We start from the raw sequence: 72,089 nt of genomic DNA, 5'->3' as shown, positions 1-72,089 counted from the left end.
AGGTCCAAACGATTAAATGAATTCCCCTGAGGTCATAGAGATTGGAGAAACTTGGATTTAAACTCACTGCTTCCTCCAACTTGTCCAAACAGGCTGAAGGTCCATATGGTAGGGCTCTGAGAGGGTGGATAGGGCATGATGTAAAACCTTGACCGCATGGTTATATGCATAAGTCAGGTGTAGAGTGTTGGACTTCTCTGTACTAGCTGTTAATGTGGTTTCCCTGAAGGCTGAATGCACACGTTAAGGTTTTTAGATTTCCTAGGATGGTTCCAATTTCAAATGTTCTGCCCTGTTTCCCCAGGACAAGCAAAATATGACTCCCCTTTCTTTTTTCACTAAGAAAATATGGTCCCCTTGTCTGTAGAATTCGGCGTACCTATGTTTTGCACACACATTCCCTCTTTGAGATCACCACCAGGACCTTCCCTAGAGAGCTGTGAGGTCAGGGCAAACACACTCATGATATTGAACTTGGAAAGTGACTAGTGTAAGAGGATGGATACCTGGAAGACAAAAAACGGACAAACATGGTTTTGTTTAAAAAGAGTCATTTCCACCAAATCAGTTTGTGAATATCAATGTTCCAGTATGAGAATGCATGACCATAAGGAATGTTACAAAAGTAACCCCTTGCTCCCCAGTTTCATGAGCCACAGAGGCAAATCCTAGAACTGAGACCCGTGCCTCTCAAAGTGGGAAGGAACACCAGAGGTCAGCCTAGCTGGCCTCAGACACTCTGCAGGAAGGGAGAAGGAAGGAGAGCGAGACCTCCTTATCAATGGGCAGCCACTCTTCTGAATACTTTCACTTGACAAGTTCAGAAGGTTGCATGCCAGAAGGGCTTCTTGGAGAAGGTCTTCTGTATCAGAGTGATAGCCTAAGTGTGTTGTGACAGCACCGTTGCTGGGCATCATGCATTTCCTTGTGAAATCACACAGTCTGCATGTGACCCATCTTCATTAAATGTCATGCATACAACAAAGAAAAAAAGAAACTTGAAGCCACGAATAATTTTTGGACTTAGGTAATGTTGGAACAGCAAATCTATTTATGGAATCAAACTTCTGGTTTCTAAAGGAAAAGAGAGGATCACTTTTGCCTTAAAAGGCTTTGTTACCCCCCAAGAAAATGTCTTTTCGTTATTTCCCTTCAATGGAAAAAGGTCAGGTTACAGAGTCAAGTTCCAATCTAATCATATGATGTCATAAGACAGCAATTCTGTTTAAACAATCTTTAAAAAGCAATGCAAATATATGACTGGAAAAATGACAAAGTGAATTTTAGATAAGTACCTTCAATGAAGCATGTTCTGGTACAATTTACTTTGTGTGGAAGTCCAGGAGACCAAAGCCATTGATATGGTTGTTCGCATGCTATCCAAAATTATTATTTGAACTATGTATCAAGGCTTTGTGTTTCAGACTTGTTGGTTAATTACCTCTGGGGATTTTGTGCAGTTGGGATTGATAACAGCATCTTAAAGGAATTCTAGTGAAGGATAACAACAGAATTCTTTAAATAACCAACCAGGCAGCTAAATGGAGTTTGGCTAGCTGAATAACAGAAAATTGTAGGACTTTTTAAAGGAGATTTCTGCAGTCACCTGATTCTGATACTCTTACCACACAGCAACCATGAGCTTAGCTAACATGAAACACTGGAGTAATAAAGCCAAGTGACCAAATTTGTGATTAAAAAAGATTCCAAAATATGCAGACCCACACTGTTATTCCAGGCACAAGAATGGTCATTCTCTGTTGCATGGTTAACATACTTGTGGGTTCTATCAGCTTCCCTGAGATAAGGTTAGAATGCCTGTCTTCTTGAATACCACAGACAACTTGAGGGCAGAGGCTGTATTCCATTCATTTATCCTTGGAACCTAGCATGAAGCTTGGCACATAGTACCTGCTCAATGAAATCAATGAACAAAAGAGTGCGTTTCTGGTATGATGCCATTCCATACTTATCCTCTTGTACCTTATGTACTACTGTACAGTGAATTAAGCTGAAAGATGTTCAAAGGACTCCACATTTAAATTAAAGCTACCAACCTCCCTAAATGTCTCAGTATTCCTCAACTCTGTGGATGCATGCTAACCCCTAAAAGCACTTATATCTCTTGCCTCTTGCCGTCCGTCTTCTGTCCTGACCCTACTACTCTCCTATCGCTACCTACTTCCCTTTCTCAGGGGTCTCCTTTGAAAATATTGAGGTTCTCTTCTTGACCATTTCTTTATAGATTGAGTGTGTTAGTCATACTGGCCAGGGTTCGACTCATGAGAATTCTGGTCCTCCAAGTGGCGGATGAGACCAGAGGGTCTGGGCATCCTCTAATTAGGAGGGCACATCCTTCCCAACCCCTGACTCCCTTCCCTAGGTCTTCAAGATGAAGGTCTCTGGACCCCTTCTTGTTCTTAATGTGTTTTCTATATAGTCCTTTTTCTTCTCCGGTGGATTGGACTGTGATCCAAAGGGAGACAAAGAGACTGTTTCAGCCCCATAAGCTTTGAACCTGCATATAGCCAGAGAAAAGGTATTCCTCTGCTTGGTCCAGTCCAACTCTCTGGGAGACTGCATTAGGTTGGGGACAAAATCCTCGCGGAAATAAAATGATTTTGGTTGGAGCATCCCCCTGCTCCATAAATGTTGCTCTCTGGAACTTGCGGTGGTGACATCAGGCAGCTCTCTGAGGAGTCAGGAATCTTGAGCCCCAGCCAGAGGCAACTTATCATGGCTAATAATTCATCATTCACCACCAGCACTAGAACAAATGTTTATTAAGCACCTACACTGTGTAATGCACAGTGGCATGAGGCTGGCAAGGAAAGGCACCGTGCTGGCCACACTGACAGACATATCAAGAACAATAAAAGGCTGCTATTTATTTAGGTCTTTCTCTGTGCCTGGCTCTGAGTCCCACGCTTTATGCCCATTCTCTCATCCAATTGTTCTCCCAACCCTATGATCAAGGTGCTATCATCATCTCCACTTTACAGATGAAGAGTCTGGTCGGAGGGCCAGGAAGAGGAAGATCTAAGATGGACACCAGCTGTGTTCAGTCGCAAAGCCCATGCCTTCCCTTCAACACTGCATCCCCCAAGAGGGGGCCGCTGGATGGAGGGAGGCAGGTGGCAAAGACAGCCCAGCCGGGAGAAGGAGGAGAAGTCATAGAGAACAGAACAGTGTCTATGACGGAGGGAAAGAGGAAAAGATGGAGGGAGCTGTGGCCACATGTGAGGTGGTAGAAGTTAGGGAATTTCATCCCTAATGTCCTCCATTTCCTCTGGGAAGTGAGAGGCAATGTCATCTGGTGAGTAAGATGAGTTGCAAGGACAGGGCAGGGGTGACGATGGTGATGATGAGAAAAATAGTAAACAATAATAGCAAATATGGAGTCCACCATGCGTCTGACAATACTCTAATTTCTTTATGTGAGCGATTCTTTTTCATTCTCACAATTCCAAAAGCCAGGCACCATTTTGCATTCCAGGAAACCGAGGCTCAAAGAGATGATATACTAGACCTACTGTGGAACACGTACCAAGTGATGGAACTGGGACTTGAACCCAGACAGTCTGCCTCCAGAGCCCAAGCCACTGAGGGGAAAGTGAGAAGCTTCGTGGGGACACGTGGAAAGATGACCCCTAACTTATTTTTCACTTTAAGATAAAAATCGGAAAAGTAGTGGTCTGAGAGGTGGCGTGGGGGGCAATTTTTCTCGTAGCACACTTGAACTGAAAACGGGACAGCTAGGCTACCATGTCAAGGAGGTAGCTGAAACTGAAGTTCAAGAGAGAATTGAGTTGCAAAGTTTCCACAGGGATACCACGTCATATATGTATGATGCATTGTAGGTTCCAAAATTTTGACTTAGTGAGTGACACAATTCAACACATACATAAATCCCAACCCTTACGAACATCACTAAAACATATCATTTCCCTTCATCAAATACAGTAAAATATAACATAAATTTTAAGCAACCTCTTTAGAATCTTAACCAGTCCATACAAGTAGGACCAGAGCTATTTCCATACTTACTAAAGCCAACCCTGCTTTGAATTTCAGTCATGCTGTAAACTTCAGGAGTGAAGTGGGCCTGCAGAACCACAGGGATGACAGCAAATATTGTGGGCCGCTCTGAGACGGTGTTATGTCCTCACCTCAGGGCACAAGGCAGCCCTCAGGGGAAATAGCCAGTGTTCAACCCTGAGAAGTGGATGGGGGAGGGCCGCTGGGAGGGAGGATGGCAAGGGCCAGAGGCCTGGAGAGAAGGCCTTCTCCGGGGAGGAGATAAAGATGGGCTCCTGCTTTATTTCCTTGACGACTTGCTCTTCTTTACTTGGTACGGAGCCAATGAGAGGTTAATTTCCCAATAGAAAGTTCTTCTTTCGGTGCTGAATTATTGCAGATCACTCAAGTGTTGTATTAATTAAATTAATGAACACCTCAGGTAAGAATTGGTAAAACACTTTAACACGACCTTCACTTTTCTTTTTCTTCTTCTTCTTTTTTTTTTTTTAACTCGTATTGCTGCTGTTTCTCAGACTGTTTCCGTGTGTTCCTCCCCACCCCCTTCAGCCAATGTCCCACAGCTCCCACCCAAGGCCACAGATCCCATGCTCTGCGTACACGTCGCACACTGCTTTCTGTGCTCCCAGGAAGGAAACTTCTGCAGGGCCTCACGCCCTCTGTGGGGTGCTCAACAGGAACGTGGCTTTCGAGCCTTCTCCCCTGGCACGTCTTTACTCTTCCTGATGCTGACTATGTGGTGGTATTCCCATGTCAGCTGTTAGTTGAATCTGTAAATTTCTACTTTTTTATTCCTAGGAAATCCCTCTGAAACTGTGAAGATTTTATTTTCACCTTTGTGACTGGAAAACACAATTTAAAATGTATTGCCCAGAGTCAGACACAATTTAGCCTAGGACTTCCTGCTGTTTCCAGTGTAACCCTGTGCTCAGAAAACCTTGATCCTTGCTCTGATTAGGCAATTTTCTTAACGTCTCAAAACCTTACTTTTGTCATCAATACATAAGGGGAAATAATAAGGCTTGGTTCTAATCATTGTTATTATGAATGTAGAGATCAATTCAGCTCCACCATTTGAAACTATTCTCCCCTTTTAGGTAAAATCTTGTTTTAAAATGTAGTATCTTCTCTATCTTTTATCATGTCCTAAGTTATGAATCAAATCCTTTTGAAAACTCAGAAATTATTCTAAATGTTTAAATGAATACACAGTTAACTCTCATTTAATGAGAAGGTGTCATTCATTGCAATGGCCCATTTCATTTATGCCGGCTAACGTAGCCCTTAGAATATTCCACACAAGAGAAGCTCAAACCCTGAACTCCAACCAAGTCTCCGTTTTGTATCTGAAGCAGGAAAAAAGTGAGTGAAATGTGCAGTCTGCACCCCCAGGAGAAATGCGGAGTGTCTGTCGGCCGGTCCTCTCGTGGCCGTGTGGGTGTGAATGATACAACCAGAGTCGACAGAGGTGAGCTGAAGGAGTCAGGGTATGAGAAATGCACAGCCTTTACCGTATGGGCTTCGGAGTAACTTATGTGCTGTGTCCTCTCCCTCCTTCCTTCTTTCCTTCCTCCCTTTTCCTTCTATCTTCCCTCCCTTCCTTCCTAAATATATGCTTTGAGTGTTTTAGGTTGTTCAATTTTTAAATACATATATATTAAGGAAGGAAAATTTGCCTAGTACAGTACTCCCTGTCCATTTCCATGTCATTGGACCCTCAGAGACACCCTGTGGAATAAGTAGGGCAGGCAAAAATCATCTTTCTTTTTTTTTTTAATTTTTATTGTTATGTTAATCACCATACATTACATCATTAGTTTTTGATAGTTTTGTGCATAACACCCAGTGCTCCATGCAGAACGTGCCCTCCTTAATACCCATCACCAGGCTAACCCATCCCCCCACTCCCCAAAAATCATCCTCTTTCTATAAACGGGGAAACCAAGATGCCAAAAGATGAAATGACTCTTCCCAGATAAAACCCTCGTCAAAGACCTCCTATAATGATCATGAAAGTCAGGGGTGAGGGCTCACAGTTACACGAGGTCTAAACTAAGGTGAACAAGGAACTAGGCAGGGTTTGTTTGTTTGTTTGTTTGTTTGTTTTTGGTAAGGAAAAAAACTGGGCTGGGCAGCATCAGAACAATAAATGTAGTAGGTTGGTTAACGGTTTTAATAATTTCAGACACTTGATATAGGTTTCAGTATTCTATAGAATGTTTGCTGACAATATTTTAACAATTGGAATCAATAATTCAGGCAAAACTGGGCACGACATCCAATCTCCCTTATATATAATGACACCTGACTTTCCTCTATATTAATCTACAAATATTTCTCACATAATATATCTCACGTAAGCCCAAATATAAGATAGTCCCTCTGTTTTTCCAATGAAAGATGAAAAAAAAATAGACTGGAGGGGGAGGTATCTTGAATACATATCTTTTAAGAATATGATGAAACAGTCAAATCCTAACTTGTTATTTCATTTAATAATTTTAATGCACATACGGTTAAATGTTATAGAAAATACATTGTGAGTTTAGAATTGTTTCCATTTTCACATTTTTCAAAATTGCATTCAAACTCTCCACAGGAATCTTCAACATCAGTGTCATCATGTGGGCCATTGGGAGTCATTTAACACAACTTTGAGACCACCCCATGTCCCCTGAGACCCTGCAACATCAGCCTGCCACTAGAAAACTGATCCCAAATATGAATTTGGAGAACACTGGCTCTTAGTTTTTTCAGTTTTCCTATGGTGTATGTCTATGAGCTACCTAAGTAACCACTTATTTTATTGTTTTTTAAGCAGATCTTTAAAAGGTTTCTTTTTTTTTTTTCCTTCTAACATTCAATGGTTGCATTTGGGAAGCACACTTCCAGGAATAATGACAAAATTTGGGTTAAATTTCTTTGCCTCTTTTTTTTAAAAATTAATTCAAATAAACTGCCCTCGATAAATACCCATCTGAGGTCGTTACACTGTCCAAGCAGTATTTCATGGGTAAAAGAGAGTGACTGAGACAGTCATTGTAGCACGAGGCTTTGTAAGGGCTCAGGGTTTTGGTCACCTTTTCAGAGCAGCTGACATTTAAACCTCTGAATCAGGATTAGTTCAGAATGGACCATGTATGGGGAAAAACGTGGATAATGACAGTCATTCCAGAGAAGGCAGAAATGAGGATCTCAGATTGGAAACTAATTTTAGTTATCCTGCACATGCTCAAGCCCCTGTCACACTCCTCTGTATCTCTCCTCTCCCTGAATGGTTCGCTCATGTAGCAGGCAGTGCCTGATAGCATTTATGGACATCTTCGCGATGCTCTTCCCAGCATGCTTTGCAAGAACTCAGCATTGCCCTTTGGTACCAATGACTTACGAGAACGACCTGTAGCATTCCATTGCCCAAAGAGCATTGATAGATGTCAGAATTCTGAAATAGCTGCAGGAGCAGTTGCCAGCACGCATCTTGCGAGCAAAACTTAGAGAGTGGTGGATTACAATGCCAGAACTTCGGGAAAGTGTATTCATCACAAGATGGAGTCAAGTGGTTCACACATTGGCGTTTTATCAGTTGTTGACCGTTGTTAGTAAACGCAGAGGTATCCTACCGAGCAGATCGCCTCTGCCCAAAGACTGCCTGAATCATTGATGCAGATTTTTTTTTTTTTTAAGTAGGGGCTTGAACTCACAACCCTGAGATCAAGACAGGAGCCGAGATCAAGAGTTGGACGCTTAATGGACTGAGCCACCCAGGTGCCCTGATGCAGTAGAATTCTGACTAGAATGTATTAGTCAAGATGGGACCCATTCACAGTCCACATATCTCTTCTACTGATGTTTCATACTGCTACTTAAATCCATGAGCATATATCTCATCCCTTAACTAGTTTATGGTTGGATCCTGGGACTGCCTAAGACCTGTTGGAAAGAGAAGAGCTTACTATGGAAACAAGATTCTGGTCCAACAGGTTGAAGATTCTTGGTAGCGATCAGAGGTTACTCACTAAAGGGGAACTGAGTGGAGTGTTTTTCAGAACCTCCGGAAACAAAATCAGATGGAGAGGGTGCCCAGTGGGAGATGTTGCAGTGTGAGGGGACAATGATCTGTACCCTTTGGAATATAAAAGAAAGATAAGGAAGGGTTTTCATACTTGGGCATTTTTTATTAGCATTCGTCATTCCTTTCTCCACCCTCCAATTTTACTAAGCACACACTATATTCCAGACACTTGGATAAGAATTTCTCTATTACTTAGCCATTACTTTGTCTCCAATTCCTTTACTGTTTGCTTTAGTACAATATTTAAGAGCATGGTCTTTTTGTGTCACACAGAGTTTTTTGTGTATCATGCAATAAGACCTTATTGACCCTATGAACTTGAGCTGATTACTGAATCTTTCTGAGACTCTGTTTTCCCATCTATAAAATGGAGGTCAAGGGGCGCCTCGCCTGCTCAATCAGTGGAGGGTGCAACTCTTAATCTTGGGGTTGTGAGTTCAAGCCCCATGTTGGGTGAAGAGATTACTTAAAAATAAAATCTTTAAAATAATAAACAAACAAACAAACAAATAAATAAATAAATAAATAAATAAAATGGAGATCAAAATATTCCCTACCTCGTGGGGTTGTTCTAAGACTAAACGAGATTATGCCTATAAAACAGTTTAAGCTCAATGTGGGTAAATGGTAAGCATTTGCTATCACTATTTACTGCAGTTTTTCATTTTTCTATTAGATTGAGCCATTTGAAACTGTCATTTTGTATGTCAAAGATTAGAATTTTGGTGACTTTATGGTTCAACTTCATGTTTGTTGTGTTACCTAGAAGGACTTACGTTGGTTGTCATTATAGTTGAGGAGACTGATCTCCTAAATAGTGTAAATAACGAAAGGAATATGTTATCCAAAGACTGGAGGTCTTCATTAAATGGCTGCATAAGTTCGTTTCAAATTGTAAGTTTATTTCATTCAGGATTACATTTCTTTGTACAACTGAGCACTTAACTCAGGGCTCTCTACATAGGAAATGATTAATAAATATTAGAGCAATGGATTCATACATATGAAATACCTGAACTTTAGGAAACAGGCAACTACTTTTTAAAAAAATCACCCACTGGGTGGCTCAGTGGGTTAAGCATCAGACTCTTGATCTCAGCTCAGGTCATGATCTCAGGGTTGTGAGATCAAGCCCCTGTTAAGATTTTCTCTCCCTCTGCCCCTCCCTGCCCCTTACCTGCTCTCTCTAAATACATACATACATACATACATACATACATAAATTTTAAAAGCCTTAAAAAAAATCACCCTATTTCCTTGGTTATAAAACTCCATTTCTGATACCTAAGATCAAGGTGACACAATCATTTCAAAAACACGAATAAAGCGAGTATTTCTGATTTGAGTTGACCCAGTTGAGTTTGGGAATTAGACCTATCATATAGAAACCATTTCACTTCAATCCAGTGATTCCTGATGAAAAATAAGGCTGTGCAAGCCACAGCATGGAAATGGGTGTTAGGTTAAAAGTGAGGGTTGCAGTCATATCTCTGTTCTTCTCCAAAAAAAGAAAAAAGAAAAAAAAGAAAGAAAGAAAGAAAAGAAAAGAGATCCCAGATAAAAAATAAAAGAAGCTAGAAGTTACAAAGCTCTGTTTCCAGCCAGGGATGAGAGCACCATACAAATCAAAGGAAGCTTAGGTTCTTCATGCCTCAACCCACAGGCTAAGCAGCTTTACTGTCAGGTCTAAAACCACCCATAAGAAATGCAACTTTGGTCCATGGTTTTGGTCCAGAGGAAACAGTTAACTAATGAATGGTTGCTTTGAAACTTGATCACTGAATGTACTCTCATGTGAGTTCCAGTGAAAGGCGAAATTAATATATAAATGTGAATTGAGAATATAAATTAGGAGGGTGTTTGCGAACCTATAAAGACAGAAAGTAGATTAGTGGTTACAAGGGGATGGGTGGAGGTGAGGACAGCTAAAGGATGTGAGGTTGTTTTTTGTGGTGTTGGAAAGGTTCTAAAGTTGCACAGCTTTATGACTTTCCTAAAAAGCACCGGATTATACACTTTAAATGGCTGAGTGATGTCGTATGTGAATTATATCTCAATGAAATTCTTTCAAAAAGCAAAGGAAAAAGTGAAAGAGAAATTTCTTTTACAAACCTTTACCCCTACCATGAAGATATATAACCTTGGTAAGCATTTTGGTGTGTAAGTCTCCTGGACATTTTTGCATGCTATAAGACCTGTTTAGTAACCTGTCTTTTTAAACTTAACAATGTAATATGCATATTTTGTATGCCAATGTACATCATCTTCATTAAATGGCTGCATAAGACTCCATTTATTTACATATACCTACATTTGCTTAGCCAGTATCTTATGATTAATTATTTAGATTGTTCCCTCTTCTTTTCTTTACCATTTACATACTTCTTTGTACCTAAAAAAATTAACAAGGAGAATCTCTGATAAACAGACTGACGAACCCTTAACACATCAGTGGCACAAGCAGAAAAGTTGACTTTTTTCTTGCTTTTAATGCAGCTCACAGTCTCTATGATATATAAACACTTCACTGTGCGCCGGGCACATTGCTTTGTGCTGTGGATGCTACAAATCACACTAATTATCTGTCCTCAGTTCAGCCTCGAATTACCACTTCATGGGCAATATTTCTAATTCCTTTTAGGTAATAATTCAAGATAATAGCATATCTTATACCAGACAGTAGTTCATTTCCTACTATGATAGCATATTTTGCTATCATAGCCTATACCATAGAATCCAAGAATGTTATGCCCACAGATCATCTACGGAAACCCTACATCATTATATTGTAGATGCCCCCGCACCTGCCCAGCTCTAGACCCCCTTTTCCCCATCAACTGGTGGTGTGAGAGTAGAAGCTGGATCTGAAACAACATTCTCTTTTTTCCACTACTAATTACAGTTAGAAATCGGGAGAAGGCTATCACTATTGGCTAACGCAATTAACACTAAGATGTGAATGATAATAGGTTTAATCTTCCAGGAGCATGCATATTTTAAAAGAGAAGTCACCAATGATAATACTTTCTGCATACTTATAGCCCTTGGCCATTTACAAAGCACTTTCATATTGAACCACATAATAGTAGGATATTTATTGTACAGATGGACTGATCAGAGACTCAGGGGCAGGTCTTCCTTTGTCAGGACGGAAATGGTAGATGGCAAAACTGAAGCAGACACCAGATCTTCCCTCACTTAACCCAAAGCTCTTTCCACTCACAAATCATCCAAATAAATCGGTGGGATGCATGTCAGGGTATTTTTGAGCAATCTACACTTTCCCCTCCTCCAGCAAGAATAGGAGTCAACCACCTGGCTCTTTACTTCTGAAAATGTGCTCCCCCCCACCCCACAGCTAACTGGAGAAATCTGGGCTCCTTTGACAGCTGTCTTAACAGACTTAGATGATAGACCATTTCGGCATCTCGGCAGGGCCAGTGCTCTTTACAAAGTTCACCAATAAGCACGAGACACATTGCTAGCTATGCTTATTTACAACTCAGTTTTAGTGGAGGCCAGGTTGAAAGATTAGAGGGAAACGGATATGAAATGTTTAAAAAAAAAAAAAAAGATGGATTTTGTATTTCTTCAAAACAATTATGCCCAGGGAAGCAAGAGCTCCTCCTAATCCTCTCTGCATTCTTCCCCACGACCCCGGCCGCCACTTGTTGCCCGCATGAGGATCACGCCCTTTCCGTCACGGGGAGTCATCCGCCCTGACACGTCCTGGGCTCTGCTTCTCCTCCCAGCCTTTCAGCACCAAGTATTGGACACACATTCCTTGAGAGGCTGCGGGAGGCGGCCCCCGTGCGACAAGCGGCCGCGCAGTGCGGATGTACAGCACAGTCCAGCACGAGTGGCGGAACGGGTTATCACAGATCAAATTCCTGCAGCAGTCACTTCCTCTCCTTATCGGGGAATCGGGGCTTTTTATGAGGAATGGGCTGGACGGACGCCCTTGCTGTGCACTAGCAGTCCTAAGAAGCGTGACTTCCCGGCAATGCGATCTGGGCAGGAGCGCTCGGCGGGGCGAACAGTGGATGCTTCCAAAGAGGGAGACCCGGCCAGCCTGGGGCCCTTCGCCTGTGCACTCACTCACCCACAAAGGCCAACGGGACGCCTGCATTTGCCAGACCCGGCTGGGCACAGTGGAGATGACAGTGAGGCTTGGTCCTTGCCCCTGAGGCGGGTGGGTGGACAGTGTGATAAATATACTGCCTGCGGGAATCCTGGGCTGCCTCACTGTAAGGAGATCTAGAGATGATCAGGTGTTTCTCACAAGACTGACACTCAGCAGTTCACAATCTGTCTCCCCACCTCCCTGAATGGACTGTGCAATCAGGATTAGAACCCAGAGCCCAATCCCGCTAAGCACACTTCCCACCGACCACGCAGACACCCCTCCCCACCAAGCCTGAAGGACAAATCACAGAGACATCCTCACAGGGTCTTTATTCACAAATTGCTTTTATCATTTCTGGTTTAGGTCATCACAGCTTGTTGAGGTTGTCTTTGAACAAAGATGATCTCCTTGGGAACAGTTTTTTTGGTGTAAAATTATCAGGGTGTCATTCCCAGATTGATTCCCTTCAACTCTAAGCCAGTTCAAGTACTCACCATTACAAATATTCAAATAATACAGTGTTAAGGTGGAAGAGCTCCCCTCTCCTTTATCTTGCAAAAAAATAAGTAAGTGCTATTTCTAGTGTCTTTCCTTCCCTTCCTGAACAATTTCTTCCTAAATCCATTAGGTAGGATCCAGCAAAGCAGGTGTCCACGCCAGGGAGGATGGAGAGAGGAGGGAAGCATGGTAACCCAGAGCAGGGAATCTGGGTCTAAGTGGGGCGAGGGGGGCATCCCACCAGAAAAGGGGTGCTGGTGGCTATGGGGAAACTGGTTACTGCAGGATGATTGAGCAAATAAGTAACTATATTAAGGACAACAGGAGTCAGGTCCCTCACTGTCAGAGAAGGGAGTTACAAATATGGAAAGTAAAAAGCTATTAAAATGAACTCTGTGGTATTAAATTTAAAATGGAGGTATTGTTATGAACTATTTTTTTTCCCCAATAGGTTAGATACAGATAAGAATGACATAGGATTGATATGGATGATTAATAAATTATCAGTATTTACAGAACCAAAATGTGACACATTTACATCTGTCTATGTCTCCATCTATTCCTACATATGTATGAATATTTCTTTTTTTTAATATTTCTAAGTATGTATAGACATACATATACTTCCTACTCTGACCACTCAGAAGAGTGAATGAGCACATCTAGAGCTCAGAGCCAACCTTCAGAATACCATCCTCCAGTAAAAGGACCCAGTGGTCCTTGAAGAAATGCTCAAGAATGAGCCTGCTCAAACGACAATAAACAAGTGCTCAAGGAAATGGAAACCAGTGTGTGGCACTCCCTCTGGCCAAATTGGGGAGAATTTGAGCATCCAATAAGTCATGATTGTGATGGATTACAACCCATTGAATAAAATAGGAAACAGAGAGTCCATACAATAGAAACAAACGAATAAGTGAATAGATTATTCAATGAAAAGTGGAATATTTACATAGTTCCCAAGTGTTTCTCAACAGTATCCTCATTAAGTATAAAGGGAGACAGAGTAACTACAGGGGAAGAGCTTGGTTAATCGGAGACCATGGTGAGCATGGTGAGCACAGAATCAAGCACCACCTGATGGGATGCAATGAGGAGAATAGAGCATCACTTCGGTGATGCTCCCACCAGTGATGTATACCCTGGATCTAACCATAAGGAAACATCAAATAAATGTAAACTGAGAGATGCTCTACAAAATAACTGATCTATAACCTTCAAACATGTCAAAGTCATTGAAGTGAAGGAAAGACTGAGGAATTGTTCCAAATGACAAAAAAACTTAAAGACGCATGACAACGAAATATAATTTTCTAAAAAGAACCTAAATGAGACAGTTGGCAAAAGGCGATTGAGGGCTGGGGGTTAGATGGTAACAATGTACCAATGTTCATTTCCTGATTTTGATGGTTGTATTGTGTTTATGTAAAAACATATCCTGGTTTGTAGGAAATGCAAATAAGGTTTCACTGCTAATGGGCATCAGAGTGGCGATTTACACTCAAATCGGTCAGGAAAATAAAGGTCGTTTTTCTCTGCTTTCAACTTTTGTATAACTTTTTAATTGCGTCAAGATAAAAATAAATAAATGACGTGAAAGTGGTACTCATCTGAGAACAACATGAAGGAAGCATTCTGCACTGCCTATTTTTTTCTTATTTACATTGTCGTGTGAACACCATTATTCCCACCAAATGAGACCATCAAAATGGGATGTTAACTTATTCGATCAATCTTGTGGTTATTACGTTGAACAATAAAAGCCCCTAAGTGGTGAGTATTACTGCATTTACCTTTTTAACAAAGATGTGAGAGGGAAGAACATTGTAGTTGGCCAGCCACTATTTACTTTTTAAAAGCAGACATCTCAACCGAAGCTAACTGGCTCTGGTTCTCAGGTTTTGTCTCACTACAGGTGAATAAATCTGAATAGAGTCTACCTCTTTCTTAGTCAGGAGGTAATGATCAGCATGGGAACAGGGTGGAGCTCTATTGGCTCCCTGAGTTTCTTTTTTTCTATGGCAGATGGCAGTGAAAATCTGTGCTCTGTGTGTGTGCGCATGCACACTTGGCGTCGTGATATTGGGGTGATGGGGAGGCCCCGCAATGGCCTGCATTTGATCCTGCCTTCTAGCTCTGACATTCTGACATTCTCAAATCTCTTTTTGGTTGTGTAGGATCTGAATTCCCACATGCAAGGTACAGAGCAGACCCCAGACTCAATTTCTGAGTTTTATAACACAGTATTGTAATTTTATGATACTAAATTTTATAATACGACTGTATAGAATGGGTCATAGGATCAATTATGGAATCAGATTTCAAGCAAGCTATAAAAATTCTCTGAGTCTCAGTTTCCTCATCCTTAAATTAATAATACTAAGACTCACGTCACATAGCTGGCATAAGAATTAAACAAGATACTATGTGGCAAGAAGTTAGCATAGGGTTGGACCCATAGGAATCATGCAATGAATTGTCACAGTTATTATTATTTAGTTTGAAAGGAGGCACAGAAACAATAGGTGTGTGACCTTCAACGAGTCACATGACCTCTCTAGTTCTCATTTTTTGACATGAAACATATATTTAATGCTAGTGAAAGCTATTGTCTTCTCCCAGTGGAACAACCTGCACCAATAGCTTCGGTAGCTTGGTGTCATGAGTGGTCTATTACCACCACCCTTCAGTCTTCCTGAGTTAGTTCCTCAGAGGGAGGGAAGTGTTATTGCTGAGTGAGGTAGACGACATGAATGCATTTTTCTAACTGAATGGACCTGGGCCAAGAGGTGTAGACCAGAGGTGCATTCCAGGATTTCTTCAACCATAGACTGAGTCCCTATTTTGAGTCACTGAGGCAGTTTGCTGAGGGATGTCATGGAAAGTCAGAGAAACGATGACCTCTGAGTTTTCACGCATCACAAGCAGAAGCCCTATGATCCCCTGCATGGGCAGGTCCTTCTCTCCTGTAGTCAGGATACTAACAGCTTCCTCACATCATCTTTGGCTTGCCAGGCTGTGCCCTCTAGTGTTTCTGGATGGCCCACAGATCCCCCAGGAACAGCTTTGGGGACGTCACTGAAACTATATGATAAGATGAGGGAATAGAGTGGGACCACATAAATGCTGTATATTGGAGTCTTAGGGGCCAAATATACAATACCACTGTTTCTTAGTTCAAATTTGAGAGTTAGACACAGGACCACATACATAGAGGTTAAAATATCATCTTTTCATTAATAAAAGCTGGGCTGGTTTAGGTGTTTTCCCACAAGACTTCTTAATATTTTGCCAGCCAACTCGCTGGCACCACTGGACACCACAGGACCACAGGCCAACTCCACAAGGCCTGTCCCTGGGAGTCACCACACAGCTGCGTGCAGATGCCAATTCCCTATAGACAGACAGATCCTGACAGGAGCCTGGAAAGAGCGAGCTACCTATGCCAGCCCCTCTCCCCCATAACCAATCAGATAAGGCATATCTCCTCCTCCAGGAATGAGGCTGGAGGGTCCTTACTACAATGTTTCACTCCCACAGAATGGAAGAAGCGGCCTCCCCTCTCTGCAAACATGAGGAGGGGAGTTAGTCCTTTTGCCTACCACCATGCTGCAGGAATAAACCACCCCAAAACCTTACAACAAAAGTGTATTTCTTACTCATAATACACAACGTCCGTTATATGTCGGCTGCACATCTGCTTGTTATCATCATTCTGGGACTCAGAGGGACAGAGTAGCCTCTGTTTGGAATGTCACTACCGCTTGTGGCAGAAGGAAAGGGAATGTGCTAGAACAAATGCTGGCTCCTAGTACTACTGCCTAGGAGGGATACATCCTCTTCCCATTCACATACACTGGCTAAAACAAGTAAGCGGGGCAAGTCTGACATCAATGGGGCAAGGAGAGAGAATGCTTCCTTCCGTCCCAGGGAAGGGCAGCCGACATTTGGAACAATAATACGGTCTCCTATCCTACCTGACACTGAGATAAGGGGAGATCTGGCTGGGCAAGCACAAGATGGCATCAATAAATTCTGCTGTGATAAGGAAAGTAGAACAGTTCTACAGTGACAGGTAAATAGCTGGTGACCTGCCATGGAAGTGTATCTGCTACTCTATGAACAATTAGTCTGTAGGTCATGGCAACGGATTGGTAATTGTGAAGGGCCTTGAACAGTACTTTCCAAAACCAGGACAGAAACTAGGGACAAAGGATGGATATCACATAATGTGGGAATCCTGGGGGTAGAAGAAAGGGGTGGAGGAATATCACACTAACAAGATGGAGTTGCAATGGGGGATTTGGGAAAGGAGATAAGACGGACCTTCCTTATAAGGACAGTTATGGGAGAGTATTGAATATTGAGTGGCTATGTTGGATCTGTGATATGAAGTACAGGTATCTCAGGACGATGGAGATGGGCAAGGCATACAGCTGTTGTCCAGGGCCTCCTTGACCCTTGAGTAGGGACACAGGGGGAGGTGCACAGGCCACAGCCACCAAAAATGTCCATAGCCCACAACCAGGGGTTTGAATGGAGAACAGTTGCCATGCAGGGAGGTGACTTGACCCAGGATAAACACCTGGGTTTGGGTCTCCTGCCCTAATAGTTCCGAACTTCCTTTTCCTTCTCTCCAGGGGCCAGACCATTCCCCAATTCACTCAATAGATTATCCAGCACCTACTGCTGCCAGGCCACAGGGTAACCTGGAGCCCAGAAGAGAGGGGGGAAGGCCTTTGTTTGATTCCACTTGCCTACAGTACTTGCTAAGTGACACTAAGATTTTGAACACAGGGCTGATGGCCCTGCATGCATTCTTCGGCTATTGCTTTGGATTTTAGTTTCCATGCATTTTGTATTCCGTTCAGACACCGTGGAAAAAGGAAATCTGAAATTTGCAGCGGGATGCGATGGAAAGAGCAGTCGGCTTGCTGTGGGAGAATGTGGGCTCTGCGTGAGACCGTCCTGGTTGCAGAGCCTTGAGAAACCATTTCACTTCTCTGGGTTTCATTTTTCATCTATAAAATGGGGAAATATCACTGTTCCAAGGGAAATCATAGAAGTGAAATTTTTGAAAGCTAAACAAAGTATAAGATATTCCTTATAGATAATTCCAACCTCCTTCCATCCAGCGCACTCACCCTCCTCTCTGAGTCTCTTACCAGGCGTCTCAAGATGGAACTGAGCTTCACCTTCTTTGCCCCTATACCCACCTTGTGGCTGCTTTGTAAATGGCATGCTCCAGTGAGGGGATGGGAAGCAGGAGAAAGAAGAAAATGACAAATTTAGCAAATAGAATATTATTTGTTCAGTCTCCCCAAATTAGTTATTAAATTCAATGCATTGCTAATCAAAAGCTCTTGAGAAGTTGATTCCAAGTTCATAGGGAAGACTGAACAGGAAAGAACAGCCAAGACAAATTTGAAGAACAGCAATAAGGAGAAGGAGAAAAATAAATTAGAAAGCTATAGTTCTAAAAACTGGTATCGTCACAAGAGCAAGCAAATAGATCAGTGTAACACAATGAAAAGTCTGGAAGTATATCTGCATATATAGGAATTCAGCATGCAGTCAGGATACTATTTCAAATCAGTGGGGAAAGAATTCAATAAATGGGATTGGAACAACTGTCCATTAAAACCTAAGTCACACATTCATAAAACTAAATCCTAAATGAATTATAGATCAAAACTTACAAAAGTATTAGTATTAAAGGGGAATATGTTAGAGGTACAAAAGGCTTTTAAACAAAAATTTTGAAAACATGCAAAACTAAACCTTAAACTAAACAATTGATAAAATTGATTACATCAAAATAAGAAAATTCTGTGCAATAAAATACCGTAAACAAAGTTAAAAAGATGAGTGAAAGCTGAGAGAAGAATTTTGCAACAAAGGAATAGTAGTATATCAAGAAACTCCTGTAAATTAATGTTTAAATGACCCAATTGAAGAGAGCAAAGTATATCTTTTTAAAAAGTGTAAGCAATTTACATAAGAAAAGCAAATGGCCCATAAACTTATGAAAAGAAATAAATATTTCTCTGGTAATCAGAGAAATGCAAAGTAAAACAATCATCATGTCCTTTTTACCAATCTGACTGGCAAAAATTGAAACCATTGTTTGTAACTGTCAGAGAGAACCTGAAAAAGGACATACTTATTCTCTGCTGGCAACTAAGGGAATTATTCAATAAATTATGTTCTATCTATACTATCCACTGATGCAAAAGGGTAGAATAGATCTCAGTGTAGGACATAATGTCATCTCTAGACATATTGAGTGAAAAACATGTTGAAAGGAAATACATACAGTATGATACTATTTATGTGAAACATAGAAACACACTACAGACTTCCCCTGGATGTGGATGGGTGTGTGTGTATGCATACCCAAACGACATCCACGAAACAAATGATGATGGTCACCTTTGGAAGGAAATTGGCATTGAATGCTTGTCAAAAGGGACTTTAGTTTCAACTTTCATGTTTTAATAGGCTGCATAGTTTGTGTAATTAGAGTCTTCGTTAAAGATGAAAATGATAATGTGCCAGATGGTATTTTCCAAAGATGGCGACAACAAATAACTCCAAGTCCCCTCACTCTTGACAATGACCCCCGGTCAGCTTCCAAATGTCAGAGCCAGGCTGATGACATCCAAGCTAAGCTTGCAACCACTATCAAATCCTGCTTGATTATTTAACCCTCACAAAAATCCTACAAGGTAATACTACTGCTGGTGTCCCCATTTTACAGAAGAGCAAGCTAAAGCTCATTCAGGAGCCACAGAGAGCAAGCAACTAATAAAAAAAGAAACAGAAAAAAATCATATGGAAAAATATTCTATTATCTCATCAATAATCAAGGAAATAAAAGCAAAACAAACACATATTGTCATACTTATTAACCCATAAAACTAAAAAAAAGATAATATTTATCGCTCTGAGATTTATATACATAAACATTATAGGTGGAAGTGCAAATTAACACAATACTTTGGGAAATAATTTGGTACTGTGTATGAAAAATCATAACGCATTCAAATATTTCAATTTTGATCTACTTCTGGGAGTTTATCTTATGGAAATAATACAAAAGAACAAAAATGTTTTGCACAAAGATGTTCATTGCAATATTATGCATATAATTAGGGGAAAAAAGCCCTCTTTGTCCTGGGGTTTGTATATTCCCCTCCTTCTTTGTTAACCTCTTTGAATGATTAATTGAAATATATAATTATAAAAATTCAGAGCACACATTTTTTTTTACATCATTAGTTTTTGATGTAGTGTTCCATGATTCATTGTTTGTGTATAACACCCAGTGCTCCATGCAATACATGCCCTCCTTAATACCCATCACCGGGCTAACACAACCCCCACCCCCCTCCCCTCTAGAACCTTCAGTTTGTTTCTCAGAGTCCATAATCTCGCATGGTTCATCTCCCCCTCCGATTTCCACCCCTTCATTTTTCCCTTCTTACTATCTTTTTTTTTTGTAACATATAATGTATTATTTGTTTCAGAGGTACAGGTCTGTGATTCAACAGTCTTACACAATTCACAGCGCTCACCATAGCACATACCCTCCCCAATGTCTATCACCCAGCCACCCCATCCCTCCCACCCCCCCCACTCCAGCAATCCTCAGTTTGTTTCCTGAGATTAAGAGTCTCTTATGGTTTGTCTCCCTTTCTGGTTTCATCTTGTTTCATTTTTTCCTCCCTTCCCCTATGATCCTCTGACTTGTTTCTCGAATTCCTCATATCAGTGAGATCATATGATACTTGTCTTTCTCTGATTGACTTATTTCGCTTAGCATAATACCCTCTAGTTCCATCCACGTGGTTGCAAATGGCAAGATTTCATTTTTTTGATGGCTGCATAATATTCCATTGTATATATACACCACGTCTTCTTTATCCATTCATCTGTCGATGGACATCTGGGCTCTTTCCATAGTTTGGCTATTGTGGACATTGCTGCTATAAACACTGGGGTACAGGTGTCCCTTCGGATCACTACATTTGTATCTTTGGGGTAAATACCCAGTAGTGCAGTTGCTGGGTTGTAGGGTAGCTCTATTTTCAACTGTTTGAGGAACCTCCATACTGTTTTCCAGAGTGGCTGCACCAGCTTGCATTCCCACCAACAGTGTAGGACGGTTCCCCTTTCTCCGCATCCTTGCTAACATCTGTCGTTTCCTGACTTGTTAATTTTAGCCATCCTGACCGATGTGAGGTGGTACCTCACCGAGGTTTTGATTTGGATTTCCCTGATGCCAAGTGACGTTGAACACTTTTTCATGTGTCTGTTGGCCATTTGGATGTCTTCTTTCCAGAAATGTCTGTTCATGTCTTCTGCCCATTTCTTGATTGGATCATTTGTTCTTTGGGTGTTGAGTTTGATAAGTTCTTTACAGATTTTGGATACTAGCCCTTTATCTGATATGTCATTTGCAAATATCTTCTCCCATTCTGTTGGTTGTCTTTTGGTTTTGTTGACTGTTTCCTTTGCTGTGCAGAAGCTTTTATCTTGATGAGAGCACACATTTTTTTATAGAAATTATGTTAATAGATAAATTCCCATAGGAAAATACCAGGAGGGATTATACAAGAATAATCAAACTTTATGAGAGTGTTAGGGTTAACTTTATTTCCAAGAAGCTTATTAATGTTCTCATCCTGTTTAAAAATTTATTTTTAAAAGGACAAAACTATGTGGATGATGCTTTTCTGTCTGCCAGTCTCTCTTCCTCGATCATAGCTTATGTCTGAAAGAGTCCAGACCAGGAGATTTCGCCCTACAATCGGGCGCAGAGTGGGTTTCTTCCAGCCCCTGGTGTACGATAATCACAGCAGGCGGTGAGGTCCCTGGGGCCATCCAGCAGTTCAAGGCACTGCCCCTGTGCCCACGGCGGAGAGTCAGGACTGCAACGTCCACAGTCTTGCCATGAGAGTCTGGCCTTCTTCATCATCCAGGCCTGTCCGTTGGCTGCTGAGGTCCTTGACAGTTCGTTAATCTGCAGTGGGGTTTAAAGCCAAAGTCTGCAATTGAATTATTCTGTTATCTAGATTGAGGATTAACACCTCTATTGATTTGATGTAGAAAGTGGCTCAGAAATCCCCCTTGACAGGCTCTCTCTTTATCAAGAAACCACTCCGATCTCACCCACTTAGCAAGTCACAGTAAGTGCCTATATTAACTGAAATTAGGTAGGTCCCAATCTGCCCACTCTGTCCAACCCCAAGAGACAAGGTAGCAATAAGGTAAGCCTGCCACCTCCCACCCCACCCACCCCACCCGCCGCCCCGCAAGAGCCTGGACTGACTCTGACTTGAAGTTCATAAAACCCAGACCCCTTTTCATAACCCTTATTACCAGAAGATAACAAGCCTCCACATTGCACTTTTACTGGACTTCCAGCTCATTCTCCCAGGAGAGCTAGAAAGGATTTTTTAAAAGACCCTCTGGTGGCTTCCCATTACATAGACAATAGAAACCATGTCCTGGCCCCGCCTACAATGCCTGCCCAGCCTGGCCTCCGGGGCCTCCCCAGAAGGCATTTCCACTTGTCCCAACTTGTGCTCAGGACACTCTTCCTTCTCCTCTAGAGTGACCAACGTGTCCTGGTTTGCCTGGCACTTTCCTTTTACCACTGAGGAAACCTCTTAGTCCCTGGCAAATCAAAATAGTTGAACAGGCTACTTCCCCCACTCCCAACCCACACTCCTAACTGGCCATGCTCATGCTTCTGGAAGGTGTTAGCCCAAAAGCCACTTCTCAGAGACGCTAGACTCCTACCTACCATTCCCCCTGCATCTAGATTTGTTTCTCATTGTGATTCTCTCTGGACACTCTTTTCTTTTGCTTGAGGGCACTTATGCTAATGATTCACAGTCATTTATTGAGGACCTCATAGATGCTATGCACTGTGTTATGAACTGTAGATAAAGCAGTAAACTGCAGAAAAGTCCCTAACTTCACAGACCTTACATTCTAGTAGAAGAAGCAGGTCTGATTACATAGGTAAACTACATAGTAAGTTAGGGTGTAATCAGTGTGAAAGAGAAAAATAAAGCAGAGAAGAGGATGGAGGGTGCTGGGGATGGAGTTTGTGGTTTTATTTTTTAACTTTTTTAAAGATTTTATTTATTTATTTGACAGAGAGAGACAAAGCAAGAGAAGGAACAAAAGCAGAGGGAGTGGGAGACGGAGAAGCAGGCTTCCCACTGAGCAGGGAGCCAGATGTGGGGCTCGATCCCAGGACCCTGGGATCATGACCTGAGCCGAAGGCAGATGCTTAACGACTTAGCCACCCAGGTGGCTTTCAAGTTTGCGGTTTTAAATAGGGTGCCCAGGGAAGGCCTAACTGAGCTTACATCTTGATCCTAAAAGATAAGGGAGCAAAACAAGGATCCCTGGGGGAAATGTTCCAGACAGATGGAACAGAACATGCAAAGGCCCTGAGCAAAGAGCAACAAAGAAGCCAGAGTGGCTGGAGCAGAGGGGTGAGAAGAGCAGTGGGAGGGGAAGGCAGAGAGGTAATGGAGGTCTGACCCGGTAGGGCTTGGTAGGTCCTCATAACTCATGTGACTTTTACACGGAATGAGACAGGAAGCTATGGCTGGGTTTTGATCAGCAGAGTAACACGATCTGCCTTAGGATTTAACAGGGGGGCACTTGGGCAAACACCTGTTAGGAGGCTTTCAAAATATTCTGGTGACAAATGGGGGTGGATTAAACAAGAGTAGTAGTAATAGAGTTGAATTTATGTAACTCTTTGTATATTTTTAAGGTAGAGGTGAAAAGATTTCCTGATAGATTGGACAGGGGTGGGAAAGAGGAGTCAAGAAGACCCCAGTGGCATTGACTTTAGGGAGTAGAGGGCGCTTCCATTTACTGAGATGAACAGGAAAGGCTGTGGGCTACAGGTTGGTCAAGGACGGAACAACAGGAGCATGTTGATCTTTCAGTGACTAGAGATCAGGGGGAAAATTAGACAAAAGAGACTGCAGGTCAAAAGAAAGATGGGCTGAATGTGGACACTTGGGGGTTGTCAGCATATAGCCTCTATTTAAAGCCATAACACAGTGGATGAAATGGCTAAATGAGTTAAATGTAGACGGAAAAAAAGGAAAAGTCCAAAGACTAAGGTCCAGGACACAACCACATTTTGAGGTTGGGGAAATGAGAGGGAGAAGAGATGGCCAGAATGGTGGGAACAGCGGTGTCCTGGAGGCCCCCTGAGGGAAGAGAGGGGCTCCAGGTGTCTGATGCTGCTGCTTTGTCAAAGAAGAGAAGAGCTAAGAATTAACCCTTGCATTTAGTGGTTGTGGAAGTCATTAGCTTTGTTAAGGGCATTTTTACAGACTATTTGGGGCTAAGCCTCATGGGAATAGGCTGAGGGAAGTAGGGAAGAGACAGTGTAGACCTCTCTTTCAAGGAATTTTGCTTTAAATGGAAGGAGAGAAAAGGAATGGTATCTGGAGGGAGAAGTGCTGTCAGGAGAGGAATTTCCTTTTTGTCTTATTTCTGCCATTGTTTTATTTCCTTTGAATGTGGGAGACACGGCAGCATGTATTTCTGCTTATGGGAATAATAGAGAAGAGAAGCAACAATGGATGACGCATGGCAGAGAAATTGATGAGAGGGAAGATACAAGACCTAGATCAGAAGCAGAGATGGGACTTAGATGGGACTATGCAGAGTCAGTCCTTAGAAATAGGAGAGAAGTCAGAGTACACACACACACACACACACACACACACACACACATACACACGGTGGTGGACGAGCAGCCATGGTGTTGGGAACACAGGGAAGTCCTTTCCAGATCACTCCCATGTTCTTAATGAAGAAGGAGCAAGGTTTATTAGTCAGTGTCCAACTGGAAAACAGGAAACATTCTCAAGCAGAGAGAAATGTAATGCAAGGACTTGGAAAAGCTGAAGATGTCAATGGGAGAGGTGGCACCTGTAAGGGGATTGCTGATTGGCTAGCAAAGCCACTGCTAAGGTTGAGCAGAAGCCACCCTCTCATTGGCACCAGAAATGCTGATTGTTGGAGCCTGCACCTGTAAGCAGCGGGTTTGCAGGAGCCAAAACCAGAATGACATCTCCCCATCTCTTGCCTTCCAACCTAGGGTCAACGCCTCCTCTTGGCAGAACCTTATGATAAAGCAGCTAGCAAGAGGGTCTGGGAAATGTAGTTTTGAATCATCCTGCCTCCTGCAATCCAGGAAAGATCTTGGAAGACGAGGAATGGAGCTAAGTACCACAAACCACGCAAGATCTTTGTCAGAGAATGAAGATGGAGAAGAGATTGGATGGTTAGGGAGAGAAACAGGGCATGCAGTAGTTGCCTAGCAAAGAGAGGGTATGACTGGACTTAAGAAATACAGTACAATCACTTGTCAGTTTTAAGGGCACACTATGGGCCAGCGAACAAGCTTTTAAAGATAGAACACTCAGCGTGGCTATGTGTTTTTCTCCAGCTTTGCCCTACTCAGTGGAGTAGGCAAAGATGTGGTTAATCAAGAGGTTCATTGAAACAAGAGAAGCACAAGGGAATTGAGGGTGTATTTAAGGTAGTGATTATAATACCTGGCCACAGAATTTAAGCTGAGTAAGGGAGGAAGTGAAGACACAGGGAGGGGCAGATGATGGACATGTTTATGCACTAAGTTCCTATCTCCTCCATAACCAAGTTCCTTGTCATCAAAGACCATTTAGCTCACCACTGTGTTCCCTACACCTAGAATGCTGCCTACTACCCAATAAGAATAAACATTTGTTGGATAAATAACCAATGGAACAAATGGATGAATGTGTTCAATGCTATATCCCATTTTAGCGTGTCAACTCTGTGAAGCCAGAGACCATGTCGGACTTAATTAATTTCTGTCTCCTCAGTACGATCATAGTGCCTTGCCCATTATAGGCATTCAAATGTATTTGTTAAGATGAAATGAATCATCTTGAAAGGCAAGAAAAGGAAACCCAGCAAGCAGAAGCAGATTATGGCATAAAATATATAGGCGAGCTGTACAGGACCTATAGACTCCAGCCAGGGGGAGAGGGGACAAATGGAGGCCTGGTAGTGATCAGTATAAGCCAGTCAAATGCCAAGTTTAAGTTCAGTGTAAGCACACCTTACAATTCCTAATCTGTCTAAGCTAAAGGAATGAGCAGGAATATGGCAGCATCAGAATAGGAGGGGGCCATTCTTTGTGTAAGACTGTGTTGATGGCAGGGGTTAGTTGAATGAAGCCTGATCCAAAGCCGAAGCTCAGGGTTTGGAACTGGGAGCTGATGAGCGAAAAAGACAACTCTCTCTCCCACTGACAGCCCCAACTCTAAAGCTAAGCAGGTGTATCGTCAACTGAGCTGTCTTCTAACACAGGGAAAGCCAAGTCCAGCCCTGGTGAACCTGAACATGGACAACACTGGACAAAATTGTGAATTTGGCGATGTTGTCTCATGAACTTTTAGAATCATGGCTCCTGGCTCCCCCCCCCAACCCCCACACCCCCGCCAAGTCCTGTATCTGTGTGAGGTTAAGTCTGCCAACACTTCCTCACGTCTCCTTCACAACTGCTTACAGCCAGAAGAAATTCGAAATTCATGCAAAGTTAAACATCTCATTTCTCCAGTGGCCTGCAAGCTCTTTGGGGGCACAGACCTTGTCTTACTGACCTCCGAGATCTCTGCAGCACCTGGGGCCTATTCTATAGAAGATGCACAAAGAGTGTTTGTTCAAGGAGCAAGTGAATTAATGAGCTCATGACTGGGCCACCTCAATGTGGCATTCCTCCTAAGGCCCAAATTCACACTTTGATAGCTGACATTTTGAATAATATTCTTTTCTTAGGGAAATGCAAATAAAAATCACAAGGAGATAGCACCTCGTAGCCTCTAGGATGGCTATAATCAAAAAATCACAAAATCACAAGTGTCTGTGAGGATAAGGAGAAAGTGGAACCCTCATGCTTTGGTGGGAATGTAAAATTGTTCAGCTGCTGTGGAAAACAGTCTGATGGCTCCTCAAAAAGTTAGACAGAAAATGACCACATGACTGCAATTCCTTTCCCAGGTGTACACCCAAAAGAATTGAAAACAAGGACTCAAACAAGGTCATGGACACACAGATTCATAGCAACCCAAAGGTAAAAACAGCCAAACATTCGCATTGAATGCCTATAATGGGCAAGGCACTATGATCGTACTGAGGAGACAGAAATTAAAACAAACAGCCAAAACAGCCAAAACCAGCCAAATCAATAAATGAGTAAGTAAACAAAATGTGCTATATCCACACGATGGAGTATTATTATCCAGTCATGAAAGGAATGAAGTGCTGGTAGATATTACAACGTGGATGAAACTTGAAAAGTTTATGCTTCATGGAAGAATCCAGACACAAAAGGATACATATTGTATGATTTCATCCACTTAAAATATGCAGAATAAGTAAATCTGTAGAGACAGAAAGCAGATTGGTAGTTGCCAGGAGCTGAGGGGAGGGAAGGTGGGGAGTAACTGTTTAATGGGTGTGGGTTTTCCTTTGAGTGATGAAAATCTTTTGGAACCAGCTAGAAGTGGTAGTTGTGCAACTCTGCAAAGTACTAACTGCAAGTGAATTCTTCACTTCAAATTGGATAATTTTATGTTATATGAATTTCACCTCAATAAACAAATACTGGCTCTCACTAACTGCATAATAGATTATCCCAAATGTAAACACAATAAACATTTATTACATTACACAGTTTTTGGGGTCAGGAATCCAAGAGGGCTTAGCTCTGTGATTCTGGCTCAGGATCTCTTATTAGGTTTCAGTCAAGATGTTGGTAGGGGCTGCAATCCTCTGAGGGCTTGACTGGGGCTGACAGGTCCTCTTCCAAGGTGGTGCCCTCACAAGATGGCTGTTGACAGGAAGCCTCAGTTTCTTGCCACACAGACCTCTCCGTAACGCTGCTTGAATGTCCTCACAGCATAGCAGCTGACTGCCCCCAGAGTCAGTGATCAGTGAGAGCATAAGGCATAAGTTACAATGTCTTTTATGAACTAGCCTACAAAGTCCCACACCATTATTTCCACAACATGGCATTGGTCAGGCACAGGTCAGCCTTATTCAGTGTGGGAGGGACTTATACAAAAGCATGAATATCAAGAAGTGAAGATTGTTGTGGCCATCTGGAAGGCTGGTTACCACGCCCCTTCCCTCATACATAAAGGGTAGTAATGAATTAATGCATCACCCACTCAGCCTGAACTTGACCACCAAAAATGGATAACAGAAGGCAGCTTTGGGAAAACGTGGGAAATACTGCATGTGAATAACATATATGTGGCAAACTGTATAGATCATGCCTGAGTATGTTCACAAATTACATCATGTACGTATGTTATGATGAAAAATTTCACCTTGCAACATTTTTCTGGGAACCCAACATTTTTTGAGGGAAGTCTCTCCTAAGTAATTGGACTTGATCTCTGGTAATGAGATACTGACTCATTATAGCATAGTGAGGATGTTGTAAGGGAACCAAGAATGAGTGTCTTGCCCCTTCCCTTTGTCTCCCAGTTTCCTTTCATTACATGTGAGCACACAGACTCCCCAGTCCCTCCTAGGCCTGCCCCACTGCCCAAGACCGAGGCCGCTCCCCTCTTTTCTCAAAAATGACAACTTTGCCAAAGTTATAACTCTTAGAGCCCAAAAGACACTCCAAGAGGTCAATAGGCTTGGTTCTGTCATCTCATAAGTCAGATCTTCCAAGATCCTGCCCCAATCAGACTGCTGATTGGTACGTTCCTGAAAGTTAGCCAGATCAATACAATTGTACCAAAATCTTGACTTAGGTGTGATATTCTTCGGACATATTCACAAAGCCAAGTGATCCAAATGTTGGTCACTTGCCATTTGGGAAGAAAAAATGGTCAGGCTGTTTGAGGCTTTTACTTGAATAAAGAATTTAGTAATAAGAGCAGTCAATTAGTTCAGTCTTGCACAGCATTTTGACCTCTGCTAGTCTCTTGCTCAAGCTTGCGATAGACCATAAAAAGCAAGCGTGACATATATAAGTGCATGCACTCGCACAGAGTGTCAGCAGATTAACTCCTCTTACCTGCTCTGCCCCAAGATAAAATAAATATATTTCCAAAAGGGCTCCCCCACTATTGGTTGGTTGATGAAAAGTTAGTAGATACTGATAAAATTGGTTCTTATTGTCCAAGTGTGGACTGTGGAAGTTGGGGCTGAGACTAAAACCTTGGACTTTTGGTTTGGTGCTTTTCCCAATACTCTGTGTCATCTTCTGAAAAGTTCAAGATTAAAAGGCAAAGTTAGATGTACAATAACAATACAAAAGAATATTCTAGAGAATAAGGGGGTTGAGGTTGCTTTGAATAGATTTAATTTTCTATTCCTCTAACAGTTCCTTTTCAAGCCAATGCACATGACAACAGTACGGTTATCATCTGTGTATCATGAGGGTGTCCAGGTCCCGATTTCATGCCTTCCCCAAAACTCACTCTCCTCTCTTCTCTTTCTGTTTCCTCTCCCCTCCTCCTTCTCGTTCTCCTGTCTCTCTCAAATAAATAAATAAAATCTTTAAAAAAAGGAAGAAGAGGGCGCCTGGGTGGCTCAGTTGGTTAAGCGACTGCCTTCGGCTCAGGTCATGATCCTGGGGTCCCGGGATCGAGTCCCGCGTCGGGCTCCCTGCTCAGCGGGGAGTCTGCTTCTCCCTCTGACCCTCTTCCCTCTCGTGCTCTCTCTCATTCTCTCTCTCTCTCTCAAATAAATAAATAAAATCTTAAAAAAAAAATAAAAATAAAAAAATAAAAAAAATAAAAAAAGGAAGAAGAAGGAAAGAAAGAAAGAAAGAAAAGAAAGAAAGAAAGAAAGAAAGAAAGAAAGAAAGAAAGAAAGAAAGAAAGAAAGAAAGAAAGAAAGAAAGAAAGAAAAAGAAAGAAAGGAGGGAGGGAGGGAGGGAGGAAGACCAAGAGGAACCACAATGAGGCCCAGAGAAGTCACAGATGAAGGGCTCTAGGCTGCTAATCCAGGGACGGCTGGCCTTCTGCATTCTTTGGTTTGTTTTTCTAAAGCTCAAGGCCCTAGATTTGAGATGCTTGAAAAGAGTGACTTTGGCCCAGGAATCTGCAAGAAGATGAGCCATTGTTGGTCTGGTATGGGCCCGGGGTGAAAGAGAAGGGAAATTCGCACCTGGGGTAATACAGAGCCTGGAAGGAGGATGGGAGGTCTCTGCAAAGGGCCTGGGGCCAGCAGCAAATTGGACAGGTCCCTACGCTGTCACTAATTTGCTGTATGACCCTAGATCTGGCATTCACTTTATGTCTCTGGGTCTTATTTCCAAATCTGTGAAATGGGTGAACCCATACTATACTTCCCCAAAATGGTTTTGCCACCTAAAATCATTCTTCCTTACTATTCTCCCCTTCTGAAGTTTTCCCAAGTGAAGTTAAGTAGGAGACCAGAAAATAAATTAAAAAAGAAAAGATAAATATCTATTTTCTGTAGGGAAAAGAGGATCTTAGAGGCAGTGGTTCTTAAACTTTTTAAGATAAGACCCTTGAAAAATTTTGATGGTAAGTATGGCTCTTCTCCCTGGGGAGAAACAAGCCTCATCCACAAATAAAGTTTTACATGAAATTTCAGGAGGCCATTTTAGAACAATCCACAAATCATGGGCCTAGATAAAAAGCCTTGCTTTAAGAAAAGATCAGTTGTAAAAATTAACTTTGTAAAAGATTCAGCCGCCTATCAAGAGAGGGTGAACTGGGATCCTGGCTGCCTATGGGCCTGGAATGAATTTTAGGAAGAAGTAGGAGCAATCAAGCCATCACAAGTTGAGTAGACTTGGGTAGAGAGAAGCTCAGGATGGATACAAGAGGTAGCAAGATAATGTTTGCTAGAAGATTGTATCTGCTTAGGAAATGTTGGCCCAGAGGTGCCTGCTTTGGAGAAAATATTTGGGTCTGGGGTCCAGGGAAAACAAAAGAAAGGACAGAGGCAAACGCCAGGGAAACTGAGGCAGCCAGGGATGACATAACAGGAGCAGGGTGGGGCCTGGGCAGTCAATGTCATAAAAGGGCAGATCCCAGATTCCGGGATGAATGGAGGGATACCCTCATCCTCACGACAGACCTGTGGGAGAGGGCCCCAAATTCCCGCTTTACATTTGGGGAAACTGAGGCTCGTGGAAACGGCTGAGGACCGTGAAGGTTGCTCAGTGGCAGAACAGGTGCTGACCAGCCCCCCCCTCCAGTCCCACCAGTCCTGCAGCAGGTGGACAAGGCCACGGGTCCCAGGAGCAGCAGGGTTCTGTGTGTTCCGCGGATCCTGCTGCTGGCCCTGTGCTGGGGGGCGCGGGGCCGCACTCTGCCCGGGACTCTGTCACAGTCTAGAGAACATCTACATACCAGCGCTGATGGCGAGTACGAGTCCACTAGTACTGTGACTGAGCCAATGACATGGATCTGCTGTTTTGCTTTAAGGCCCTGTTGACGGCTCTGCTGTTTGGCAGGACGGCCTGTGTCCTGACCAAGATGGACCAGGCTGCCTTCCCAACTTTGGCCGACGAGGCTCTGAACCATCAGCTCACTGTGGTGCCCTCTGTGTTTGGTGCCCTCCAACGCAGCATCCCGACCTGCTAGCGGGATGCTGGACCCATGGGGGGAAGTCAGTGTATGCTTGCTTCTTAATGCCCATGAAATCCTCACCATCACGCAAAGGCCCTTGATTCATTTAAGTCAGACCATAATTGGATCGATGAGAATTCCATGCGATGACATAATTTTGATGTACCCCAAAAGGGTGTGAGCCACCTGTTAGTGAGCCTCAGTTGTTAAATATAAATACTGGAGGGAACTAATAGCGTCTTTGCACCCCCGTGCCATCTCTCCTCCCCTGCACACTGTCCAAACACATACACACATTTTATCACTGGTTGAAAATAAGCCCAGGAGTGCTGAAACTCTCTCTCCCTCTCAGCCTCTTAAATGGCAAGGGTAGTCAAATGACTTAAACACCAATAGGAAGTTCTTGGCAAGTCTTTGAACTCTGCTGTCATTTGCTTAAGTAACCTGGCCAGCATATTTGGGCAGCACAAATGTCTGAATGTCTGTAGCAGGAGGGTCACTGATTCTTGAGGAAAAAAAAATGCGCTTCGGGTCACATTTAAAAAATCTTTTTTAGAATTGTTTTGTCATTTCTAAAATGGTGGTTTTATAATGAAGTGTTTAAGGTTACCAAAAAAAAAAAGGCAAATTTTTAAAGAAACTATTCCACTCATCTGATTTATAGCAAGTAAAACCATAATATAAAAGCAAAAACAATTCAAGCCCATTCTACGCTATCATTAGAGATGAGAAAAGAGTTGGAGGCTAGAAAAGTTGAGAAATTAAGGGTAAAAGGAACATAGCCCGAGTCACAAGGACGGGCACATTTTTTTTCTTGAGTAAGGTCGTCACCTTGTGGCCAGATTGGGTATTGCTGCTAGAGACAAAACGAGGGCCAGGTTTGAGTTCACAGCTATTTTTGGAAACTGCATCCTCTGGGTGCCCTGGAATATGTTTCTCTCTCTTCCTCCTTGCTGTACCACCTCTATATACTGTCTCACCATTTTGAAATGCCACTTCTTCCAGTCTTTAAAAAGTATTATGCCTCCAGTTGCGGTCTGACCTACACTGTATTCACTATTAAGCCAAGTCAAGAACTTAGCCCAGTGTGGAAAGCCCATCAAGGACTACGTGCCAAGAGATCCCCACCAACTTTCCCCAGCAGTGGAAAGAAGGTGTGTTAATAATTTGACTAGGAAGTCAAGTCCATGGATGAGACAAAAAAATGCAGTATGATTTTTAGGTCATTGACAAATTCTAATGACCATTTTCCGGTCTGTTCCACCTCTTTGCTACTGGCTATAAAAATAATGTAGCTTGGGGGTATTTACCCCAAAGATACAAATGTAGGGATCCGAAGGGGTACGGGCACCCCGATGTTTATAGCAGCAATGTCCACAATAGCCAAACTGTGGAAAGAGCCAAGATGTCCATCGACAGATGAATGGATAAAGAAGAGGTGGTATATATACAATGGAATATTATGCAGCCATCAAAAGGAATGAGATCTTGCCATTTGCAACGACGTGGATGGAACTGGAGGGTATTATGCTGAGCGAAATAAGTCAATCAGAGAAAGACATGTATCATATGATCTCACTGATATGAGGAATTCTTAATCTCAGGAAACAAACTGAGGGTTGCTGGAGTGGTGGGGGGCGGGAGGGATGGGGTGGCTGGGTGGTAGACATTGGGGAGGGTATGTGCTATGGTGAGCGCTGTGAATTGTGCAAGACTGTTGAATCACAGATCTGTACTTCTGAAACAAATAATACATTATATGTTAAAAAAAAAAAGGAAGATAGTAAGAAGGGAAAAATGAAGGGGGGTGGGAATCAGAGGGGGAGATGAACCATGAGAGACTGTGGACTCTGAGAAACAAACTGAGGGTTCTAGAGGGGAGGGGCGTGGGAGGATGGGTTAGCCTGGTGATGGGTATTAAAGAGGGCACATTCTGCGTGGAGCACTGGGTGTTATGCAGAAACAATGAATCATGGAACACTACATCAAAAACTAATGATGTAATATATGGTGATTAACATAACATAGTAAAAAAAATAATGTAGCTTGGGATTATTTCTCTCTGGTGGCAGAAATGACTTCCTGACACCAGGGCTCACTGAGAACAAGAGTCAGAATTAATTTAGCTTGCCTGGAAGGTCAAGGACATCCCTCTCCTTGGTGGATAGCCTCACCTGACCCAAAGCTTCATCACCATCCCACCATTAGAGGCCCATTGCTTTGGGGTTTTCGGTCCTCCTCTTTCTCATGCTGCCCAGGCCCCTAATCGTAGATCACACTGGGGAAGGAACATCTCAGTGCCTGCCGCTCCTGCTGGGATGGTGGTGGGAGATCAGGGATGACTAACTTGGGAAGCTACCAGATAAGGTTTCAACAGCCACTTGCTATTCTAGAGATAGACGGTTACCTCTTCCCATTGGGCCGCTGCCCAGCGCTTACATCTTAGTATACATTAACCCAATGAACAAGTCTTCTTCGTAACAGGAGGATCCAGCAGGAGAACAGGGAGAACTTGAGGGGCTGAGGTGAGGGGGGTCAAAGAGGATAATAAAGGTCAGCAAAAGAAATAGAAAGAGGGGATGTGAGGCCATTTATTGCAACAGGGGAGTTCTTCCATTTTAGTCCCACAGTCTCTTGATAGTAGGGCTGTTCTGATGACCTCATCTAATTTAGGAACAACTCAAAATATCTCCATGCTACTGTGGGGTCTTAAAGTGATTAAAAGATCTTTTTTTGTAAAATGCTTCTCTTTCTTCTTAAAGGAACTGCATTGGTTGGACGCCTAGGTGGCTCAGTCAGTTAAGCGTCTGCCTTTGGCTCAGGTCATGATCCCAGGGTCGTGGGATCGAGCCCCACATCAGGCTCCCTGCTCAGCAAGGAGTCTGCTTCTCCCTCTCTCTCTCCTCCATACTCATGCTTTCTGTCACCATCTCTGTCCCTCTCTCTCTCAAATAAATAAATAAAATCCTAAAAAAAAAAAACAACACAAAGGTACTGCACTGGCAGTGGACCCCGCTTCCTGTTTCATAGTCCAACATCTGTCCTTTATGGGAGTCTCCGTCTGTGGTGAGATCCCTGGGCTCTGAGCCTCCAGGGTGGCCGCGTGAGTCTGACCCACCCGGTGGGGGCCACTGACCTGAAACCAGCGCTCAGGGGCCCAGCCCCAACTCTGCCAATGGGAAGCTGCTCATTTCATCCTCTACCTTCTTCCTTTCAACCCCAGATCCAGCCTCGTCATCTGGAAAATTGGGTACGCTTTCTCCCTCCAGGTTGGAACTATAGTTTCTTGCCTCACTGGTCCAACCAGTGGATGAGCTGCCCCCAGTTGCACTGCTCTCTCTGGAGTGTCCGGCCTTCCCAAACATGCAGGGTCCATCCACAGCGTGCAAGCTAGGACGGTGTGAGGAAGGAGGTGCCCCCCCCCCCCGCAGACTGGCTCCTTTCTAAGGGCCTCTCTCTGGGGTGTCCTTTGAGGAGTCCCTTGAGAATTCAGAAAGACAGAAGCACAGTGCAGCCTTAAGCCCTTAGGTCTGGGACCACATCTCTGTCTCTGGGCCTGAGATTCTGTGGAAGCCTATTCGCTGTGGTGGCCCAGCCCCCACCATGAAAACCCCCGGGGGGGAGATCCAGGTGAAGTGAGGCCTCCCAGAGCTCTCTTTGGAACTGGTCTAACCCCCTTAGTGGTAATCCCCAGGCATTTCTGTTACAGATGAATAAGGGACCTGATCCCTTAGCACTGGTGTTTTAACAATCCATTCCTACGGCTGGGAGGGACAGAGCCAGCCCCACCCACACACACAACATCCCTGGCTCCTTTCATTTCAGAAACAAGAATAAACAAGCAAGGAGTATTGGGGATACAGACGATGTCCACAGAAGATCGTGTCAGAGTTTGGAGCACCTAGCACCTTTTTTTTTTTTTTTTTAAGAGGGGAGGGGAGGGGCAGAGGGAAAGGGAGAGAGCGGATCTCAAGCAGGCTCCACGCCCAGTGCAGGGCCCGAGGAGGGGCTCAATCTCACGACCCTGAGATCATGACTGGAGCTGAAATCAAGATCACACTAACATTAGTCTGTTACTTCAGTCCACTTGTGATCGAAGAACTCAACCTTCTTGCTAAATCCATTGTACTAGTTTCTGAGCCTCTCTGGAAGCACCTAAGAAGTGGTTAAGAATTGGCCCATTGATCTTCCAAGCAGGGAAATCTATTTCCTTTCTCTTTTTTTTCCCCCTCTCTTGGGGTGCCTGCAGTCACTGACCTCTGAGGACCAGGAGAAGGGGTCTGGAAACCCACAGCCCCCAGTGTCCTCAGCTGAGCCGTCTCCACAATCGGCTATGTGGTGTCTGGGGCAGACCCTGGCATGTCTGCCACTTGTTGGGGAGCCTTTGGGATTCAGAGGAGCACGGGCCTTGTAGGCTCCACGCAGAGATGGGGAGAATGCGTCTCCCCCAAGCTTTGGTGCCATTGTTCCCCACTGGCAACTCTGAGACCTCCAGTATGAGCCCCTGGGGACAACTGGGGACAAATCTGAGTGTGAGACCTCACCATGCATTTAGCATTGCTATCCCCATCCAGGGTTTGTGGTTGGGTTGGACCACAGCCCAACTCCCGCTTTCCTGAGCTTGAGCTCTCCCTGGGCTTTGTCCTCAGCTTCCTGCAGACAGTCACTGGGACGGATCACCAGAAGTTCTCTGTCATGACTAAATCCCAGCTGGGACCACACAAAATGCTCCCTCCAGGAAATCACCGAGATTCTTGCAAAACTTCCACGCTTGCCCGCGAGGTGCTTCTCAGAGAGAAGAGAACCAAGACTGAGGTCAGGTGCCTGGCCTCCTGGTTTGGGAGTGACACTCCTCTGGCAGACTTCTCTTTAGGGGGCAGTCTTGTCCCTTTGCTGCCCTTCCACCCTGGCCAGCTGTGCTCCTAACTCTTGCCATTCTTCTTCTTCTCTGCAGCCTAGGGAAGAACCAGCTATTCCTGAGCCTCAGGTCTGGGGGTATGGGAGCCAGCTCACCAGCCAAGGGCAGTAGCTGCTCCGTGTTTATTCTCTGGTTCCCTGCTTGCTCTGTGCCTCAGTTTCCCAAGGGATCAGGATGCGGGCCCTTTATCCTTCCTGGAATGTGCTGCTTCACCTCATCCTGCAGCCTGCCTGGAGCAGAGAGACCAGCCCCACCGTTTCACACAGACCTCTGGACAACTATTCCTATGGAGTCTCTTCATTGGCCTGCTTCACTTTTGATGGTGCATTTCCCCCAGGCTGTCCCCCTGAGCTTGTCCCCTGGGCTGTCCCTTGAGCACAGTTGTTGCTGTCCATGGGCCCACAAATCCCCACCACACCCAGCCCTCTGTCCTGGCTCCAGCATGAGCAGGAGCCTTCCAGTGCTGCTGGGGGCCGCCTACAGCCCATGGTCAACTTGTGGTGTCTCCTAAGATGGCCACACACTGGGTGGGCCTTCTCTGTATTCAATTGCATTACAAATTTTATAAAAATCTATAGGCATTTTTGGTGGGGCACAACATACAGTAGAGTGCGGGATTTTCAGCATACGGCTCCATGAATATCTACATGAAGAGACCCTTGTAGCCATGACCTAGATGAAGATGTAGAAGGTTCCCAACACCTCCAGAAATTTCCTTTGAGCTATTCTCTGGCAATGCCCACCCACACCCTGGTCCCAGGGGAGTGGAAGTCCAGTAGTAGAGTATTCTGAGGATCTCCTGGCAAAAATCAAACACACTCTGGGCAGGACCCTTGGAGTGGAGACCGACGTCAGCCTGTTACAGGCCAGCAATTACCCCAGGAACCTCCCTACCATGGCAACTGAATCGGGTCAAACAGGAGGAAAGTGAGGGTGCCAGAGGTCATTAAGGAGAGAACGGTTGGCCGTTGTACTATGTGCCTAAGCCGCGATCTTATGGAGGTGGCAAAGGCAACTTTTCAGAGAAAGGTCAAAAGGGGGGCTGTGTCATTAGAAACATGAGGGATGAATTCTCAGGGGATGGCTTCACTAGGTCACATGCTACAGCATGAGCAGGGGGACCCCTGCTATAGCCAGAGAGTCCTCCCCTGCAGTTAGAAGCATGCTGAGGGAATGTCCACAATAGCCAAACTGTGGAAAGAGCCAAGATGTCCATCGACAGATGAATGGATAAAGAAGAGGTGGTATATATATATATACAGTGGAATATTATGCAGCCATCAAAAGGAATGAGATCTTGCCATTTGCAATGACGTGGATGGAACTGGAGGGTATTATGCTGAGTGAAATAAGTCAATCAGAGAAAGACATGTATCATATGACCTCACTGATATGAGGAATTCTTAATCTCAGGAAACAAACTGAGGGTTGCTGGAGTGGTGGGGGGTGGGAGGGATGGGGTGGCTGGGTGATAGACATTGGGGAGGGTATGTGCTATGGTGAGTGTTGTGAATTGTGCAAGACTGATGAATCACAGACCTGTACCTCTGAAACAAACAATGCAATATATGTTAAGAAAAAAAAAGGAAGAAGAAGATAGCAGGAGGGGAAGAATGAAGGGGGAGAAATCGGAGGGGGAGATGAACCATGAGAGACTATGGACTCTGAAAAACAAACTGAGGGTTCTAGAGGGGAGGGGGGTGGGGGGATGGGTTAGCCTGGTGATGGGTATTAAAGAGGGCACGTTCTGCGTGGAGCACTGGGTGTTATGCACAAACAATGAATCCTGGAACACTACATCAAAAACTAATGATGTAATGTATGGTGATTAACATAACAATAAAAATTTAAAGAAAAAAAAAGAAGCATGCTGAGGAAATGGGCTCACCTCCTTACATGGGGTAGACCCAGACCCCAGAACCCAAGAAACACTTGCTTCGGTTCCTGGGTGTGTCCTGAGTCCTTTCAAAAGAGTTGCTACAGCCTCACACAGTTGCTTCGGAGCTGAGGGAGCAACTGCGGACGGGGTCTGGACTAAAAGAAGGAAAAGCAGGCAGGGAGAGCTAGATGGTGGGCTCCCAGTAACAGTTTTTTCTCAGTCATTCTTTGAAAAGTGCATGGCATCAGGTGTCTGCAGTGTGAGTGCAGGAATGTGGTGAACCTGGAATTTCCGAAGGAATCGTGGCGGGGAGCAGAGTGCAGGCACTGGTGCCGGGGTGGGCCCAGAGCCTGGGCCATGTGTGCCCAGAGGATTGATTCTGCCTTTTCAGGTGTGTAAGGAATGCTTTTAGCTGCAAATAAAGATAACACAGTCACAGCAACTCCAACAAACAGACATTGCTCTGTGTCAGATGAATCCCCGGAATGATGGTCCCAGGTGGAACTGCTCTAGAATGATGCCATCCAGCACTCTAGCTCACTCTTTCCTGAACCTTTCCTCTCCAGGATTATTGCCTGATGGTCCCCAAATAGCAGATGCATCTCCCGGCATCCGCGTCATGTCCAAGCTGAAGGAAGAATAACAGGAGAGAGCAGAGGGCAGACTTGCATGCCAGCTGGGTCTGTGCTTCTTTATCAGGAAAGAAAGACCCTTCCTGAAAGTCTCATTTAGCAAATTCCCACTTAGGTCTCCTTGACCAGAACTGAGTTCATACGGCCACCCATAGACCAATCACAAGACTCAGGAAGCCGGTGCTACGTTATCTTCTTAAGGGAAACAAGACAGAGGTAGCCCAGGCCTTCCCAACCTTGGCCCTCCTGGCTGCCATTTAGCGCCACTTGAACAAAGAGGTTGTGTCAGCAGGAAAGGGGGGCTGGGGAATAAGGACTAAGTGGGGAATGAGTCCTCAGTGGATTTTTTTGTCATGTAATATTGGAAAACTCTGATCAACAATAGATGATATACATTTCTTTCAAAGGTCTTGCCTCTCTTTAGTTTCGGCCTGCTTTGGGTCACTCTCCAGTGCCTTCAGACACTTATTTTTTTAATGTTTTGTCCAGGTTTGTAGTTGTTCTGTCAGCAAGGTTAGTCTGATATAGGCTAATTCATCATTATCAGAAGCTAGAAGTCTCAGTATTTCTGTTAGCTCATCAATTGATATTTATTATGTTTGGGTTAACTGATGCTTAGACTCATTCAAACAGCTGTCCAAGCAAAGAATTTGCATAATAAAGTGCTTGGGCTCACATACTCAAATCCTGGGAGCTTTGAATGAACAGATTACATTTAGTTCTACCTCAAAATGACCAAATGAGTCTATATGACATATCACTTACTGTGAAGAACAAATCCCCCACTGCAAGCCTTACCACATTTCCTACAAAACCCCTTTTGGCACATTCGTGTCCCTCAGGCCAGCTTTAGTAGCCAGATCAGCTCTGCTAGCATCCTTGGTGCTTTGTTTTGTTTGATCCAGACTTGCCCCTCCTCCGTGGTGGCCTAAAGCAGGTTGATGCTTGGGCGTACAGTGAATTAACAGAGTTGATATCCCAATAAAAAAAAAAAAAATACAGGGTAGATAAGTGGATCCAAAAAAAAATCCAACTGTATGTTGTCCAAAAGAGACTCGCTTTAGATTTAAGGGCACACATAAGCTGAAAATGTAGGGGTGGACAAAAATATTCCATGCAAATTGCACCTAAAATAGATTGAGGTGGCTGTATTTATTTACATCAGACAAAGTAGACTTTTCGTCAAAAACTGTCACAAGAGAAAAGAAGGTCATTACATAATGATAAAAGGGTCAATTCACCAGGAGGATATAGCAATTATAAATATATGTGCACTCAACATCAGAGAACCTAAATATAAAATATAAACCAGGGGAGATCTGAAGAGAGAAATGGACAGCAGCACAAAAATAGCAGGAAACTTTGATAACCCCACTTTCAATAATGGCTAGATCATCCAGACAGAAAATCAATAAGATGAAAGCAGACTTGAATAACACTATAAACCAAATGGACCTCACAGACCTATACAGAACACTCCATCCAACATCAGCAGAATACAGATTCTTCTCAAGCTCACATGGAACATTCTCCAAGAGGGATCATATATTAGGCTATAAAACAAGTCTTAACAAATTTACAAATCATTCCAAGTATCTTTTCCAACCACAGTGGATCAAAACTAGAAATCACTAACAAAAAAAAGACAGGAAAACTCGCAAGTACATGGAAATTAAACAACACACTCTTGACTAACAATCGGGTCAAAGAGACGTCAAAAGGAAAATTAGAAAATATCTCAAGGCGTACAAAAATGGAAACAGTTGATATCTTCCCTCCCCAGCTCTGAAGAAGGAGCTCCTTCTGAAGAAGGTTTAATGGGGCCCCAGCTCCCTCATAACGTCCATGTGGACACATTCCTGTTACGCGTGTGCTGGCCCACTCCACCTGCTGCCCCTAACAGGTATTCAGCCTTAACCAGCACTGAGCTGGGTTAACCGACTTAATGATAAAGCAGAGTCAGGAAAAAGCAGAACTCGAAGTTCCGCTTTAAAAAAGGGACTAACGTTGTAAAATTTAATGAGGATAATATAGCTCTAAGCAGTAAATTCCAGGGCGCCTGGGTGGCTCAGCTGGTTAAGTGACTGCCTTCGGCTCAGGTCATGGTCCTGGAGTCCCGGGATGGAGTCCCGCATCGGGCTCCCTGCTCAGCGGGGGTCTGCTTCTCCCTCTGACCCTCCCCTCTCTCTTGTTCTCTCTCTCAAATAAATAAATAAAAATCTTTAAAAAGAAAAAATTTAAGCAGTAAATGCCACAGGAGGTCGCCAGTCGTAACACTTCCTTCACCCAACACACCCCCACAAGTCTTGGCCACGGGGAGAAAGAATGTGCCACAGGTGATTCAATCTGGTGCCTTTCCAAAGATTTGTAAATTAAAACTAATGGAAATTAGAAGGAAGAGGAGTCCCTTCCTCTCCGACAATGATGCTGAGAAAATGGGGACCTTGGGGCTCACAGTGGTGGTGTTTCCATCCTCCCGGAGAAAGATGACGTAAGATTCCGAAGCTGACACATGGAGAGGAGAGTCCGGAGTGGGACGAGAGTCTGGCCACCTTCGTGCGCCTACGTCTAGCCACCGGAGCCCAGAATATCCCGATCTTTCTACAGCAAGATGAGACAGTAAATTCCAACCTCCTTGCCTCAGTTAATTTGATGTTGAGTTCTATCGCACAAACACCAAGGTCTCAGCTAGCACATTCTATGATTCGTTTGGCATGTTATTATACGCTCTTTACCATTGCTAGCAAATGTTTTCATGTAAATGTCTCACGTCCCCAACAAAAACATAATTTCCTTGACGAGGGTAGTTTTGCCAGCACACCTGTCCCAGTGCTGAGCACATGGTTAAGTGTTTTAAATATATTTATTAATGGTTATTATGAAGTAGATGCACAGTTAGGAATAAGAGCAGTTGATAACAGAAATTCTTGTTAAAGGCATTCCTCTATGTTCTGAACTTGCTCCCAGCTGACTGGTCCATAGGAGAACCAGCTGTATGATCTGGGAATGTACCCACATTACACAATTTATTTGGAATATTGGAAATGGCTTTCCTTTTATATGTTGGCTTGGTGTTCCCGGTTAGTTTCTCACTCCTGTCAAGATTTTTCAGTAAGGTTCATCTTTCTCTGGGTGATGGGTGTTCCCCACGACCTCTCCCCTCACTCCAGGACAAAATATATTATAAAAGTATTTATTAAGGTTGAAACTAGTGCTTTGATGAGCTAAAAGGCATTTTTTTAAAGATTTTATTTATTTATTTGACAGAGACAAAACACAAGCAGGGGGAGTGGAAGAGGGAGAAGCAGGCTCCCCACAGAGCAGGGAGCCCGAAGCGGGGCTCAATCCCAGGTCCCTGGGATCATGACCTGAGTCAAAGGCAAGCACTTAACCACTGAGCCACCCAGGTGCCCCTACAGGGCATCTTCTAAAAGCCATGTGACTGGCCCTCCAAGTTCGGTGCCTTGTCAAAGGAGATAGTACCCATCACCTGAGCAGTCAAGTTGTTTGCTACGGGGACACCACACCCCGCCCCCCTCAGCAGGGGCAGGCTACTGCCGGCTCCGCCCAGAATGCGCAGGTGGTGGTTTTTGTTTTATTTTTAGTTAGAATTTATTTTATTACTTTCTTATTCAAGTATAATTAACATACAGTGTTATATTAGCTTCAGGAGTACAACCTAATGATTCAACAATTCTACACATTTCTCGGTGCTCATCACGATGAGGGTCCTCTGAATCCCCTTCGTTTCGTTGGACAGGTGGGCAGCTGGTCTGGTGGAGGCAAGACGTACACTTGCGCCCAGCTGACCACCCTGTGATGACTCAGCTTCATTACGTGGGGAAGTTTCACACCTTATGTACCTTACTTGAAATCCTGGCAAATTCTTTCCTTCTATATGTTGACATCAACATTGTTTGGCTTCCCTTTGTTGTTTACAAAAAAAGCAAACACCCAGAGATCTGTAGATACAGGATTTATGTTTTACCCCTGAGTCTCAACATTAGTTGGGGCTTTGGAAAGAACTTAATTTGGCTGCTGAGTGGAAACCAAGGGTGTGCGTCTTGGAAAAGACGAGGCCAGTGGGTGATGCTTAAGCGCCAACACCCGAGCAGATGGAGATTCCAAAGATGCCCAGGAATCCGGTCCTTGAGCAGACGTCAGTACGGACGTTATCTGAAAAGGGGACAGATTTGTGAAGAAGGAGCATTGAGAAATACATTATTAGAATGCAACAAACCCATGCCTTTTGGTTAATGTCTTGACTAGGGGTTGTACATGTAATTCTATGTTACCCAAGGTTTTAGCTATCCTTGTATTACAAAGGGTGATAACATGTTAGCTTAAATAAGACTGACAACTCCTAGGGGCGCCTGGGTGGTTCAGTTGGTTAAGCATCTGCCTTTGGCTCAGGTCATGATCTTGGGGTCCTGGGATGGAGCCCTCCCTTACCTTGGGCTCCCTGCTCAGTGGGGAGTCTGCTTTACCCTCTCCCTCCCCCCCTTGTATGCTCTCTCTCTCAAATAAATAAAATTAAAAAGAAAAAAGACTGACAACTTCTAGAAGTGCTGTCTGACTCTGTTCGATTGATGCTCTGACATTCTGCATTGGTGACCTGCCTGTGTGCTTTTTTATTTTTAATTTAATTTTATTATGTTATGTTAGTCACCATACATCATTAGGTTTTTTTTGTTTTTTTAATTTTATTTTATTATGTTATGTTAATCACCATACATCATTAGTTTTTGATATAGTGTTCCCTGATTCATTGTTTGTGTATAACACCCAGTGCTCCATGCAGAGCGTACCCTCCTTAATACCCGTCACTCGGCTAACCCATCCCCCCCCCCCCCCTCCCCTCTAGAACCCTCAGTTTGTTTCTCAGAGTCCATAGTCTCTCATGGTTTGTCTCCCTCTCCCATTTCCCCGCCTTCATTTTTCCCTTCCTACTATCTTTTTTTTTTTTAACATATAATGCATATTTGTTTCAGAGGTACAGGTCTGTGATTCAACAGTCTTACACAATTCACAGCGCTCACCATAGCACATACCCTCCCCAGTGTCTATCACCCAGCCACCCCCTCCCTCCCACCCCCACCACTCCAGCAACCCTCAGTTTTTTTCCTGAGATTAAGAATTCCTCATATCAGTGAGGTCATATGATACATGTCTTTCTCTGATTGACTTATTTCACTTAGCATGATACCCTCCAGTTCCATCCACGTCATTGCAAACGGCAAGATTTCGGTTTTTTTGATGGCTGCATAATGTGCTTTTATTCGTAAGTACTAATGACCCTACTAAAAGAAAAATATCTTAAATATTTTTTTCTAGACAGTAACAGTGTGATAAATGCTCATTATTTTCTCTTGTATCTTACCTTCCACTACTCTGGGGGAATTTATCTTGTTGCATTCACCATCTGTGGCCTGGCCCCTCTTTCCCTCTGGCCACTCTCCCATGTTTGGAAATTTTGTATAAAAATACCAGTAATGACTGCAGTGATATATGTTAGCTGGATGACTCAGGACTTTATTCCCTGCGGATCAGTGCACTTTCCTTGCTCTTCCTTAGACTCATTCTATCCTAGATTCTGAAAATAGTTTTTAAAACTTTCTGGAAGAATAATTGACAAATGGATTTGCATATATTTCAAGTGTACACTGTGATGATTTGATATACATACACGTTGTAGAACAATTACCAAGATCAAGAGAACACATCCATAAACTCACGCACTTAACATGGGTAATTCTTTTGTGTGTGTGCATGGTAAGAATGCTTAGGATCTCCTCTCAACAACTTTCAAGTATACAATACTGTATTATTAGCACCCGTCAGCACAAGGAACAGTAGGAAATCCAATCGTTTTTCCTTGGCACCCAGGACATCCTAAAATTTCATCCTCCGTGTTAACCCATCAACTTCTCCACCAGACTTAACAGCAGAGTTTCACTCATTTCTGTATCTCCCTCACGTTTAGCATGATTTCCACCCATGGTAGATATTTAGTTCCCGAAGTTAACTGAAATGAGTCGTGTTTCATGTCTACCTGTATTTTGCACAACCCCGAGCAGAGTGCCCCACACAGGGGAGCTTTCAGAAGACATTTGGTGAAGGAATAATTTCCTGGTACTCACTTATCTTGTCAACCACTTCCCCCTTGTACAGGGGCACATGACTGCAGAGCTGCCTGATGGGTGAGCCGAACAGGAACCAGTCTATGTGCACGATCAGAGACTGCAGTGGGTTGTACTTGACCCAGAAGTATTTGTCAGAGTACATGTTCTTCATAGCCTAGAGCAGTAGAAGAGAGGGGCATAGGATAAAGTAGACTGACATAACTTGATGTCCCTTATCCTAAACTGCTTTTTCTTTTTCATATTATTAAGCAGAAGGCCGTCAGGAATCTCAAGACACCATCTCCTTCTGAGCACTTGGTCTGCAGGGAAGCCTCGTTATTACCAATGTTATTTCACTGCTGGTAACAGTGAAACCCAGGGAGGGTGAATCCCACGGCAGAGGCGGCACAGATGGGAAGTTACAGGGGGAGAATGAAACACCCGGTTCCAAGCCTCATGCAGGGTTTGTTTATTCTCGCTAGCCCATATTGTTTCTTTGCACCTTTGTGTTGTGGACTATTACAACTTCGCTCATTTTTCTGCCAGTCACTATTTCCGAGAGCCCTGCTTCTCAGTCCTTTCCAGAAAAATAGTGGAATTTATTATAAGTTCTTGGGTTGGGGGCTAAACGGTAGAAATCAAGCGAAGCGATGTACTCATGTACTCCTGTCCCAAAAACAATAAAGGAGAAAACACCTTAACAGGTAGAGAGTACATATCCACGGTAACATAGAATATTATGGTCTTCCCCCTTACCCTCTTCTTTCCTCTGTAGGCACCAGTTTTCCTGCGCAAAGGAACAGGGAATGGGAAAGGGTACTGCAGAATCACCTGTTTCTCATAGATGTATCGTTTTAGTTCGTCCAGAGCGGGGATGGCCTTATGGTCCATCTTCAGGATGTAGCAGGCTCTTTGGGAGAGCACCCGGGAAGCGATGTAGCCCTGAGGCAGCAAGAGCACAGTTACTGGCCTGCCTGGCTCCCCGGGTTCAGAACTGGTAAGGAGAACGTTTGAGCCTTGAGGAAAGCCTTGAGCACGCACAGAGAGTGCATGTGACCGCTTTTCAATCCGCCATCCCTTCTATCCATTCGCCTTCTTTTACATCACAGTTTTACTTTTGCTTTGTTGTTTCCATCTCTAAAGTTGTACAAACCCATGATTTCTGCCACACTTTTCATGTTTTGCAATCAGGGCCTGTAGTGTGGGGTTTGAACAAGTAAGAAGCAGCAGCTGTTGGTCTCTTTCTATTGGTTTCGTTCTGCCTTTTCCTCAATTTGGGGTAAATACAATATTCTTTAGAACTGTGCTTTCCAATATGTTCATCACTAGCCACATGTGCTATTTAAATTTAAATTCATATTAAGTAAAATTTAAAACGCACTTCCTCTGTCACACAATTCACGTGCTCAGTAGCCACAAGCGGCCAGTAGCTTCTCTGTTGGAAAATACAGATAGAGAGCATTTCCACCATTGTAGAGATTTCGAGTGGACAGGGCTGTTTGAGAAACTGTCCTTCACATCCTACACTCATCCTCACCGCCAACACCCACACACACGTTTCATCGACTCTTCTCTCCTTTACCATCCTCTCTCCATCCTTGCTCCACCTCACACCCAACCTGGCTGGACGGGGCTGGGTTGGAGGAAGGTGGGATCGAAACAGCAATGGTGAGTGAGGCCCCTGGAACCGGACGGAACAGGAGGCCACCTAACCTTCATCCCGAATGGAATTTTCTCTATAGAGTTCCAAATAATTATACAGTCTGTGAGGCTGTATGTCATACAAACCCTCTTCTAGTTCCTATTTTTCAAATCTCACAAATTGCCAGTTCCTAAAATTCAGAAATAGCCTGAGGTAAAGCCTGATGGCAGTGGAAGGGGCTTAAACCAAGTCCTCACCACTCTGGGTTTTTTTTAAAGACACTTGGGGGATTTCTATGAAATCTGCTTTAAAAAACAATTTCAGTACAACTTCCTTTAAAACTGTATCTTTCAAAGATTCTCTGCTTTTAAACCTGTCAGAACTCCCAATGCCAATGGGGAGGAGGCATGTGAGGAGGTCCCTACAAGAAAAGGAGACGGAAAGCGTGTTCAAATGTCCAGTGAGATGGACTACAACCTACTTATATGCACAGTGCATGGCTCTGTCCCACAGTAAAAGCAGGCTCCTAATCAGGTGGAACAAATGAAAAACAAATAAATAAATGGATAAAGGACCAAATGACTTTTCTGAGCAGGTTTCTGAGACTTATTGTTAATACCAGTAACTGAAACTTGGAAATAGTTTGGAGTTTTGGGTTAACATACTTTCCTTCTTCCAGAAGAAGTATGATTTACTGCATATCCTACTTACATAGTTAAATGGGTATAGTTGTTCTGGATTTCTGCTATTCTGTGATTGTTTATTCCACAATTGCTCTTTTCCTGCATGAGTTTTTGTATTAGAAGCCCTAATTCATTCATTCATTCAACGAATATTTTTGAGAGCCTGTGTGCCAGGCCCTGTTCTGGTTTGGGTCTGCTCTTCTAGACACTTCCTGAGCCTGTAGTGAGACAATTATCATGATGCTTCCAGTTGCCACCTGAAACGGTCAAGCAGATGTGTATGTTTCCTGTCACATTTTTTTTTTTTTTGGAATGGTTTTATTTGGGGAAGCCTGGGTGGCTTAGTCGGTTAAGTATCCAACTCTTGCTTTCAGCTCGGGTCATGATCTCAGGGTCATGAGATCAAGCCCCCAGCCGGCCTCTGAGCTCAGCGGGGAGTCTGCTTGAGATTCTCTCTCTCCCTCTCCCTTTTCCCCTCCCCCTGCTCAAGTGCACATACACTCTCTCTCTTTCTCCCTTAAATAAATAAATAAATAAATAAATAGAATCTTTTAAAAAGGAAAAACGAAAGTAAGGAAATTCTGAAAGAATTGCAAGGATAGTTCTTAGAATTCAAATGCATAGTAAATGGCTGCCCCTTCACCCTTTACAAGCCCAGTCTTGAAGAATATAAAAATTCCCTTTCTGCTTACATGTTTATAGTCAAAAATTGTGGTAGAAGAGCATGATCCTGCATGGATGTTAACGATGGCGATATTCTTTTGATTGTCAATTGTCACTGTCTCCTGAAGATTGCCACCATTGTTGTTTGGGCTGATGATGTTATAAACCTAGATTAACAACAAAGACATAATGTTTTTCCATAAGTCATATGTACTGGAAAAGCAACCCTCCTGACAAAATAAAGCCCTCCACTTGCTATGAACAAGAGACTGAGGTCTGAAACCTCACTGGCATCCCAGACCGAAAACCCATGCTAAAGTAAGAACGTGAAGCTCTTCTTCATGGTTTACTGTATTATATATGGCAGAACCAATGACATCACAGGAGAAATGAAATTGACCACATTTTAAAGCAATGGGCTGCATTTTTTGAGGCATTGCATTTGGAAAGAAAGAACCAACCTTATCATTTCCATTATTGGTTATTTCTGGGATTCCATCCCAAATAGGGCATATGGGCTCTCTACGGTCCTCCAGATAGATGTTCCTGTATCTTCCTTTTCTCCTCCCAGTAACTCCAAGGTATAAAGTCCATAGCGAACCAACTTACCTCATATCCATGAGATTGTGGCCCAAAGATGACCAGCACCAGAAATACCACCTGAAAAACAGACCGGTTGCATCTATTCTCTTTAGGGCAGTCTTTGAGAGAGGGCACTCAAGGAGGCATTAAACAGGACAAGTACAAGTATCTCAGAAAATATATACCTGGAGATACAGGAGGGTGGTCATTGGTGGTCAACAGTGCATTTCCGAGATGTGAAACACACCTTCCCTCATTTGACAGGTATTTATTGACTTTATACTATTTATCAGACACCAGGTTCTACCTTTATGCCCCATTCCCAACCCTTCCCGACATCATAATCTTCTAGGCAGCATGTGTTCTTATGCCAGAAACTACTTGGAGCAGGTGAACTGTGAGGAAGAACTCATTTTACTATGAGAACACCCTGGTGTGACTCACAGTGGATTTGGATTACAGGACTGAAGTTGTGTTTTATGGTTTAAAAAAAAAAATGTACTTAATTCTTTGAGAAGGTAAAACAGATTTAAAATGGATTCATGGGTGATGGAAAGACAATGGATCCCCAAGGGAAACTATGAAAATAGGATGCTTGGAGGCATGGCTGACTTTCGAGGCTGACATCGAGGAAAGCCTCTATATTCTCCTTAGTGATGCCATCAGACAAATGACAGGCTGACGGGCCATGAGGCTGACGGTGATGCAGTTCTGCCATTTTGCTGCAGTTGTGTGAAGAGTCTTATCCAACAGTTTTGTGTTGATCCCAGTTTTGTGTTCTCTTTTCTGAACACCACCGTGTATGGCACTGTCATTGCAAAACGCTCATGGAGGGAGTCTGCAGGAAGGCAGATATTTTTAAGACCTGCCAGGAGGATTTTTCGACTTTCCTAACAATCACCAATAACATTTCTCTTCTGATGACTGGGGGTGGAGTGTCTGACAAAGACCCGTTTGCGATCTCCAACCTGCCTACTTGCCCAGCCACAGGCCTTCTCTGACTCCAGGCCAGCTCTTGTAACCTCTGACACTCCTCTCTATTCTATTTAATGGTTCTAATACAGAGGTTTGAACAGATGGGTGGAGGACTGACTACCATAGTGATATAATTAGAGAGAGCTCAGGAAGTGTCCCTGGCCCCCAAATAACCACCCACCCAACACCATGAGTGATACACCCAGGTTACACGTTTATGTTTCAGCAACAGTTCTCCTCTTGGAAAATCAAGAGACCCCTCGGAGATGGAACTCTTTAAGCCGACAATCTTGAACACCCGATGGGGAGGAACTTATTGTTTTGTTTTCTCCCTCAACAGCTAAATGAGAATAAAGGATAGATCACTGGGGGAAGGAGTTCCATTCTGGGTCAAAATATAGACCTCTGTTCGTGGCGCACTGCAATGTGGAGCCATGGGAGACTGGGATCAGGCCGGGGATCGGCAGGAAGAGGGATGGCATGGCAAGAATGCTGGGCCGTGACTGCTCCTGCCAGTGGCGCCGGAGTTGGGTACAGTTCAAGTCTACAACTCATATTTACCGGCACGGGAAAATTGCATTCCTCTGTGCCTCAGTCTCCTCACCTGTAGGATGGGGGTAATACTACTCAGCTCAGAGTTGTGGAAGTGAATAAATCAAAGTATTTATGTTTAGTATAGAATCTCATATGCACTTAGAAAATGACAGCTGCTATTACCTTTTTCAAAAAATTGCCCCTTCTCTTTTAAACAGTAAATGCAGTTGTCCCAAAATGCCTGCATTCCTTCCCAAGCTCATAATAATAAGGAATTATTATTAAAAATTCTCCAAATTAAAATTCTCTAGATATTTCCAAAATGTTTTCTTTGCATTTCTTAGCAAATGTCTCAGAAAATAGACAATGGACCAGTAAATATCCGACTTCACGTTTAACGCTATCCTTGCCAAAGACATTATTTAATTCAAGCACACAACCTTAGAAGCATGCACAGTGTTCATCTAAGAGTTCTGAAATCCAAGGCATACTGGATTTGAACATTCCTCGCAAGAACCACCACAAGAGTATAAAGAAGCATAAACAAATACTCACAAGGATTTTCATTTTGCCTGCTGGGAAGAAGGTGCTAGACCAAGTGAGGCTGCCGATGCAACTTCTACCCTTTATATTAGCTTTAAGGTGTGGAAATCTCTTTCCAGAACAATTACATTGGAAAAGATTATGTCCATATCTCTGACAAACCCCAGCAAACTCCTTTATCAGGATTAAGACCCAGTCACATAACCTGATATCAATAAAGTCCATCAGTCAGTAATAAAAAGCTACCACTTGGTCACTCAGTAAATATTCCTTGCTTATCTGCGCTATGCTGCAGTTAAGATGTCAACTTCCACCCTTTAAAAATATGCTCGTTCTACACCAGCATCTTATAGACAAACGGGGACATAGTCCTACTATCTGTCCCTGATAGTAAAGTCCTCCCTTCAGACCTGAATTGGGTCTTCAGTGTCTTTTTATGTCTGCCCTGCATTTTGAATTCTTCCACCCAAAGGATGGACATAAGACTAGAGGGGTACACAGTGACTGGGGGACACCTATGACTTTCTTTCCTCTCCCTATTAAAGTTGCTCCCAATTTCCGGAGATTCATGAGGAACAAGGTCCAGAGAGCACTCTGCCCAATTACCGGGGTTAACCGAATGTTTACACTAAACAGTGCCCCAAACTCTGTAAAAACTATGAGTTATACATCTCTAGTTATCCTGAAGTGCATTGAAAATTTCTCAGATTAAAAAAAATAGGATAAAGTTGAATTTGTGTAATTTCTATAATACCACACTCAAAAATGCTTGGCTAGTGTTACGGTGGGATCATTAATTCAGAAGGCAGGGAAATAGAAAAATAAACAGTACCTGTCAATGGCAAAATTGTTAACCATTGAGAATTGCTATGGTAAACACAGAAGGAACATAAGTGATGTCCTTGTTCTACAGTCGGAATGACTTCCTAACTAGCAGCTTAAAAATGGCTCTTTTAAAAAGCAGACATTGGGCAATTTGGGGGTTACCTAGTTTACTGGAATTCCCCTACCCTGGCTGGTCAGCTGTGGTGGATGGAAAATGTGCTGCTTTATTAAGTCTTTTTGAGATACTGGCAGCAAGAAGAATTACAGTTTTGTAACACGTCCACAAATATTCTCCCATATCCGGCTCCCAAGACCCCAGAAAGCAAGCCATCTCCCATGCCTGCAGACATGAGGGCAGACAGAGCTATTACACCCTTTGTATTTCTTCCTATTGTTGTCTTTGTATTGATAAAAATTTTACATTTTCTTTCTTTCCCTTCTATTTCTGGGACATTTTGACTTTTTTATTATTTAGTTCTAACTTTGAGATTTTAGCATGCATCCTTAATTATTCACATCACCTACAAACTCAAAAGGCGTCCTGTATTTTGAATTCAACAGAAACAAAGAATTCCGTCATCTTGGACTCATTACTGAGCATCTTTTCCAGTCCCGTATTGTTACATTTGGGCAGCGTTTTACTTTCACCTTTAAAAAATAGCACAAAGGGGCGTCTGGGTGGCTCAGTCGTCTGCCTTTGGCTCAGGTCATGGTCCCAGGGTCCTGGGATCGAGCCCCATGTCGGGGTCCCTGCTCCGCGGGAAGCCTGCTTCTCCCTCTCCCACTCGCCCTGCTTGTGCTCCCTCTCTCACTATCTCTCTCTCTCTTCAAAAAATAAAAAATCTTAAAAAAATAGCACAAAAATAGTCAAGTTTACCATCGAAAGATCATTAAATTTGTTCAAATATTATATCAGTTTTGGGGCTAATTCTTATTTTTTATATCCTGAAAACTATTTTCTTTTGGCTTAAGTATATCTTTTATGGTTCTTTTATTGGGAGCCACCGGGTATTAATTTCTTCTTATGTCTGGAACTGTCTTTATTTTCTCCTTACTTTGGAATAGGAGTTATAGATTGACAGGTATTTTCCTTCTAGCAGTTTTTTAAAGATTTTATTTATTTATTTGAGAGAGAGAGAGAGAATGAGAGATAGAAAACACGAGAGGGAAGAGGGTCAGAGGGAGAAGCAGACTCCCTGCTGAGCAGGAAGCCCGATGTGGGACTCGATCCCGGGACTCCAGGATCATGACCTGAGCCGAAGGCAGTCGCTTAACCGACTGAGCCACCCAGGCGCCCCTCCTTCTAGCATTTTAAAGATGCTACCCCACTGCGTTCTTGCGTCCACTGTTGCGGAGGTGAAACCTGCTCTCAGCACAGTTACAATGTTTTTGATTTGTTCTTTTCCACAGTAATATGCTGTTATATATATATATATATATATATATATATATATATATATATATATTTCTGCTATTTTATCTCATAATTTCTTCTTTTTTACAAATGTAATACCTTCATTTATATCTTAAACACATCTTTAGTCTACATCTGAAACTAATAATGCACTATATGTTAATTAATTGAATGTGAATTTTTTTAAAAAAAGCACATCCTTAGTTAATGTCTTTTTCTTGCTATTTTCTTGTTCAAACCAAATAGTAAACCCACTCCCAACTATTTATTTGGTTAGTTACATAAGTTGGAACACATTTTAACTCACACCTTCTTTACTATGATCTTATCTTTTTTTTATGACTCTTGCCATTTTTTATTATGGTGCAGTCAGTGAATTCATCACCGTGTCATTTATTGCCATACACAAGAAAGGGCTCAAAAACTGCTCTTAGGGGGAGAAGAAAGATTCTATTCTAAATGGTCCTGGGATGAAGCTATAGTTATTTGGGCAAGCTAACATAGATCCTACCATAAGAAAAATTAATTCTAAATAATTTTTAAATACATACAAACATTGTATATGATGTAAAAGAAACCCTCCCCCCCCAAAAAACAAAACAAAACAAAAAAAAGGAAAAAGGAAAAAACTGGAAGAAAATACAGGTAAACTTTGATCCAATATTTGCAATGCAAAAGATTTTCTAAGCCTAAAAGCATTGGAATAAATCACAAGAAAAAAGATGTGCAAGCCTTACTGAGTAATATATAAAGGATCATTAGTTGTTAAAAAAGAGTAAAGGCACATTTAAAACTCAGGAAAAATACTTTGAACACATACGAGAAACAAAGAGGAATATTGTCTTTGTTTTGGGGGGAATGAATAAACTTTCTTATTTTTATTATGAATAAACAGACAAGTGTGTATTAAAAATCTCCAAAAAGTAATATTTTCAACTAACAAAAAGTTTTTACAAATTCACAGAAGAGTAGGGAACACATACAATGGTTTTTAATGGGCAAAGAACCTGATTACAGGAAGAAGGGGCACTATCAGGAGATTGTGCGACATTGAAGCTCCGAAAACATCCTGCTTGGATTTGAATTTCGAATTCTCTAATTTCTCACCATGTGCCTCAAAATCCTCATGAGGAAAGAAAGGAGAACAAAATGCCTCCTTAGAGCACCCCTGTGAACATGGATGAGCTCATATACACAACATATTTACAATAGTCACTGGCTCAGAGTAAGCTTGCAAAAAAATTTACCTAATATTATTACACTATTTATTATAAATAAAGCATGGTCAAACTTGTAAGTTATTAAAAATTGCAAATTCAAGCACCTTTATTAAATTAAATATATATGGAACAAAGATAGCTGGAAAATCCCTAATTATCTAAATAACATTTTTAAAAACCACTTTTAAGTAAATCATGGGTTAAAGAGGTGGTCAGTCACAAGGAACTTAGAAAGTATTTTGAACTCAAGGAAGTGAAAATGCAACTTGTCAGAATTTGTGGGATGCAGCTTAAAGAGAAAATTGTAGCATTGAATACTCATACCAGAAAAAAGAAGGGCCAAAAAAAAAAAAAGGGCCTCAAATAAATGATTGAAGTATTCACCATAAGAAACCTGAAAACAAATATCAAATTAAACCTAGAGCAAGCACAAAACAAGAAATAATAAAGATAAGAGCAGAAATAAATGAAATTGAATATAGAGAAACAAGGAAAAAATCAATGAAAAATGCCAATGGTTTATTTAAATGATCAATCAATCGATAAATTTCTAGTCAGACTGTTCAAGGAAAAAAAAGGCATGAATTATTAATACCACTGGTAAAAAGGGAACATCAATACATCGCTGCTGATTTTACATCCATTAAAAGGATAATGAGGAAATATTCCAAACAACTTTATGTCCAAAAATTCAACATTCTAAATGAAATAGACAAAATTCTTGAAAAACACAAACTACCAAAATTTACTCAAGAAGAAATAAATATCTGGAGTGGGCCTATATCAATCAAAGAAATTGAATTTGTAATTAAAAACTTTCCCACAAAGAAAATTCCAGGACCTGATAGTGTCACAGGCAAATTCTACCATTTAAGGAAGAAATAATATCAATTCTACACAAATTCTACCAGAAAATAGGAGAGGAAAAAACACCTCCAAACTCATCCTATGAGGCCAGTATTATCCTAATACCAAAAATAGACAAAGATATTATGAAAAAAGAAGCTATAGACCAAAATCCCTTATAAATGTAGATGGAAAAAAATCTCCAAAAATACTCGCATATTGAATACAGCAATATATAAAAATAATAATACATCATAATTGAAAGAAGTTTTTCCTGTGAATTCAAACTTCATTTAACATTTTCAAATCAATCAGTGTAATTCAATATATTGAATATAAAAATAAAAAGCCACATTGAAAGAATCCAGATGTCCATCAACAGATGAATGGATAAAGAAGATGTTGTGCATATATATACAATGGAATATTACTCAGCCATCAAAAAGAAAGAAATCTTGCCATTTGCAATGAAGTGGATGGAGCTAGAGTGTATTATGCTAAGTGAAATAAGTCAGTCAGAGAAAGACAAATACACGATTTCACTCATATGTGGAATTTAAGAAACAAAACAGATGAACACAGGGGAAGTAAGGAAAAATAAAATAAGATGAAAACAGAGAGGGAGACAAACCATAAGAGACTTTTAACTATAGGAAACAAACTGAGGGTTGCTGGAGGAGAGGAGAGTGGGGGGATGGGTAACTGGGTGATGGGCATTGGGGAGGGGCCTTGATATACTGAGCTCTGGGAATTGCAGGCAACCGATGAATCACTGAATTCTGACTCAAAAACTAATAATACACTATGTGATAACTAAACTGAATTTAAATTTATAAAATAAGTTTAAAAATAAATAAATAAAAAGCCATATAATCACCTTGACAGAAAATCATTTGGCAAAATCCAATGTACATCAAAGATAACCACTATTAACAAACTAGGAATAAAAAGAAATTTCTTCATCTTGGTAAAGTTCATTTATAAGAAACCTGCAGCTAACATCATACTTAAAGAGTCATAAAAGAAAAATTATTATGGACTTCAGGAAAGCTATTAACTTTTGCTGTTCCAAAAGATACTGTTAAAAACCTGAAAATAAAAACCACAGATTGGGAGAAAATATTTGCCAAAAAAACCCCAAATTTGACAAAGAACTTATATCTAGACTATATAAAGAACTTTCAAATTTAATAATAAGAAAACATACATCCCAATTTTTAAAATAGGCAAAAGATTTCAAAGAGGGTTTACCTAAGAAGATATATAGATAGCAAATAGGTACGTAAAAAGATGCTTAGCCTTATTGGTAATTAGGGAAGTGCAAATTAAAACCACTACACACCTATTAGAACGGCTAAAAATAAACAAGCAAACAAAATTGAACAATCCAAGTGTTGTCAAAGATTTGAAGCAACTAGGAATGCAAGATACTACAACCACTTTGGAAAACCATTTGGAAATTTTTCATAAAGTTAGTGAAATTATCATAAGACCCAGAAATCCCACTTGTAGGTGTTTACCCAAGGGAAGTGAAACTATATGTGCACATTAGAACCTGTAGGTGAATATTTGTAGTAGCTTTATTTGTAATCACCCAATTTAGGAAACAACCCAAATGCTTTCAGTGGGTGACTGGAGAGATACACTGTGATATGTTTATATAATGAAATACTGCTTAACAATAAGAAAGGACCAACCCACTGATACACAACACAGATGAACCTCACATTATACTGAGTGAAAATAGCAAGAACCAAAAACTACTTACTGTATAATTCCTTTAATATGACTATTTAAAAAAGATTTTATTTACCTGAGAGAGAAAGAAAGCACAGAGGGAAAGGGAGAAGCAGACTCCCTGCTGAGCAGAGATTCCCAATGCAGGGCTCCATCCCATGACCCTGGGATCATGACCTGAGCCGAAGGCAGACACTTAACCGACTGAGCCACCCAGGCGCCCCTATATGATATTTTGGAAAGATAAGACTAAAGGACAGGAAACAGACGAGTGATTGACAGGGTCTGAGAATGAGGGGTAGGATTGTCTATAGTGGGGCATAAAGATGTTTTTGGGAGGTGGTGGTAATGTTCTGTATTGATTTTGCTGGTGGTTTATGACTGCATGCATTTGTTAGAAGTCAGGACTATAGAGTCATAAGGATAAGCTTTGCTGTGTATAAATTCTATTTCAACTTGATCAGGAAAGTAATATTCATTAAGTATAAAAATATAAGCAACATTTAAAAACAAATTAAAAACTGAGAGATATATTCAACATATATAAGAAACAGATGGTAATATCTTCAACTTATAAAATGTTTTATAAATCTGCAGGGGCAAAACTGAACACATATAATTTTTTTTTTAACGGGCAATGACCTACCTGCTTTGAGGAAGCAAAACAATAGGAGATGGTTGAGAATTGAGACTTCTGATACATCCAGCTTGAATTTCATTTTTTCATACAGTTACTCAAGGTGTGACCTTTGGCAAGTTATTTGACCTCCATGTGCCTCAATATCTTCATCTGTAAATAAAAAGCAATGCAATGGCTCCTCACAAGATTGCTGGGCAGATTAAATGAGGTCATACATATAAAGACTTGGAATAGTATCTGACACAAGTAGGTTCACAATAAGTGTTATCTAAAATTATAGTCACCATTTATAAATAAAACACATTCAATCCCATTAATTATTAAGAGATTGAAAGTCAATAATTTAATAAGATACCATTTATTTCTTTTAATGAACGTAAGTTGAAAAAATTGTCTTATTCTTTTGGTGGGAGTACAAACAATTTTTAAAAACACTTCCAGGAAGGTAATTTATTTATATGTAAAGAACCATAACAATGCTTATTCTTTGGACCAAGTAATTTTACTTTTACAAATGTATCAAAATGCATAAACAGAAATGTGCACCATATTTCATATACTAAGATGTTCAGTGCAGAATTATTTATATAGATAAATACAAGTAGCATATATGTTTAAAAATAACACTGCAGCCATTAAAAGTTCTGTTTTAAAGAATATTTAAGGATATTAAAATGTCCATTATACAATGTTAAATGAAAAATTATAAAACTGTGTGTAAGGTATGGTTTTAATTCTATAAAAAATACCACATACTCAACATATGTATGCACATACTAAAAATCAGATTTTTAAAAAGATATGTAACTTCAGGTTTTAGTTCCAACATATAAAGTGGTTAGAAGTTACTGCTCCTATCCTTGCAAGAAATAAGCTGAACAGACTGAAAATCAACAAACTTTACGTGGACCCATCAGAGAATTGAAGTCACAGGGCAAACTGCCATGCCAAAATCTGAAGAGACAGGTGAACACAGAGAATCACAGCTGAAATAAGCTTGTCTGGAGCAGAAGCCACCAGCACCAAACTGGTAGGAACATCTAAGTGCTAATTTTGACAAGTTTCTGGAGTCTGACTGTGGACCAGGGTGAGAGAGAGTGAGAAATTCCTGAAAGCCAAAACTATTTGCGAGTTTTGACTCCAGGAACCATACCAGGTTCTCATGGTGAAAAGATAAGAAAACTACCTCAGGTCTCTGTCAGGGAGAGAGGGAAAGTAACCATTTTGAAATACGCCAAGAGCATTCTCTGTAACAAAGGCCTGATCTCCAGTAAAAAAGATTTTTCCAAAGACTTATCTCACCTAGATGGAAAAGGGCTAATACCCAACACCAGCCGCCTCTTGCTTTCTTGTCTCATCTCCTCTAAGGAGGACAAGGAGAAAAAAAAAAGGCTAAGAAACACTTGTGAAGGTCACAGCCCAAAGACTCAGGCCCACTAAAAGACTGACATTTAATTATAGAATGCTTCTCTTTTGCAACTTCTTACTATATCATTAATAGGGTTTGAGTTTAATTACAGTGAGTTACAGCTAAAAATAACTACAAGGCACAGACTATTTAAGGAGATTTTAGGGAAACACAAAGGCAACAAGGGGACAAAAACTATGGGACTAGAGAAATTTGAAGCTTCTGACAAGAACAAACTCCAAACAGTAAACAGATCCCAACTCTCACCAGATTAGCATAAAACATCTTGCAGAAAGCTTATTTGCCCCAAATCCTGATACATCATCTCCCACTTTGAACAATCACAAGGCATCCTAAAAGGCAAGAACAAAACAACAGAAAACCAAACAAACAAAACAAAACAAAAACAAAAAAACGTAATCCAAAGAGACAAAGCAAGCCTCAGAACCAGACACAGATATGACACAGATTTTGCAATTATCCAACAGGGAATTCACAAGATGTATGATTATTGTGCTAAGGGCTCTCATGAAAAAAGTAGACAACATGATGGAAAATGCAAGCAGAGAGGTGCAAACTCTAAGAAGAAATAAAAAAAAATGCTAGAAATCAAAAACACTGTAACAGAAATGAAGAATACCTTTGATATGTCCAGTCAATATACTGGACACAGTAGAGGAAAAAAATCCATGAACTTGAAGATATATCATTGAGAACTTTCCAAACCAAAGCATGAAGAGAAAAAAGAATGAAAAGGTGGGGGAGAATATTCAAGAACTGTGGGACATTTTCAAAAAGGTAAAATAGGCATAATAGGAATAGCAGGAGAAGAAAGAGAGAAAGGAGCAGAAGAAATATTTGATGTAATGATGTCCAAGAACTTTGCGAAATTAATGACTGACATCAAACCACAGATCCAACCTCATAGAAGGTACAACAACAAGTAAACTTGGATTTTGGGTGATAATGAGGTGTCAGTATGGGTTCATCAGTTGTAACACATGTATCCCTCTGGTGTTGATGTTGATAAGGGGAGAATCTGTACATGTGTGCGAACAGGGGGCATAGAGCATATCTCTGTACCTTCTCAATTTTTCTGTGAACCTAAAACTTCTCTTCAAAAAAGTCTATGAAAGAAAACTGTGTTAAAAAAAACAGAACGCAGGGGTGCCTGGGTGGCTCAGTTGTTAAGCGTCTGCCTTCGGCTCAGGTCATGATCCCCAGGGTCCTGGGATGGGGCCCCACATCAGGTTCCCTGCTCAGCAGGAAGCCTGCTTCTCCCTCTCCCTCTCCCCCTGCTTGTGTTCCTGCTCTCACTATCTATCTGTCAAAAAAAAAAAAAAAACTTAAAAGAAAAAAAACAGAAGGCAAAAAAGAAGAAACAAAAACCAAGTGCAACAAATACAAAATAGTTACAAACCTACCTATCTTTGACTAGTAGTAAAAAATGGTAGATAACAGTCCAACTATATCAATGATCCCTTAAAGGTGAATGATCTAAATATACCAAGTAGAAAACAAAGATTGTTGGAGTGGATCAAAAATAAGACCCAGCTGAATGCAAACTGGTGTAGCCACTGTGGAAAACAGCATGGAGTTACCTCAAAAAGTCAAAAATTGGACTACCCTATGATCCAGCAGTCACACTGCTGGGTATTTATTCAAAGAATACAAAAACACTAATTCAAAGGATACATGCACCCCTATGTTTATATCAGCATTATTCACAATAGCCCAACATGGAAGCAGCCCAAGTGTCCGTTGATTGATGAATGGATAAAGAACAAGTGGCATGCATATATATATATCTATAATTCAACCTTAAAAAGAATGAAATCTTGCCATTTGCAAGGATGGATTTGAATGGATGGACCTACAGAGTATCAAGCTAAGCAAAGTGAGGCAGTCAGAGAAAGACAAATGCTATATAATTTCACTCACATGTGGAACTTAAGAAACAAAACAGATGAAAAAGGAAACACAAAAGAGAGAGAAGGAGAGACAAACCAAGAAACAGACTTTTAACTATAGAGAACAAACTGATGGTTACCCCGGCGGGGGAGGGGAGGAGGGGGTGAAAAAAAATGTTGGGGATTAAAGAGTGCACCTGTCATGATGGGCACTGGGTGATGTATAGAATTGTTGAATCACTATATTGTACATCTGAAACTAATGTAATACTGTATGTTAACTACACTGGAATTTAAAATAAAAAATAAAACAAAAATAAGACAGAACTATATATTATATGCAAAAAAGCCATTTTAGGGGGGCCTGGGTGGCTCAGTCAGTTAAGCTTCTGCCTTTGGCTTAGGTCATGATCTCCGGGTCCTGGGATCAAGCCCCACATTGCGCTCCCTACTCAGCTGGGAGTCTGCTTCTCCCTCTCCCTCTGCCCCTTCCCCTCACTTGTGTGCACTCTCTCTCTCAAAAAATAGCTATTTTAATATAAAGACACAGACAGGTTAGAAGTAAAGGAGTGAAGAAAGATATACCATCTAACACTAATTTTTTTTAAAAAGCTGGAGTACCTGTATTAATTTTAGACAAAGCAGACTTCAGAGCAAAAAAACTTTATCAGTGATAAAGAGGGGCATCACACCATGATAAAGGGTTCATTTTCTCAGGAAGATATAATGATCTTTGATATGCATGCACCTAAAAACAGAGTATCAAAATACATGAGGCAAAAACTTAAGAGAAAGGCAATGAGAAATAAAGAAACCCACTATTCTAGACTTTACTACCCCCTTTTCAGTATTGATGGATCAAACAGGCATAAAATCTATAAGGATATAGATGAACTGAACAGCACCATCAATCAATTGGATCTAATTGACACATAGAATATTTCATTCTGAAACAACGGTATACATGTTCTTCTTAAGCTCATAGGAAACATTCACTGGGAAAGACCAAATTCTGAGCCATAAAACACACTTTAACAATATAAAAGAATAGAATCATACAAAGTAGTAGTAGTCTACACAATGGAATTAAAGTAGAAATCAATACAAAAAGGTAACTGGGAAATCCCCAAATATTTGAAGACAAAATGATACACTTCTACGTAACACACAGATCAAAAAGAGGCTCAAAAGACGTAAAAAGGAAATATGGTGAGAGGTTAACAGTGATTATTTCTGCATAGTAAACTGATATGTCAATTATTTTCTTTGATAATTTTCTATATTCTCTACAATTTCCTATGAGTTACTTTTATGATCAGGGGCGGGGGGGGAGTTTAGTTTATTTTTAAAAAGAAACACTGAAAAGGTAGCATTTAGAGGCCGCGGTGACAGTTGTGTAAAGATGGGAAAGGGGTGAGGAAGCAGAGTTGAGGACAGCTGAGGTGCCTGTCTTGATTGCCTAATAGTTAAAAATGCCATTAAACTACATATAAGTTATAGAAACACAGCACGTTGGGGGACTAATGCAAATGTTTTGGTTTGGAGTCATCTAATACACACATTTGTAAAGTAATATCTGAAGCTTGGTGGGGTTTGGTCTGTTCTTCCAACACATAGAAGTGGCTCGTGTGTTCAGAATGGAGAAGCTTCCAGAGAAAACAAGAGGGATGATCAGAGAGGAGGGTCAAGGTAGAATCCAACACCAACATTAAAGGGACAGATGGAAGAAGAGAGGCAAGCCATCGTTTGGGTGGTGGAAGGAGCAGTTGAAGAGCAAATGCGAGAGAGGGGTGTTAATAGAGGTTAGGAGAAGAGAATTTCAAAAAAGAAGAGATTCTCAGGGTCAAAAAGTACGAAGAGGTCAAATCACATGAGTACTGAACAGATACCAGCACATCCAAGAGTTCAGGGTTGGGCTCCCTGCTCAGCGGGGAGCCTGCTTCTCCCTCTGCCTCTGCCTGCCGCTCCCCCTGCTCTCCCCATCACCCGACAAATAAATAAATAAAATTTTTAAAAGAGAGATGTAAAGGGAAGGGGAGATATAAGCTTTCTGTATGAGGAAGGTAGAGCTAAGGGAAGGTTTTTATGTTCGGTTTAGGCTCATTTTTTTAGTATTGGGGAGATTTTCCCATACAAATCAAAAAGAAATAGCAAACCAATAAGCGGATATTGACATTTGAGAAAAAAGACATCTACCTAATGGAGGAAGGTGGGAATCAGAGGTGGGAGAGGCAGGAAGTAGGATAACCCATGGGCCAAGTCTCCAGGCCCCCAGTACCTCCTCCATTGTCCCAGTGGATTTACTTACAAAAACACAGATCCAAAAATAAAATTATTAAAAATTTCAAGATGGCAACAGCAAAGCATTCGACTCAAGTGTGGGACTCTGAGTGTGAGCCCCGTGTGACTACACGGGTCCCATGTCCGTGAGGCCAGCCCTGTCTCTCATATAGCTTATAGGATCTTGGAGTATGAGCACTGGTGGTTGGGCAACTTTGAATCGTCTGTGGTATTTGTGCCTAACTGGGGCATTGCCTAAGTTGTGCCTAAGCATGGCGCCTTGTTGGTAATTGATTATTTTTCAATATGAGAAAATATGCGAATATGAGAAATATGAGAAAGGATGGTAGGCCTGGTGACCCTGTGTTGAGCAGTAAATGAAAAAACTTTCCTGGCCTGGATGAGGGGAGTTGGTTCTTCCTTAAAACCCTCAGAAGAAAAAGTACACTCCAGAGTAAGCCCCAGTGGATACGTTTTATTAAGCATTTCCAGGAACTGGAGGCTGGGGTGTGGGTAGGAAAAGAGTATATAACGGAATAAACATGAAAATTCAGAATTCCCTGAGGCAACTCTGAAAATCCAATATCTTCATCTAAGGACATGTTCCTCCAGGAGTGGAAAGATGACACGTGTGTGTATATTTTCTACCTGAGATGTGAAAAGGAAACCAGATAAGTCACCCTGCAGAAAACTCAAGGATTCACAAAATCCCGCTTTATGGTTCTGTGGCCTTAGGGCCAGTCCTTGACTATGGCCTTCTGCTCCTGCCAGCAAAGCCGTGGACGCAGTTCAGTGCGGGGGCGCTGGGTCCTCTCAAGACCTGGGCCCCCGGTACGGCCCCGCAGCTACTGCTCAGGGGTCCTCCCCGTGTGGGGTTGGACTTGCAGCTTCTAGGGTTGCGTTCAGCCCTCCCCATGCCTCACTGCTGTGGGGGAAGGAACACAACTTCCACATGGGTGTTTTTACACCACTTTCTCTGAATTGCTCCAATGTGAACACTGAACACGGAATGATTGTTCTTATTTCCGAGTCATCTACGAGAGAATTATAAAAGCAACATGTTACTTCACTTGGCGATTTCTATTCCTCATGTGGTCATATTTTCTCCAGCTCCTTTTTAGGATGGAAGTACTTAACCAGGTCCGATTGTCCTTCATGATGACAAAAAAATGAAGTTATTTACCAAAATTCTCTTTATCTCTACTTTCATACATTTTACACAAATGATGTCATCACTCTGGAGACCTTCTTTGAGCAAGATTTTTCCAAACCCTGTTGACAACCCTCTAACGCTCAAGGTTAACGACAGATCTGAGGCATAACGTATCACTGATGGCCTCTAAGGGGATCCAAAATGTTTGGCAAATGCAACTGGACAGGCATGCAAGCAGCAACAGAAAGGCAGAGTTACATAGATTTTGGAGAGCAAGGGTCTCTTGGAAACAACAAAAAGGAAGGGCTCTATGGTGCCCCAGGAAAAGAGCTTCCTCCACTTTGCTGTAATTTGAAACGAATATCTTTCCTATACAAAAACAACTATGTAATAAGCATGGCTTTTCTGGAATTGGAAGCTTTTTTAGCAATGATCATGAAGTGTTATTTTACATGGCCCTGTTGCTGTTTTTTTGGACGTGGCGTTCCTGGCCACAGGTGCATATGGAAGATTTGACAGCCATAGGCGCATATGGAAGATTTGACACCAGGACAGCCCTGCCACAGCCCCATCGCTGTAGCCACGGGACGGAAACTAGGGTCCGAGCTGCAGGCCACTACCCTGAGACCATGAGCGGGCAGGAGTTTCTGACCCCCCCGGGATGACCCAATGTGTTCAGACTTCGCAATCAACCACCTGACTTGGGGCTGTCACAAAGAATGTCCAGTGGGTGTGTAGGGTGCTCAGAAAACAGTAAAGGCAGAGAAATTAGGAAGAAATCTCTGCATGGAGGGGCTTCCACACTCAAGCCACTCAATTATGGTGGACGTTGAACAGGCTGAAGGTCAGCTGAACCCTAAATATCGGAAAATGGGGGAAGGGTTTAAGGGAAAAACAAGATTACTGAGGGCTTCCTGGATGTTAATGACGTCGAGGTCCGCCCATTAACGCATCTACTCAGGAGAGGGAATCTTGAAGGAGGACATTTAATGAGGAGAAAGGTCCTGTAAGTAAACATTCTCTTCTACTCAGAGAAAAAGAAGGAAAATAAAAGTTTGTCTGTGGGGAAGCTCTGAAAGGCCCTCCAGATTTACGGGATGAGCGTATCACAGGCAGAACTGCATTCCCTGTTTGTTCCACACAAAGGAGTTCCCACCCAGCTTGACACGACAGGATGTGGGGTAAAGTGAGGCCTTGGGCGAGTGAACCATGAGATAAAATGATGATTAGGGCTTGCCTCTTGGCGTGGCTCAGCGTCCAGTTCTGCGAGCAAGGCAGGGCCTATTTGTTCATGGGCTGGTTTGCCCCACACTAATCCCAGGGCACTGGGCCACACCATCTCCTGGGACTCCCTTGGTATGTAACCATGACCAATGCAAGGCAGCACCTCTCCAGCTGGCTCCAAAAGTCAGAATGAGGAAACTAATGCATTTTTTTTATTCTTCTAGCTTGAGCATCTCCTTTATGCAATTCTAATTTTTTTTAAAGATTTATTTATTTATTTTGAGAGAGAGAGAGGGCATGCTTATGAGAGTGGGTGGGGATGGGCAGAGGGAGAGAATCTCCAGCAGACTCCCTGCTGAGCATGGAGACCGACCTGGGGCTCGATCTCAAGAGGCTGAGATCATGACCTGAGCCAAAACCAAGAGTCAGATGCTCAAACCACTGAGCCACCCCGGCGCCCCACAATTCTTATTTTTAAAATGGGCATATTGAGCATGATGTGTATGCTAGTATATTCTAGGTCCTATGGAGGTGACAAAACATTTGACGTGTTCTTTCTCCCATGGGAGGGTAAGAAACATACAAAACATTGGTGCGAGGGAACAAGAGACTCGCTCACACTTCCTTAGGACTTTTGGCCTCAGATGAGACAAGGGTTGAGGTTAGGGTTGATCCCCTTGCCCCCCACCAACTCTGGCACATTCATAAATACCACACAAAGTGCAGAGGAAAAAGTTCTTCTGATTTTTGGAGCCACTGAAATAATATTGTATAAAGGAGGAATTTCTTCTCTTTTATAGGAAATCTAAGGCCTAAAGGGTAAGAGACTCATATAAAGAAGGAAGCAGAACAGAATCTAGGTCTCCTGGCCCCTAGTTCCAACCAGTAGCTCCCCAAATGGATTTTCACATCCAGGATGTATCCTCAGAAGCAGCACAATTGTTAGTCTCCCTGAGGAAGGCAGCCCCCAGGGATGTTAATAGGCATTAGGAAAAGTAAATCAGTAGAAAAGGTCAATTATGCTCAATTAAATTTAGGGGAATCTGGATGAAACAACATGACATAGATTTCTCCCCTACAGATTTTCTTAGCACACTTGATATATGAATGTAAATTGTCAGTCTTTAAGAGGGGCATTATTGGACTCTGAACTCTATCTATCTATCCATCTATCCATCTATCTATCATCTATCTATTTTACAATCTATTTCCTGGAATATCCTCCACACCAGCATTTCACAGGCCCACCGGAAAAAATGTCAACCTTGAATCTTTGATAAGGTCTGACACGCAAAAAGTGTGCTAGACTGTACCCATATACAAAAGTGACTACCCATGGCTGGGTCTAAAAGCACCATGTTGTTCCTTCTTTGACTTTGCAGTGATGTGACAGTTCTTAAAGCAGATGAAGCTCCCTTCACATATGTCTTCCCCCCTCCCCAAGCTTATTGATCTTTTGTAGCTAAAGAATAAAGTTTGCAAGAAATTAGTGGACACATTAAAATGTTCATTAAAATGGACAATATCTTGTCACAGCTATACTAATCCACTTACCTTTTCAAAGAGGTGTTTCTAGTGAATCAAGCTTTATAACTACGTAACCCCTTCCTAAGTTCCAATCCACACATAAAAGGACAATCATGAGCTCAGAAAGGCTTCCAAAGAGGACGTTTATGAATCAGTGATAAGTGAAATACAGTTTTCCTCTGTGGCAATTTGCTTTAGTAGATTCAATGTATAGGAGAAAGTAGAGAAAATTAAAACTTTAATTCAACTCCAAGACTGTTTTGAGCGTCTACTTGTTAGGCCAAGTGACAGTTTCTACACTCTGCTTCTGCTGAAAATATTTTTTTATTATTTTGACATAATTTCTGAAAATTAAGTTATCTAGAAGCAAATGAAAGGAGAGATTGCTTTTATAGCTCCAGGAAAAAAAATAATAAAGTTCCCCCTAAGAGGTAGAAAAGGTATGTTGGAAGGGGTGGTATTTAAGCTGGGCCTTGACAAATGAATCGTAGTTCACTAATTAGAGAAAAGCAGAGGGTACCATGCCAAGGTGGGACAACAGCATGCACAAAGGCATAGAAGCATGAAACATTGTGAATATTCCAGCGGGATCTCTGGTGTGGCTGGAATATAGGAGTATGGCATGGAGTGATACAGAGGGGGAGGCTTTGGAAACCTTATTATAAAGGACCCTCTGTGCCATTCCAGTGAGTTTAAAGTTCATCCTACAGGCTGCCAGTGAACATTTCTATGCATAGTAGAGTCGTGTGTATTTATAGATGTACTTCAGAAAGATCACCTTAGGAAAAATGTGCTGGAATATGAGAGATTGGTGAACAGAGTGATCTATCACACAGCTATTATAAAAGTTCTGGTAAAAGGAGCTGTGGGCAAGACCAGGGTTGAGAGGCCCTTCTGAGACAAAATGACAAGGTTTAGTTAAGTGCCCTGATGTGGTGGCGAGAAGACATTGCTGAAGACAGGCCCCAGGTTTTCTGGCTGCATGCGTAGTACTCTCTGTGTACTATGTATGGTAGGTGATACCACTGGGAGAGCTCCAGAGTGCAGAAAAGGATGCAGGTGTGCAGGGAGCTGGGAATAGAACCATTTTGCCTAAGCTAAACCATCGAGATGGGTTCAGAGAAAGGTACAGAGGAGGAAACGATCCCCACATCCTTCCCGGAGCTGCCATCTGCAAGGCCCAGGGTGCCCCCAGTTTCTCATCTACGGTCTTGTTCGATTTTAGGGATTATTCTTGTTCTGACTCTGAGTGACCCCAATACGTAAAATACCCACACCCACAGCTGCAGTTGGACCAGAAGTTATCATAAACCATATTGAGTTTGTTGTGATATCTTCAACAGAAAGTCAACTTGGCTCCATGTCAAAGTGCCTTGACAAACAGGTCGATATTCCCAAAGGCTTCCTGGTATGCTGGATTGTGGCACAGATAGGGAAAATGGAGAAAGATAAATCTTTGGCCCAACCTAGTCACGCCTAGTTTGAGTAAAGCTGGGTAAGTACAAATATGAGAAGTGTTCTTGTCTGAGTTCATTCCTGCCTTCTCTACTCCTTTGCTTTGGTGAAACCAAGATGAAGCTCTCAGTGAGTAGATTTTTCCTTTTGAATTTATTATCTTCTCATTAGAGACTGTTAACATTTTGAGCTAAGGGGGGGTCTGCTTCTTAGGACAATCTCACCGTGATGGAAAATTTGTTTTAAAAAAAAAAATCTCCTTTCGTGTCATTGAATCGTGGCAATTACAAGCATCTCTGTGGAGAATGATAGTTATACTGGGAGCAGACAGCTGTCTGAACACTGGATCCCTTGCTGTCTTAATAAAATTACCTTCCAGTCCTCCTGATTCAGGGCTGGTCACAAAGCAGGCAGTCCCTAAGCCCTAGTAAAACCTGATCTTTCTCCACATTCTTGAATTCCCCTTCTGACCAAAACTGCTGAGCATGCTCAGGGAAGATGAAAAGCTAATCATCAAATGAGTTGGGTGAGAGACTGTCACATTCTCTGCTGTGAAATGGATCTCCAAGTAAGAATGGCTTGCTTGAACCCTGACCATAGTCATTTATCCATGAAAACACCTGAAGCGTGAAGCTAGTGCAGCATCTCACCTGTAGCTCCAGATAAAAGGCTGAGAGTGTGGTAGGTAGACCACAAAATTCCACCAAAGTAACTGGTGGTACTGTGTGTCCCTTATAACAAGATGCAGAGGGGCTAGACATCCGATGAATATTTTCATGCTTTAACATACTAAACACTATATTATAGCAGCCTCTGCTTCAGAGTGGAGTTGCAAATGTAAAATGATTATCTAGAAATAAGTTCTAATAACAGCACAGTTCAAAAAAAAAAAAAAAAGGAGCTCCGAGCCCAGGTCAGATGTGGTTTCTCTCCTAGTTCTGCCGAGAACAAGGGGTATCATTTTAGCCAATACAACCTAGGCCACGTTACTTAACATCTGAAGCTCAATTTCCTCATATGTGAAAGGACTGCACGGTACTAGTAGATCTCTAAAATTTCCCCCACCTCTCACTATTTAGGAGACTAATTTTTACCTCCTTCTTAAACTATCAGGAGAAAAATAAAGCAAATAAAAGAATTACCTTGAATCACCAGGGCAGATCTCAGAGCAATTTGTCTCATTTCCAGGCCAAGGAAATGAGAATGGGTACTAGGAATCGGGCACCTACATAAAGCTCTGTGTTCTGATAACTAATGGCATGTACCCACTGACAAATGACTAACCCAGGTACCCAGGGACAGTGGCAGACTTCCTTTCTGCCAACCACACTTGACAGCCAGACCTCTTCACCCTCAGTATCTCAGCCACAGCTGCCAGGTTGCTTACTAATCCATTGCTTTAAAAAAAAATTTTCTTTTAGATAAAAAGAGTACCTTTTTTTTAAAGTATTTTATTTATTTATTTGACAGAGTAAGAGAGCACAAGCAGGCAGAACAGTAGAGGGAGAGGGAGAAGCAGGCTCCCCGCTGAGCAGGGACCCCCCCCATGTGGGGCTCGATCCCAGGACCCTGGGATCACGACCTGAGCCGAAGGCAGACGCTTAACCGACTGAGCCACCCGGGCGCCCCATAAGAGTACGTTTCTTTCTTAGGAGGTCTATGAAGGAAGGAAAGCAACCCAGATCAAATAAGAAAATTAAATCATTTTTGGACATAATTCTCAGAACCTATATGCATTTTCATATCGTGTATGCTATTCATTTTCAAATATGTTCTTCAATATACTGATACTGCATAGTTTTTTCATAAGGGCTACATTAATAATTCTAAAACTATATACCACAATAACATGATTACTACAAGTAATTAACCTACAGTCTTACACTATCATGAAAACTTTCTATGGTTGAAAAGAAATCAAAGGTCAAAGAAGAAAAGACAGACCACTCAACAGAGTGGTAAAATTAGTATTTTTTATAAGCTTGGGTAGAGAAAGAAGAGGACACTGTTTTGTCATGTGATAGTAGACCAATGTTACTTATGATTTTTAGATTGTCTTCGCTGGACTTCTTGGAGTCTTTCTGACCCCAGCCCTTGCTTTCACTGTAAGTGTTAAACTTTTTATTTTTTTTATAAAATTTTTTAAAGACTTTACTTATTTATTTGAGAGACAGAGAGAAAGACAGAGAGACCATAAGAGAGAGAGCATGAGCAGGGTGAGGAGAGGCAGAGGGAGAGGGAGAAGCAGGCCTCCCGCGAAGCAGGGAGCCCGAGGTGGGGCTCGATCCCAGGACCCCGGGACCATAACCTAAGCGGAAGGCCGATGCTTAACCGACTGAGCCACACAGGCACCCCAGTATTAAACTTTTTAAAGTGCATTACTAAAATGCATTTGCAAAGAAATGTGGTATTAAATCACTGTCAATTTCTTATCAATCTCAGGATATCAGCATTGGCGGTAACAGCAACAGTGGTACAAGTGGGCAGCAGTCAGTGAGTGTCAACAATGAGCATAATGTGGCAAATGTGGACAATAACAATGGATGGGACTCCTGGAATACCCTCTGGGACTATAATACTGTAGGTAGCCAACATACAATTTCCATTCTTTACAAATATGATGTTTCTTTTTTAACAACAACAAAAATGTCTGCTAACCATAAAAGAGTTAAAAATAAAGTAATTTCTAACTGTACATAAGCATAGACTTGTAAGTCAAAGTGCCTATTTTGGTCACCCGGTAGATATAACCCCTATTAATGTTTCCCACAATCAGTTAAAATTCAAACCCATGAACAGTAATTAGGATCTGCTATGTCCAAGGGATTGTGGGGGCTGTTAGACAAATATGAACATCCTTTTGCCTTCCCTGAAGATACTCTCTGTAATGAGGAGAGCCCTGCACAATATCACTGTTGCCTATCTCAGTCCATCTTCAATTTCCTTCTAAAAAGACAGAAATGGACATTTCACCTGTAGCTAAAAAAAAAAAAAAAGTAAATATAAATGACAATACTAATTGGTAAGAGAAGCAAAAATCCAAAACCAAACCAAAACAACAGTTGGCTCTGCTCTGCAATTACTAGTTTTTTATTTAACAAACTTTGTACTTTGAAAAAGGCAACTCTTTATCATTTCAGTTTTATCATGTGGGCCATTAGAAAACCAATCCCTGTCTGACCTGTCTCCTTGAAATGTTGCAAAGATCAAATGAGAGTAAAATGTGATAGCAATTTAAAGTTTATTTCAGCAAAACAGACATGTGGAGTGACTCCACACTAGAACCTGAAGGTAAAGCAACGAGTTAGACTCTAGGTCTCTGCCCTCCACCCTTACAAATGTTAGCAACAAATACGATTGCAAAACAGGGCAGGATCCCGCGCTCTGATGTGAGTTCATCATAATCTTGGAGTTCCATTTCCCTCTGCTGGTCAAACTGATTTTTGGTAAGAAAAGCTCCTTGGGGAACCTACTTCCTACTATCTACCATCTTCTTCACCAGAACTTTGCTGCAACCAGACTCTTTGGCAAGAAGAAATGCGTTGTGCACAGAATGAACAAGGACGTCATGCCCTCTCTTCAAACTCTTGATGCACTGGTCAAGGAAAAGAAGGTGTAAATAAAAATCTTTTTAATTTGGCTCAAGGGAGGTCTTAGGAGTGCCAGTAAATAATGAGGTCACAGTCATTTCCTCTTGACCACAGTACGTTGTAACGTGCGGCACAAAAAGGGAACAGGAGCTGGTAATTGCCTGAGAAGAGGGAGCTGCTACCACACTCAGTGCTGTGGATCCCACCTGCTTTTCCTGTTAGAGGAGCAAAGATCTGCTCAAGCCAATGGGAGCTGTCTCCACTTCTCCAAGTACATTTGCCCACAAG

The 72,089-nt window shown here is 42.1% G+C and overlaps 2 protein-coding genes across 2 annotated transcripts in view; one reads left to right on the top strand and one right to left on the bottom strand.

Annotated features, from left to right (window-relative positions):
• Window positions 1-42,131: 42,131 nt before the first annotated feature.
• GKN2 (gastrokine 2) lies at window positions 42,132-50,596 on the bottom strand. The gene is made up of 6 exons (XM_025867657.2): window positions 50,585-50,596; window positions 48,548-48,598; window positions 47,968-48,105; window positions 45,782-45,892; window positions 44,969-45,125; window positions 42,132-43,004 (listed from the first exon to the last, which is right to left on the bottom strand). The coding sequence occupies exons 1-6, from the start codon at window positions 50,594-50,596 to the stop codon at window positions 42,922-42,924; spliced, it is 552 nt and encodes a 183-aa protein (XP_025723442.1). The 3' UTR covers window positions 42,132-42,921.
• Window positions 50,597-68,310: 17,714 nt separating this feature from the next.
• Window positions 68,311-72,089, top strand: part of GKN1 (gastrokine 1) — a 5,335-nt gene continuing 1,556 nt past the window's right edge. Inside the window, exons 1-4 of the mRNA XM_073896868.1 lie at window positions 68,311-68,340; window positions 70,263-70,316; window positions 70,654-70,791; window positions 71,714-71,824. Of these exons, the coding sequence (XP_073752969.1) occupies window positions 68,329-68,340; window positions 70,263-70,316; window positions 70,654-70,791; window positions 71,714-71,824 (315 nt within the window). The 5' untranslated portion in view covers window positions 68,311-68,328. The remainder of the gene's footprint in view (window positions 68,341-70,262; window positions 70,317-70,653; window positions 70,792-71,713; window positions 71,825-72,089) is intronic.

This window comes from Callorhinus ursinus, unplaced genomic scaffold (assembly GCF_003265705.2).
Source record: "Callorhinus ursinus isolate GAN/ISIS: 27379988/994484 unplaced genomic scaffold, GSC_fseal_2.0 scaffold10, whole genome shotgun sequence".
NCBI lineage: Eukaryota > Metazoa > Chordata > Mammalia > Carnivora > Otariidae > Callorhinus > Callorhinus ursinus.
The sequence above is the reverse complement of the archived record's forward strand: the minus strand, read 5'-3'. Positions and strand labels throughout refer to the sequence as shown.

Excerpts from the sequence above, each read along its gene's own strand:
- GKN2 (XM_025867657.2), bottom strand. Across the intron at positions 45,893-47,967 it reads CAATTTTTGACTATAAACAT|GGCTACATCGCTTCCCGGGT; the intron begins GTAAGCAGAAAG and ends TTGCTGCCTCAG. Across the intron at positions 43,005-44,968 it reads GGAAGTGGTTGACAAGATAA|ATAACGTCCGTACTGACGTC; the intron begins GTGAGTACCAGG and ends TCCCCTTTTCAG.